Source organism: Vigna umbellata, chromosome 5 (genome assembly GCF_029865625.1).
Source record: "Vigna umbellata cultivar VRB3 chromosome 5, Vumbellata_1.0, whole genome shotgun sequence".
Lineage (NCBI taxonomy): Eukaryota > Viridiplantae > Streptophyta > Magnoliopsida > Fabales > Fabaceae > Vigna > Vigna umbellata.
Genome location: NC_142169.1, coordinates 62,587,708 through 62,657,516, shown reverse-complemented (window position 1 = coordinate 62,657,516; position 69,809 = coordinate 62,587,708). Strand labels below are relative to the sequence as shown.

General features: G+C 31.3%; 9 protein-coding genes across 13 annotated transcripts in view; 3 read left to right on the top strand and 6 right to left on the bottom strand.

Moving 5' to 3' along the window:
• The window catches only part of LOC124845399 (uncharacterized), a 3,782-nt gene extending 1,655 nt beyond the window's left edge, over positions 1-2,127 (bottom strand). The window contains exons 1-2 of the mRNA XM_047322493.2: positions 1,982-2,127; positions 155-1,346 (exon numbers count right to left, since the gene is read on the bottom strand). Of these exons, the coding sequence (XP_047178449.1) occupies positions 155-1,288 (1,134 nt within the window). The 5' untranslated portion in view covers positions 1,289-1,346; positions 1,982-2,127. The remainder of the gene's footprint in view (positions 1-154; positions 1,347-1,981) is intronic.
• Positions 2,128-8,295: 6,168 nt separating this feature from the next.
• Positions 8,296-13,002, top strand: LOC124845404 (UDP-arabinose 4-epimerase 1-like). Its single transcript, XM_047322497.2, has 11 exons — positions 8,296-8,592; positions 9,516-9,656; positions 9,933-10,057; positions 10,773-10,886; positions 10,975-11,082; positions 11,198-11,289; positions 11,386-11,527; positions 11,651-11,745; positions 11,901-12,030; positions 12,406-12,550; positions 12,639-13,002. Exons 2-11 carry the CDS (start codon positions 9,596-9,598, stop codon positions 12,872-12,874), a joined length of 1,248 nt encoding a protein of 415 aa, XP_047178453.1. The 5' UTR covers positions 8,296-8,592; positions 9,516-9,595; the 3' UTR covers positions 12,875-13,002.
• A 1,908-nt stretch (positions 13,003-14,910) lies between these two features.
• LOC124845400 (coatomer subunit epsilon-1-like) lies at positions 14,911-18,394 on the bottom strand. The gene is made up of 6 exons (XM_047322494.2): positions 18,082-18,394; positions 17,857-18,008; positions 17,629-17,764; positions 17,243-17,398; positions 16,846-16,925; positions 14,911-15,345 (listed from the first exon to the last, which is right to left on the bottom strand). The coding sequence occupies exons 1-6, from the start codon at positions 18,331-18,333 to the stop codon at positions 15,249-15,251; spliced, it is 873 nt and encodes a 290-aa protein (XP_047178450.1). The 5' UTR covers positions 18,334-18,394; the 3' UTR covers positions 14,911-15,248.
• A 2,110-nt stretch (positions 18,395-20,504) lies between these two features.
• Positions 20,505-21,983, bottom strand: LOC124845398 (uncharacterized). Its single transcript, XM_088091994.1, has 3 exons — positions 21,714-21,983; positions 21,178-21,398; positions 20,505-20,722 (listed from the first exon to the last, which is right to left on the bottom strand). Exons 1-3 carry the CDS (start codon positions 21,934-21,936, stop codon positions 20,714-20,716), a joined length of 453 nt encoding a protein of 150 aa, XP_087948120.1. The 5' UTR covers positions 21,937-21,983; the 3' UTR covers positions 20,505-20,713.
• Positions 21,984-32,404: 10,421 nt separating this feature from the next.
• On the bottom strand, positions 32,405-37,989 carry LOC124845402 (NagB/RpiA/CoA transferase-like superfamily protein). The gene is made up of 9 exons (XM_047322495.2): positions 37,702-37,989; positions 37,047-37,174; positions 35,974-36,043; positions 35,574-35,678; positions 35,380-35,475; positions 35,243-35,299; positions 33,430-33,547; positions 33,271-33,337; positions 32,405-32,802 (listed from the first exon to the last, which is right to left on the bottom strand). The coding sequence occupies exons 1-9, from the start codon at positions 37,861-37,863 to the stop codon at positions 32,730-32,732; spliced, it is 876 nt and encodes a 291-aa protein (XP_047178451.1). The 5' UTR covers positions 37,864-37,989; the 3' UTR covers positions 32,405-32,729.
• A 1,954-nt stretch (positions 37,990-39,943) lies between these two features.
• Positions 39,944-42,111, bottom strand: LOC124845403 (ADP-ribosylation factor 1-like). 2 transcript variants are annotated; one of them, XM_047322496.2, is made up of 6 exons: positions 42,039-42,111; positions 41,226-41,378; positions 41,022-41,092; positions 40,706-40,825; positions 40,513-40,631; positions 39,944-40,301 (listed from the first exon to the last, which is right to left on the bottom strand). In XM_047322496.2, the coding sequence occupies exons 2-6, from the start codon at positions 41,371-41,373 to the stop codon at positions 40,205-40,207; spliced, it is 555 nt and encodes a 184-aa protein (XP_047178452.1). In that variant the 5' UTR covers positions 41,374-41,378; positions 42,039-42,111; the 3' UTR covers positions 39,944-40,204. The 2 variants fall into 2 exon arrangements, with proteins under 2 accessions (XP_047178452.1, XP_087971659.1); XM_088115533.1 differs by lacking the exon at positions 42,039-42,111 and having other exon boundaries at positions 41,226-41,456.
• A 715-nt stretch (positions 42,112-42,826) lies between these two features.
• LOC124845412 (uncharacterized) lies at positions 42,827-45,829 on the bottom strand. 2 transcript variants are annotated; one of them, XM_088091939.1, is made up of 6 exons: positions 45,511-45,829; positions 45,033-45,417; positions 44,606-44,802; positions 43,998-44,136; positions 43,644-43,803; positions 42,827-43,209 (listed from the first exon to the last, which is right to left on the bottom strand). In XM_088091939.1, exons 1-6 carry the CDS (start codon positions 45,579-45,581, stop codon positions 43,169-43,171), a joined length of 993 nt encoding a protein of 330 aa, XP_087948065.1. In that variant the 5' UTR covers positions 45,582-45,829; the 3' UTR covers positions 42,827-43,168. The 2 variants fall into 2 exon arrangements, with proteins under 2 accessions (XP_087948065.1, XP_047178464.1); XM_047322508.2 differs by having other exon boundaries at positions 43,998-44,139; positions 45,511-45,753.
• A 6,208-nt stretch (positions 45,830-52,037) lies between these two features.
• Positions 52,038-59,710, top strand: LOC124845409 (DEAD box RNA helicase family protein). 2 transcript variants are annotated; one of them, XM_047322504.2, is made up of 8 exons: positions 52,038-52,207; positions 52,416-53,702; positions 54,594-54,815; positions 55,138-55,206; positions 55,739-56,008; positions 56,107-56,457; positions 57,799-58,076; positions 58,252-59,710. In XM_047322504.2, the coding sequence occupies exons 2-8, from the start codon at positions 52,437-52,439 to the stop codon at positions 59,336-59,338; spliced, it is 3,543 nt and encodes a 1,180-aa protein (XP_047178460.1). In that variant the 5' UTR covers positions 52,038-52,207; positions 52,416-52,436; the 3' UTR covers positions 59,339-59,710. The 2 variants fall into 2 exon arrangements, with proteins under 2 accessions (XP_047178460.1, XP_087971677.1); XM_088115551.1 differs by having other exon boundaries at positions 52,403-53,702.
• Positions 59,711-64,084: 4,374 nt separating this feature from the next.
• Positions 64,085-69,212, top strand: LOC124845396 (uncharacterized). Of its 2 annotated transcripts, XM_047322487.2 has the most exons (8): positions 64,085-64,324; positions 65,018-65,081; positions 65,180-65,324; positions 65,402-65,475; positions 65,550-66,014; positions 66,952-67,359; positions 67,480-67,692; positions 68,171-69,212. In XM_047322487.2, exons 2-8 carry the CDS (start codon positions 65,034-65,036, stop codon positions 68,765-68,767), a joined length of 1,950 nt encoding a protein of 649 aa, XP_047178443.2. In that variant the 5' UTR covers positions 64,085-64,324; positions 65,018-65,033; the 3' UTR covers positions 68,768-69,212. The 2 variants fall into 2 exon arrangements, with proteins under 2 accessions (XP_047178443.2, XP_047178445.2); XM_047322489.2 differs by lacking the exon at positions 65,018-65,081 and having other exon boundaries at positions 64,086-64,324.
• Positions 69,213-69,809: the final 597 nt, after the last annotated feature.

Genomic DNA, 69,809 nt, shown 5'->3' with positions numbered 1-69,809 from the left:
TCTTGAGAATTGGATGATTATAATGAGTTTCCCCATAGCAATTCAATTAAGACTGGAGAATTTCTCTGGCTGCAACTAAACTACAAAATTATATTTCCTCTACCTTTAATTATTTCTCAACAAATAAATAAAGATGTCTGTAGAAACCACTTACGGCATAATTGATGTCTAATGCATCCAAATACTCATCGTATAATGGGGATGGCAAAACTCTATCAGTCATCTCCTCAAATGCTTCAGTTAACTGATTCATTATCTCTGGCCCAAACTTTTTGGCTAATTTCTCACCACATGCATCATCTCCGACATATAACCCTGTAGCATAGGAATCTTCAGCATCCCTGAATCGACCAAGTCTTTCATCTACATCCCTCCCTCTGAACCCTCCTCTTCCTATGCCTCGACCTCTGCCTCTTCCTCTGCCCCTGCCTCGGCCAAGCCCACCTCTCTCCCTAAACCCTCTTCCTCTTCCTGTGCCACTTCCATCATCCTCACCTTGTGACAAAAATTTCCGTGCATTCCTCACTGCATCATCCCGGGCTGGTATTGCCCGTCTCTCAGGCAAAGTGTCAGAGGCAGCTGCACCACGAGCTGGCCGAGCGCGAAGATGCCTATTCTCTTCTCTAACTTGCGTTTCCGGATCTGGCTGTTTCATGGGCTTCCCCCTTCCAAGTCCAGACAACACCTCTAGTATGTTGCCTGGAAGTTTGTTAACATGCTCAACATCAATAGGAAAACCATCTCTCGTTGTTGGAGAAGCATTTTCCTCTCTTTTGAATAAAATGGGATTTTTGGGTCCAGAATCTGGTGGCGCCAAATCATTTGGAGGTTGAGGTAAAGTAGCTCGGCCACGACCAGCAGGTGACCGCAAATCATTTGGAGGTTGAGGTACAATACCCCGGCCACGACCAGCAGGTGATTGCAAATCATTTTGATGGTGGGGCACAGTAGCCCGGCCCCGACCAACGTGTGGCTGATTTATGGAAGATAAAATTGATGAGAAAGAAGGAAGACCTGGCGGAGGCATTGGCTTGCCACGGCCATGGCCATGACCAGAACCAGGAGGAATGGGTGACTCTGTCATGTCAGATTTGGGCTCACTGGAATTAGGCTTACCAGGAGCTCTTTCATTGAACTTGAACGGGCCTGAACCAGGGACGGAGCCTCCACGACCACGACCACGTCCGCCATCACCAAAACCTGAAGATGTAGAAAATGCAACTAGCGTTCTTCTGGTGGCATTTGAAATTGTGGGGTTTGGGATCCTTATTCCAATGTTGCCTCTCATTGACACAGTAAAACAAATGCTTAATTGGAAAAGTCAAAGAGGTTTCAGCAGCATGAACCTGATACCCCAAAAAAGATACACCACCAAGTTTAAATGAACTGTCGGAATAGCCAATAAAATACATCAAACTAGCACATAAAACTTCATATTTCAGAACTCACCTGCATTTCATATTTATTTTTCCTGTGCTATTTAAATACACAAGTTTTAAATTAACAACAACCAGTGCATCAATTGATGATTATTCAGTTCACCCTTTCAATAATTAAAACAAAATCAACACTGGCTTTGCTAGTTACATTTAACAATGAGGATAATTGAGCACAACTTCTTTCCAATGGTTCCATCGTAAAACATAAGTCACAACGCAACGCAACACAACCATATTCTACTTTGATAAGAATCTGCATTCCTATAGAGAAAAAAAAAGTAAGACAGGGATGAAAATGAACCCAGCATACAACCCCAATATCATACACAAATTTCATTCACCCTCCCTTTTATAGAGAGAAAAGAGGGATAAGTATTTGTGTGTTGCGAGAAGAGTTTTGCATAGGAACCGCTCTGTTTCTCTAATTAAGCGTAATTGCGAGTTCAAAAATAAGGGATCTGTGACAGTGTGTTCACAGCGTGAACAACTATTGATTGCTCCAAAATAAGAGACAATGAATTGAACGGATAAGATGGTAATACCTTGCCAGCGACGTTGACGGTAACTCGGTTCGCTCGCCGGAATCGACTTCGCCAGAGGTGCTCTGATGGTAAGGCGGAGGAACCAGAGAACCTACAGCACATTCAGTATCATAGAAACTAGTTTTTTTTTTTGTCACGAAGACAAAAACACAAAAGACGGGCCACAATAAGAGCCCAAAACAATGCTTTACATAAAAGCCTTTTCTTCCTGCACCCCCATATTAACAATAAAAAAATTATAACATCCTCTTCGAGAAAGGAGAAGAAAAGAGAGAGTAATGATTTGGTGGAAAATTTGATTCGAAAAGTTTAGATTAGAAAATATCATATATATTCCACGTGTTCTATTCCGGAATGAATATCAAATACTTCAAAAAGTTTGTTTCAAGAAATTCATTTTCAAAAACATTTTCGTATGATTTCAAAATATATGAGATCCTTTTTCAAATACATTTCATATATTATAAAAAGTTTGTTCTAAGAGATTTATTCAGAAAATTTTCATTAAAAAAATTATTTCATATATTCTGAAAGCTTATTTTGAAAATCTTATTACAAAATATATTTCATATATTTTGAAAAACTTACTCTAAATATTTTGTTCCAAAAAAATTATTTTATAAATCATGTTCCAGAAAGTATAGAGTGTTTATTCTAAAAGATGTTCAAGAACAGACAATTCAGAATAGTTGTTTTTCAAATTATGAGGGTGCAGTTAGATATCTTAGAGGTGCACCTAACAATTGTCTAAAATAAACTAAGCAGCCCAATTTTAGATTCCAATTCAAACTTTTCCTTGTTCTAATTTAGCTAGGTTTTGATTTCTCTGGATCAAAGATTAAAAAAAAAACAATATGATATCTATATGCTACCTTTATCTATTTCAAGTAAGACAATTAACTTATAAAAATTTTATTATTTTTCAAAAATATATGACAAGTTTAGGTTAGATTCAGGTCCTCTTACTAAATAAATTAATATGGCATTTTGCCCTAATCGAATGTTAATAATCTCTTTTAACCTAATCCCATATTCGATTAGATCGTGACTATTAATGTGACATTTTTCTGTACTGTTAATTTATTAATGATTATGTACTATAAAACATAACAGTACTCGATTTTTTATTTTTTTTATTTGAATTCACTCAACCACCGAAAGACGTGTTTCCATGATTAAGATGTTTGTTTGACTTATTGTTCATGAAAACAAAGCATTGCAACCTAAAACCTCACATTCCATGGTCAACAAAAAAACTGGGTTTCATTCCATCTTTTTAATTGTGATTTTATTTCAATTTAAGTGCATAATATTATTCCATTTTAAAGTAGGAAATCTAAATAAACTTTATTATAACCGTGTGACTAATTGGGTCATCAAGGTAGAAAAATTGCTATAAGTTACAGAGAAAGTCATTCCAAATAATTAACACGATGAAAGAAGACGGAAGAATTTGTTTTTTTAACCTATAAAATAGAAAATAATATCTTAAAAATTAAAACAACTATATTACAATAATATAAATCAATGGGTTGAATGATAAAATAGGGTTATGTAATTGACTGGAATAACCCTACCATGAAAATTTTAATATGGAAACATAACATAGATGTATATGACAACCTTTTTGGTATGAAAGTAAGATTGAAGAGAAAAGTAACAGAAATAGCAACAACTTAGTAGTTGGTCTTGTTCCACAATCACAATCTCCTTACCATAGACGGTAGATAAAGGTCTTCCTACATGCACGTCGAAGCAAAGAGGAAAAAGTCTGAAAAACTAAAATAACTTGGTAAATAAGAAAAGATGGTTTGACCAAGACTCTGCCAAGATTAACGTTGAAGTAGCTTCAAACATAATATTTTATGTACAAGGTGGTAAGCGAGTGAGTTGTCTCTTTCGATTGTTAGAGTGGAAAAGTCACACCAAGTTAGACAGCCATTGAAAATTCAAACACTTACCAAATTCCATAATTCAACACAATCATAATCCTCTGATCAAATATTATCTCAATGACGTATAAAATGGAAACTTGCAAGACTTTGCCGTATCTTGAGGATATGTAGCACAATCCCCACCTTCCTCAGTGCCAAACATTTTCGGAAAACAAAACAAAACCAGACAATTTCACTCTTCACGTGTTTAATGGTTTCACATTCATGCATGCATATATACAATTCTTTTCAGTTTTCACAATATCCTACATAGTGCTTTCCTTCAAAACTGGATAAAGTGGAATCATATGTTCTCACCTTAAAAATCGTTTTCGTAAGTATATATTATTTTATGCAATAATATATGTATATATATATATATATATATATATATATATATATATATATATATATATATATATATATATATATATATATATGTATGTATGTATGTATGTATGTATGTATGTATATATATATATATATATGAAAAATACTGAAATTGGGGGTACGTATTTTTTGTTTATCGGGATTGATTAATTTCTAGCACTTAATGTTATACTGGTTTGGTGAAGAATGAATGTTTTGTTTAATTTTCTCCATTTATTTATCAATTTTTTTATTCTCTCTCTCTTCTAATTAAGATTTATTACTTGTGTGTTTAAAATTCGAGAAGGGAAAGGCCATAAAATAATTGTGTAGAAATATATAAAGAATGTTGGCGTGCATTTTAATGATAGGTTAGAATTTAGGAACCAAACATTTTATATAACTTTTTTTGTTTGACTTTTCTTTAAAAATAATTGGTGGAAGGTTGATTTAATAATGTGGTAGAAAAAGTGGAGGCCGAAGCATGTGGAGAAATGGTTTTCCAAGAGAAAAATATATTTATACAAAACAAAGATAACACATAGGAACAAAATATTCCCATGACAAATTTTCAAATATTAAACCAATTAACAAAATGTCAAGCTAGCTGTCCTAAACAAAATGACATTTCAGCTGCTTCAATTTGTTTATATGTGTACAATAATAATAATAATTATTTTTAAATAATGTATAATTCAGGATTCTCAATATTCTAAGATATTTTAAACAAAATAGTCAACATTAACAATAATCATAAAAAAAAATACACTGTTTTGAACCTTTGACTTAAAGAGTTCCACAATAAAAATGCTCTAATTTGGTAAGATAAATAGGGTAATTAAAGAGAGAAAGTTACGTGTAGAAGAAACGTTGAGGAAGATTAGTTGGTGAGTAAATGTATATATCTTTTTCTAAATTGGTTTCAATGTCATAGCAATGGTTAACTACGTCTCACCAATGAGACGAAAATCAAATGAGATTTTTTGGGGAGATTGTTATTTAGTTTTGATGAGTTGGTTTAAAATGGAACTAAACCAACCAAAAGTTCACGAGTCTTCAATCTTTTCACGACACATATATTTGATGGATTATTGTTTATGAAATTGTGCCTAATTTGTTACCCAATCGCATTTAATTATTTCTTTACTTCAAAACCATTTCAAGTGGCAGTTATTTTAAGCTCATCCACTTAGTGTCAATGGAAGAATCCAAACGTACAACATAAAACCATTGGAATAAAGCCATCGTGCTTCTTCCTATGGTGACGTCACCCACTATTATGGTGAATTATGAGAACTACACAATTCGTATCTCTTTTTTACTCAAAGGGACCTAATTTTTTTTTACAAAATATTTCATATTTGCATTTGAAATATGCTATGAGTATTGTTAAGAAGTAACCGTTGCAGAAAAAAAAATGTTTTTATTGTTAATTTTATTCATTTGTTTGTCCTTTTTTATTCCACTTTGGAATAGTACAGAAAAAGAAATTTAAATGTTTATTTTTGTTAATTTTTTCACTTGTTTTTTCTTCTTGTTGTATATATTTATCAGGATTTCTTATTTTTGGCGGTGGATGACATATAATAGTTATCAAAATCTAAATCTAATTAAGATGCTTTAATTTCTACACCGAAGGTGGAAAAAAAAGGAGAAGAAAAGCTTGAATTGAATCAAAAGTGTCTATATTAATTTAAAGGAGTGCTTATTCTCTTAGAAACATAATTTTTCAATCTCTTTATCCGGGAGTGATAAATGAGAAGGCATGGTTGATTTTTTTTTTTAAATTATAAATTTGAAATTATTGTTCTTAAAATATCTGCCACTCTTTTCTCTCTGTATAATTTATATATAATGCATTTAGGAAAACTGAGACTAAAAAATAACTTTAAGAAATAATTAAAGTACCAGATAGAAAAAGTTTTTGGCACTGTTTATTTTAAATATTGAATTTTAATTCCACTGTCGAAGAAGCATATTTAAGTCAGATAAATAATAATAATTTCTTAATTTCGAACCAAAACATAAAATTGCTATTATATTTTATTCTACTTTATGAAATATGAAATTATAAATAATAAAATAATATGGATTTGACTTTACTTCACATAATAACTAAAGTCTAAATTCTTTATGATTTAAACAAAATATTAAATTTTAAAGGTATTAATGGAATCAAAATCTAATACTTATAAAATTAAATAATAACTTTAATTATAAAGGTGTTAAACTTGAGTTCTAATAACAAAAGCCTGATACCTTTAAAAATAAACAATATTTTTAAACATTAAGCTCTGTATTTCGATTTTGATAATAATTAAAACATATTATAAAAGTTTTTTTAATTAAATTTTTTATTTTTATTTTTTTCTATATATTAAATTTGCAGAAAATACAATAAGATTAACATATAAATAATCCATTATACTATTCACATGTCACTGATATATCTCTGTATCATCCAAAAACGCATGTTTAACTAAATGTCGAAAGAATATAAAATATGAAAATTTAAAACTCTCATAATAAATCAAAGTTGTATTGGATAAAGATTAGTAAAATGTTTAATTAAATTATTATATTTGTAGTTCATAATATTCGTGATAAAGTTATGTTTAATTTTCTAAAATTTATAATTTGAAAGTATAAACTTTTTATATATATTTAGTGGATTTTTAAAATTTTAATTTGAAAAATAGATTTTAAAAGCGTAATAGTTTTGTCTGAATAAAAAAGAGCAATGGATGGGTCCCACAGAAAGTATGTGGTCCCCACTTAAGTGTAACAGTGACGTGAGATGAGTGGCATTTACAAAATGTGCCGCGTTCCTCGCGCAAAAGTACATAACAAATGGTCGAATATTATTGGATACTCGAAACGTGCTTTTCAAAGAATCATAAATTTATTAATTTTTAATAATGTTTTTATACTTTCCAATCCAATTAAATTTGAAATCAAACCAACAACTTCAATGTTTTTTGGTGTGAATAAAACTAAGAACCGTTTTCATTTGGATGGATACATTTGCCAATCTTAAAAACATTTATTTGAAATAAGTTTCTGTAAAATAATTTTATATGAGTATAAAATGTTATATATAATATATATATTTTGAAGGGCTAGTTTATCGTACTTTACTTAAGGAATTTTTTTTAATTGAGTATATTTAATTTTATAAATAATCATCTAAATTGTTTTTAAAATACAAACCTAAAATTATGTTAAAATATGTTGTTAAACTAACGATAGCAGTTTATGAAAAACTCTAAAATATATACCACAAAAGTTACATTGTTTTGTGTTTAAATTGTCAATAATATCTTCTATAATATTTTTTAAGAATTTCTGAAGATCTGTTATGTATGGTCAAATTAGTAGGAATATAATAAAATTGTTTTCATGTTTATATTAACTATTATTCGTATTTGACTTGATTTTATAAATCAATATTATAGGCATCTTTGCAACGCATACAAAATTCTTGATAATACACACAAACTAAATTCAATTAGTGATTTTTATGACTTAATTTACTATGGGGAATGTTTTAATATTTAAAAGATAATAATCAGGCAGCACAGTTTTTCATGTTTAATAGAAAATAATAAACACATTATTTAGATACACAAACGATTCCAATAATGTTTTTTTAATAGGTAATTTTTTTTACTGAAACTGTAATTTTATAATTTTCATATAAAAATAGTTTTTTCATGCGATGATTAATTCTTCTCATAGTAATTAACTAAAACTCGTTATAAAATAGCTAAATAGTAACTAAATATATTTTATTTTACATAGAGATTAAGTATTAAATTAGCCGTGTTTGAAAAATTGAGGAAAATATAAAATCTCATGTCCGTCTCCACTGACTACATTTTGAAAAGAACAAAACGAAACGAAATAATTTGGTAAAGAAAATGAGAAAATGAAAAACAATAAAAGGAAAAAATAAAATATAGTCTACGAGGTTGTACCATTGCGGTCTCGAATGCCCTGTAACGCTTTGACAACATGGATGCAGAGCAGGCGCAGCCTATTAGAACCCATTCTTCTCTCTCTATCTTTCTCACTCTCCCACTCTCACAATTTCAACGCCACCCCAAAATTCACCTCTTCCTACCACCACCTTCCTCATTTGTACTTTTCTGCTTCTCGTTCTCTTTGTACTCCCCTGTCTTCTGCCCTCAATCCGCTGCTTCCTTTTCTTTTTTCCAGATTTCCCACTTTGCTAATTTTCTACAACCGTTAAATTTACGCTCTTTTTCACATTTGAAGGCCTTCTGCGCTTCTGGGCAACTCAATAAGGTTTGGTGTTTGCGGTGCCCCTTCCTTTTCTTTTCTTGTTTTCGTTTGTTTTTTATTTCCTTGTTTTTTAAAAAAGAAGCAACTGTTCTGATGGTTTTGTTGCTCAATTCTGCTCGTCTTGTGCTATTCAAGGGCTTTGATTTTTTTTTTCCCTGACAAATCTATGGGGTTTTAGTATCTGGGTTGGTCCTTGATTTTCTTGGTTGGCTGGCTGGTAGTTGGTGATGCTGCAAATGTGAAATCAAAGGGGTTTTTGTCTGTTGTTGAATTTGAATTGTTGATCAGGGGCTACGTTTTCTTGGGCTGACGAGGCTGATTTTGGTTGTCTGTTGCGGTGGATCTTGATGTTGAAATTCTGAAGCTGTTTTTTAGCTCCTATGTTGTTCTGGTTTTCTGTGATTTTTTCTTAAAGTGGTTTTGTGGGGTTTTCATCCCTCGTGACCCTCTGACAGATTTTTATGTGCATGTCGTTTCCAATGTTGCTTTTGTGGTAAAACATGTTATCACTGTGAGCAATATTTAGCCTTTCTTGTTTACTTTCTATCTTACGACGTTTTTATTCTTCTGGAATTCTCCGGATCTTTCATTTCTGGATACGTTCTCTCTCACATTCTCTGTAGTCTTGAATAGCTGAATTTATTGGTGAATTGGCGGGATTGTATTTTTTTTGCTTTATTTAGTTTTTGTGGTGTTTAGTTTCTGAACTTTTTTAATCCTTTTTTCCTATTTTTATTGTGGTCTTCATGTTTTTCTTCTGACCTTTCAAATTTTTACACAAACAAAACTTGTTATTTTACCCTTTTGAAGGGCTATTTGTTTGTCTGATTTTTGTTATGCTGGTTTTCAGTCTGAACTTCTTCAGGGCTGTTTTGACGCCTTCTTTCAGAGAAAAATAAACTTACATGATCTGATTTTCGCTGCAGCATATCACTCGAATCATTCTAGAAGTGGAGCTTGATATGGTCAATTGTATTGAGGGATTCAGACCTTGTTAACTTTGCAAATGCTAAATTTTTCTAGGACCAGGAGTCAGCCAAGGTCAACCAGATCTATGTCTTTGGGAGGTAAGATTTTATAATTGAGAAGAAATAGTGGTATGACTCTGTTATGCAATGAAGCTTTGGTTACTTAAAGCATTAATCAATTTCAACATATGAATGGAAAAGCTTTGCCTTTTCTAACACTTCAACATCGAATTGGCTGGAAACGAGTATTTTTAAATTCATTATTTGACAAAGTGCTGTAATTTTGTTATGCTTGGTTGTTTTCTCATGATTCATTATATTTATCATTATAACTAAGTTGATGTTTTAAGATATATGTTTTTATGCTCATTTCAGGCATGGATTATGTGGATCCAAAAAGGAAGAGCAATTATGTTGGGAAGATTTTTCTTGCTGCAGCATTAACGGCATTATGCATAATCATGATCAAAAGATCTCCATCTTTGAATCCCCCTAGTCCGGTAATCCTACATTGTCTTACCCCATGAAATACTCATGATTATCATAGTCAATTATGTATATATGTATGTTTGAATATTTATATGTTATACTTTCTATTATCTGTGTACGTATTTTATTTAATACATTTGTTCATAAATACTCAAATGACTGAATGAAACGTGAAGGACGATGCTATACATTCTCTTAGACCTGTGAGTTTAGTTTCTATTATTGAATTGTTCTTCTTGACTGGTTGGTGGTGAGAGAAATGATCTCTCAAAATTTATTTGATTTCTTAGAATGATTATGCCACTTATAGGTTTACTCCATTATAGTGCCTTTTGTTCTGAGAGTTATTTGTTGTATTGTAATTATATTTGACATATAGAAAACTTATTTATAGTTTCTTTGACTGTTTGATTATTTTACTACCGAAAGATAGCTTGAAGTGGCGATGAATTGATAGATATGATGAGCTATTTTTACTGTATCAAATTAAAGAACAATGAAGCTTGTGAATGTTTGTTTTGTTGTTTTCGAATGGTGTGAGATGGATATAAGAAAGAAAGAATTTTTTAATAAATAAGAAATGATAAGGGAAAAATTGTTGAAGATATGTTGTTTTGAGTTATAGTTTTCTACCTTTTCTTTGTTATGTTTTGTATATGTAAATCGATTGCTATTTTACCATTTTATTCAATTTGATGACTATTCTGTTTTTGGGGCCTTTTTCAGTTTTCCATCCATGAACCAGGTGTCACTCATGTTTTAGTGACAGGAGGTGCAGGCTATATTGGCTCGCATGCTACCCTACGACTTCTGAGAGATTTCTATCGTGTCACCATAGTGGTGTGCCTCTTCATAATGCCAAAAGCTGCTCTGATAAATTTGAATGCATTTACCGTTCTGTCTGCTAACCAGTTTTTCTTCTTTGCAGGATAATCTATCACGTGGCAATTTGGGTGCCGTGAGGGTTCTTCAAGAATTATTTCCGGAACCTGGAAGACTTCAATTTATATACGCAGACTTGGGAGATAAAGAATCTGTATCCTTATAATCTTTCCTTATTAAGAAATGATTTGGCGTTGAATTTAAACTCTTTGTTGAAGCACAATGTTATAGATTTCCCAAGAAAAGTTGTCTACTTGACTGGTTATTAGGTGAATAAAATATTTTCAGAGAATAAATTCGATGCTGTGATGCATTTTGCTGCTGTTGCGTATGTGGGAGAGAGCACACTTGACCCTCTTAAGTAAGTTCTTATATCGTTTACTCAGGGACATTAACTCTAGTGGTAGAAGAACTGGGAACTCTAGTTCTACCTTTTTTAACACTTTTTCTTCGTCAGGTATTATCACAACATTACATCAAATACCTTGTTGGTATTGGAGTCTATGGCTAAATACAGAGTGAAGAAATTAATATATTCTAGTACATGTGCAACATATGGGGAACCTGAAAAGATGCCCATTACAGAAGAAACAGAACAGGTGGGAAATCTGAAGTGTGGTTGAATGATGAGTTTGGTTAAGAAATTTTTATTTCCGTTGCACATCTTGCAATGACTTTAACACATGGGAATGTAGTCTTACCATTATGCTCTTCAATTCCAGAAACCAATTAATCCATATGGAAAAGCCAAGAAGATGTCAGAAGATATCATCCTTGATTTTTCTAAAACTTCTAAAATGGCAGTAATGATTCTGAGGTATGTATCTTACGTTTGCATATCTGACTTCCCCTTATTTTAAATTGCTTATTGTTGTTGAATGTGTGCCCTTTATAGCAAATCCACTTGATTTAAATATAACTGTTTAGAATTTGGTATGGTTGTGATTTCTGTTTACCCTGTGAAATTTGTAGATACTTCAATGTGATTGGATCAGATCCGGAGGGCAGATTAGGTGAGGCTCCAAGACCTGAACTTCGAGAACACGGTCGAATTTCTGGTGCCTGCTTTGATGCAGCTCGTGGTATTACAACTGGCTTAAAGGTATGTCAAGACTATCACTTTTACTTTTGGATGAAAGAGAATTTCTTTACATTTGATGCATCTTGTCAAGGAGGCCATGCATACTCAAATGCCTACTAGATGAATGCATCTTGTCAAGGAGGCCAGCTTTGTTTTAATTTTCAGTGATGGTCAAATCCTCTCGTATTCAACTATACCCTTTTCTTGAGGTTTGATATGAGTTGATGAGAGAGTAGCAAAGAATAAATTATCCTTGTTAATATATTACTAATAAGTTCAAAGGATTATAAACTAAGCTCACCTTCAAGTAATCTTATCATACTTCATCACTAGAGTGTCCTGTTGTAAACTGCAATGAACATTTACTGAATGTATGTATCTGTTTCCATCATGCAGGTTAGAGGAACTGACTACAAGACACCGGATGGAACATGCATACGAGACTACATTGATGTGACCGATTTGGTGGATGCTCATGTGAAGGCTCTTGAAAAGGTACAACCTGGGAAAGTAGGGATCTACAATGTTGGCACTGGAAAAGGTTGGTTTTTTATTACACTGAGAATATGAAAAAATAATGTTTTGATGGAAATCCACATATTTCTCAAAAGGGGTTTATAATTTACCAGGTAGATCAGTGAAGGAGTTTGTGGATGCATGCAAAAAGGCGACAGGGGTGAACATCAAAGTGGACTTTCTTCCTCGTAGACCTGGTGATTATGCAGAAGTGTATAGTGACCCTTCTAAGATAAACTTGGAACTGAATTGGACTGCACAATACACTGACCTTGAGAAGAGCTTACAGACTGCATGGAAATGGCAAAAATCTCATCGTAATGGCTATGGCATTTCATCTGCAATCTGAGGTTCTTCTCATCATGAGCCTCACCATTACATTTTTTGTCCTTAGGGAGTTTGCTAGTTCATTCGTTATACTTACATGTGTATTCGACGTACAATCAGTCAATAATGATAATGTTTTCAGTTGCAGCATTCACCTAACCAAATAATATGCAATCATGGAATTAGTTGGAATAGTTCTTTTTATTTTCAAATGTTGAATTATTTTATAATAAGTCATTTCAAAAGGTAATTGTATTTGTAATATTTAAAAAATATATATAAACTAATTAAGAATTGAGTGAAAGATAAAAGTAATAATCAGTATTATTTTTAACTTCAAAAATTTACAGTTAAATATAAATGTAAAGAATAATTTAGAAGTGCTATTAGTTATAAAAATTGTGATGAGTTGGTCTCTTAAATGCTATGATGATCTGATTTTGCAATCTGCAACACGATGCAGATGAAAGGTTTATACGAATTTTAAATTTTTTGGTTTTGATGCTCTTCCATGTCTTTAAAATGTAACGATTTTGATATTTTTTAATATATTAAATACATGTTTTTAAAATATAAGAATTTTTATATTTTAAATATTATATATGTGTATATATATATATATATATATATATATATATATATATATATATATATATATATATATATATATATATATATATTAATACATTAAAATTCATATAGTTTAAAGATAGCGCATAAAAACACAAATAAAGTGATTCAATCTCAAATTATGTAATTGCTCTTTTTGTCTCGTTTTCTTGGAACAACTCGACCCCAGGAATTAACTTTGCCCATATTATGTTCATTTTATTTTATTTTATTTCTTTTCTTTTAACAATTTGTTTTTGGTCACAAACGAAAACACTTGTTCAGGAGACTCAATTTTGTCGTCTCCAATATCATTATAGGTTTTTATTTATCTATTATATTTTATTTTTGTTCTAAATTTTTTTATGTTAAATGTCTACAATATGGTACTTTTTATGTAATGATGTTATGAAATGGTATCATAATACTGCGACGTTTTTAGAATAAACAAGAAAAATAAATAAAAAGTTCAACAATTATAGAATAATTTATTAGAAGGATAAACAATTTTTTTCTTTCAAGCCTTTCTTATAATAAAAGATAGAAAGAATAAACGTTCTTTTTGTTAATTTAATGATATCATTAATTGATGTAACATATAACTATGACATCATTAATTGATGTAACACTGGCATAATCATAATGACATAAATTAAATGACTGTTTTCTACAAAATAACTACAAAAAAAATCATTTTCTAAAAATATGTCACAGTCTTACTAACTAGTATCTAAAATTACTTAAGGTCTACTTAAAAATTATTATTTTCTAAATAATGAGTATACAAAATAATCGAAAAACAATTATCTTTATGCATCTCAATAAATAAATAAAAATTTAAATATTGGGACACTACTTAGAGTTTAACAAAAAATAACAAAAACCAACGTAATTTGTTGTATATTCAAAATAAATTTATTAAAATTTAAATTTTAAACATCTCTATTAAATAAAACGATTTGTTATCATTTTAATAAACCTTTTAAAACTTGGTGTTAGTACAATAAAATGTTTTAAAAAATATATATTAAGCAAATAAACTATTGAAATTTTCCAACTACTCAATACCAGAGTAAAGATAACTTTTAAATGTGCATTATCCGACAATCAACAACAATATATAATGAATATATTTTCGTTTGGTGTCAGTGGTATTCCTCCATGAATATTATTAATACTACAAATTTTAGTCATCAATTGCTCATAAAAACTGTCACATTCACTACAAAAGAACACAATTAGTTTTTATCACACTTTCTGCAAATTAACTAACCACAGTCTACCGTGTGTATCGTCTATTATGGATAATGTCCAAACTAAAACACATTAACCAATATTCAATTCTATCCAAATATAGCAGGAATGCAAATTCAATTTAAATCTAAGTCAAAATTCAAATTTAGTAGGTAAATACCTAATTCACCACTATTTTTATTTTGAGATGAGAGATACAAATAGAAGAATGCAAAACTTCGGATAAAATAGAATAGAATACAGCTTCGCCAATCCATCCACACAACAGTGATCTTGTTTACTCAAAAATACCTATTGGCATTTCTTGCTCTTTTAGTAAAATATACGATGTAAATGAACTTGCTTAATGTCAGATGTAGCTTTTACAACATCAAGACTCAGTAAACCAATGTTATAAATTTGAATACTATGCCACATTACCCAGTTGATTATGTTCTAAGATACGCAACCCAATACAATGGCCACGACAAGGTGTAAAAATTGCATGGAAGACCACAAACCATTCAACTCCCGAAAGAAATTGAATAATCGACTCATGAAGAAAATGTTTGTAGCGCTCTATCAAAACTTTCTTCAGCTGATGTTACCCGCTTGACGAGTACATGATCTGCGTGAGAAAGTTTCAGCTGGCTGCAAAGCAAAACAAGTCAAATACATCGTTAAAAAAATATACGGGAGAAGATTTTGAAGAATGAGAAATACCACCAGATCAAGTGACAAACGGAAGGCAAGGAATAAATTCAAAAGGAAAAGCACAAAACCAGAAGTACAACGGGACATTCAATCAAATAAGAAACGTCACTTGTAAAAATATACATTTTAAACAATGGACTTTAAACCTAACTTAACCCCACATTATCAACTTATAAAATGAAATTTTAATCTATTTATATATTATAAATTAATCTTATCTCTAGGTGATGTGAGACTTCCTACACACTACCCTAAGGTGTATATATCTCAATGATTAGAAATTAATGAGTAGTCCGAGAGTGGAACATGTCCAACAAACACAAATCTTGTTAGAATAGGCTTTAAACTATGACTCTAATACCATGTTAAAAAGTGAAGTTTAAACCTAACTCAACCCACAAAATCGGCTTGTAAGACGAGGTTTACACTTATTTACATATTATAAATTAATCTTGTCTCTAATCACCGTAAGACTTCAAGCAATATAGGTTATTAAAAGTTAAGGAATGTCGTCACAACAACAGATTGAAGATGCAAGCTATTTTTACAAAGGAATTTGGAGTTAGGAACTGTTTAGTTCAACACAGGGCAGAGGAAGAAAGAAGTTTCAAAAATTAATTTACTTGTAATATCGAATTTCAAAATGTAAATAACAGTATTTTTGTCAATACACTTGAAATGTTTAAAATCACCTTTCTTTTAGATTAAGGGTTGCTCAATGTTCACTTCCAAAATAGTTTTGAACGACATTATGCAACCCTTTAAATTGAACAAATCTGTATTGTGTATTTCTAACATGTTGTGCATTTTCTATATATTTTATTAAAGTTTTGGACTTATGATATTACCATTTTACTATTTGAACTTGCACTACTCAGTTGCTACTCTTAAAAGATCTCCAACAGTTACTAAATTTAATTCATATTTGAGGCCAATTCATGTTCTCTCTTTCATATAGCTGATGTTAACTTCACTAATTACTTTAGCTGTTAAAGGCTATGTTAAGAGTGTGAGAAATTCAGTATTGATATGTTGTTGATAAGGTTAGACACTCCAAATTGGGGGAGAAACAAGCCAAACTAAGAATCATGGTGAAGTTTGCATTTAAAATCCGTGATCCATGGAATATTGATTGGTTCAATACCGAATTCATATAAATTCTAGCACTGTATTCATCGGCTTTTAACAAGAATGAAGACATGGATTGAAGACATTGCTCCATCATCTGTGACGATCTTGGAGCTCTCATTCAAAAAATACCACCATTTAAAACTTAAGAGCTGTGAAAATTTTTTAACAAGTTAGGAAGGCATAACTCCATCTACAAAAATACACCTAGCATATTCGACATTATTCCACCCAATAGGATATTTTCAATACACATAAGTGATAACTATTAAATGTAAGAGAAGAAAAGGGTTTTGGCGGAACAAGTACCTGAATGATTTGTTAGATGGCTTGCCAAGGTGAAGACAGCATACAACTAGATTGGCTAGCGTTTCAGGATCCCTGGCATCCTGTATAAGCCACACAAATTTTCATCACTCATATTCCAAAACAACAAATCAACCATGGAAATGCCATTTCAGAACAACAGCTTAATCACATGTATCACTTTTTCCCTCTTCCTTCTCCTCATGTTTCTATTTCTCTCTAACTTCCCCTAAATACTCCCCAAAAATGGTGTGTCTGCCTATAACAATTACAAATTCTAGGAAAATAACTCAGCAAGTTAAAAACTTATAAATCATAAACACAATAAAAAAAAGTCAATTATAATGTCAAATCCATGGAAGAGAACACTCATAGAATAAAAACAGTACGTAAAACGTGCCTTGTTCAGCGCTTCAACCAAAAGGGTCTCTGCTTCGTCAAAATTGCCCATGTGCATGCAGCAAACCGCCTTGCCATTCAAAAGCAAACTGGTGGACTGATACCTCTCCGACATATCTTGGAATATCAGATACGCCTCCTGAATCTTCGACCCTCCCTGATCCACCACCATTCGGCCAAACCCATCAATGAAACACCAAATTTCATCACTCTTTTACTATTATTCTACTTAGCTGTTAATCCTAACTCAATCTTACATAATCAGCTTGAAAGTAGAAGAATCTATCACTTTCGTACTTGAATTTGATCACATATCACATCTCCAACAATTATAATTCCTAATTTCTTATCACAACAACTATCATAAATTAATTAATTAATTAATACCACAGCCAAATCGAGCCACGCATTGGCCAGTTGAGTGAGAGTGTGATCCTCATCAATCTGCTGCATGATCCGCAGCTGCCTCTCCGCGTAATCCGACCTATGCATCTTAATGAAGATCTGAACATTCAATGCGTGCCTGAAAGCAAAAAAAAAAACACAAAAACAATTACAATAACGAAACGACATAATTAAAATAAAAACAAGAGAAAAAAGAGAGAAGAGTTATACAGTTCCATGGTCCCTCCGGCGTTGGTGTGTTTAAGTGCTTCGTTGAAATCATTCTCGTGGAGGAAGACGAGACCGGCGACGAGCCTGAGAGTGGGGTTGTTTCCGATGGCGGGATCCGCGAGCCATTCCTTGAGGCTGGAGATGGCAGAGTCCTGCGAATTTTCGAGAGGAGAGGAGATGAGATGGATGAGACGAGAAATTGAGGAGAAAATGAAGGAGGCATGCCTTGGTGTCGGGAGAGGAGAAATAGAGGGCGAGGAGTTTGACGGCTTGGAGAGGAGTGGGAGCATCGTCATGGATCTCGGAAATGACGAACTGCAACTGGCCAAGGGCGATGTAGCAGCGGTGGACGAGGGTGTCGCGCTCCAGGGCGTCTTCTTCCGAGAGGTTGGAGACGTCGCTGCTGTTGATGGCGGCTTGGTAGGCGCCGAGGTAGAAATTGTTGCGGAGGTTGAACAGGTGGTCCGGTGTCGCCATAGATAGATTCAGATCTCAGCGATCACTCAAACGATTCAGAGAGAGAGAGAGAACTTAGACTCGCTCGGTCACTCGCACTTTTTGTTTCGTATTCTCAGTATTCTGGGCTGTTATTGGGCCTGCCATCAACGTCTAAACAGTGATAACACGGGCTTCATATTCTCTGCCCAGTCTTCTAAGGCAAGTGATTCAACAACCTCATATTTTCTGTGTGCACCTCCCGCTGCATTGTAATTAAAAAAAATTGACTTTTTACAATACTTGTAAATTTTAAAAAAGAAAATACTTTCCGATAATTTATTAAATAAATTTCCTTGTATAAATTCTTAAAAAATATATTTCTCAATGGGAATCGGACACATCATCTCAAATAATAATTTAAAATTGATTTTTAACTATTCTACATTAATTATTTGGATGTGTTACACAGTAAACTTTTTTATTCAGAAATATCATGAACAATTTAAAAATATTTATTCCATAAACTTTAAGAATTTTAAATCTTAAACTTTTTTCCGATTTTTTTAAAAGCTTCCAGAATGTACTCTTTCGAAAGTTTTTAGGAAGGGAAATAAATTAGGTTTTCAATTAAGAGAACATATTGGTTGATTTTGAGAATGAGTAAGTACATGAAGGAAAAAGGGTGTGACTATGTTTTCTGAACAAATTTTCTGTAAGATTTTAAAAACTTGAGATAAGTTCCTTTTAAGGTTTTAATTTTACGTTTGTGGAATTCTCTAATATATTTCAAAATTATGTGGAAGAATTCTTCTCAAATATATTTTAAACTATTTTGCTTCATAGTCATAATTAAAAATGTATTGTTGAATTATTAAAATAATTTATTCAAAATAGTTAAATATTAATTTCATTGTTATTGTTTATTCAAAATAGCTAAAGACACATTGACATTTAAATTATTTTGATCGATTATTACATATAAGTCTTAAATGTCCAATAAATATAATCATTTATCTCTTTATCACACCTTTGTATTTATAGGATTTGAAGTGGACTTTTTATTTAGGATTGATCCAATATTTTATAAACACGTTTTACTTTACTAATTATCTTAATATTGTTTTAATATACGAAATACAAATTGATCACTGATGTTGACAGTGACGATTGATCTATGTTGTGCTGACTGGTCATAACATACTATATAATTATGTAATATATTCCAACTTCAAAGTAATTGTTAGGATGAAACCTTTAATTTAATTAAGGGTTAAGAAAACTCTTGTTTATATATACCACATCAATCTATTAAGATAATAAACTATTAAGGATAATTACTATATTCACTTTAAAATATAAATTTTTGTCATGATTTTATTTTTAAAAATTGTTTTTCAAAAAAATGAAAAGAAAAACTTTTAAATTTCAGTCATAAGATATAAGACAACGATATAAGACAACAATATGAAATATATTTTAGATTGCATTTTTTTTAAAAAATGTAAAATGTTTAACTGGTCATGTGTTAAAAACAGAAAAGTATGTTCTGTCGTTCTTACTGTCCATTTTCTTTCTCCTCCTATTCTATCCTTTTTCTTTTTTTTCTTGAAATTCTTAATGATGAAAAAGTAAACTCAAAATTCATTGAAAATAGGTATTCTAGAATTATTATGTAAAAAAAGTTTTATCAACCACATTTCGAGTTATTCGTTGTTAATGGCAAAAATATGTATTTTACAGTAAATATTATAAAATAATATAAAACAAAGAAATGACGTTGGTAAAAGAATTACATTTTTAAATGCGATTCTGGATAATATTTCGGCATTTCGGATTACTAAAAATTGTCCTTCCGCATCCCCTTTTCAAATAATTACATTACCATTTAAAAGGAACAAAAAGTGTATGAAGAACAAATTGTGAAAAAGAAAACTGATTACATGGACTTTATTATTCTCATCCTATTATTTTTAAGAGCTACTTCATTTTATAACTTATTAAAATCTTGATTCATTTTATTTATTAATTTATTTGAAAATAAACGACAATGAACTATGGTTTTTATAGAGCGCAAGATTGTACCCTTAAAAAAAAAACTTCAGTTTTTTATTTTCAATTTCTTTTTTTGAAAGAAGTACATTTGATGATAGCACTAATTAAAAAAATACATTTTCAATAAGTATTTCAACAAATTATTATTAACTAAATAGTTAAAAGGTAAATTCTGCTTTTATTTCAATATCACTTTCAATATAAAAAGTGAATTTTATGATAATAAGATACATCCAAAAGAAGTTAATTAAGAAGCCCCTGGCTTCAACATGCAGAAGAGACAAAGGTTACCCACATACATATATAGTAGCACTTTACTTCAAGTTTTATTCATAGCACTTCTTCATGTGAACTTCTTTCGAAGTAGCTATGTTATCTGAAAAAAAAAAAATACATGATCAATTTAAAATAGTTAAAAACTGAATATTAAATTTAATTTAATCCTATAAAATTAGTTTTTAAAATACAAATTTTATTAATATATATTTTAAATTATTTTTATTTTTAATTAATATAAAATTTCTAACACACTCATTCACATTTATGTATATATCTTATACGTGAAACTAAAAATAAATAGATGATCTCATAAAAAATAAAATAATACATCTAACAAATACAATTCTTTTTTAGGATAAATTCTAACTCATATGGTATTAAGAATTATATTTTATTTTAAGTCTAATTTGTTCACAAAGTATTTATATATATACTTAATTTGTTTTTATACGTAATTGATTGTATCAAAAACATTAAAACAAAAAATAAACATGACGAATAGGAGAAGTTCTAAATAACAAGAACAAAAAACAGCTGATAAGTGTAATGTACCTTAACATTCCGATTAGATCCCTTGGGTTGATAGTTTGGCACAATGATAGGTAACATGTTCTTGCGCTCATGAATTGGAACACCATTAAAACCTTTTAAAGCAGTAGGATTGTTAAAAAGGTACCAGTATACAACTCCCAAGGAATCATCTTCAACACCTATTTTCTGCAACTGTGCCCATAAATCCTTAGTACCGTCTTCATCCTTTTCATTATTCAACTCTTAAAAAAAGAACAGAAAAGCATTAATCAGAGTACTTCTTCTGTTATAATATAGCAGTAAGTTTTCAGAAACACAAGAAGACAAGTAAAACATGCATCAAACAAGAACATAATCTCAAAAGAATGACATGTACCTTGGACTGGAGAAGGGTACAGAATACAGCAAAAGAAGAGACACGGCAGTAAGAAGAGAAAAATGAGATGTTAGACAACTAATGAAATTATGAAAATCTAAAAATAATCTCAACATAAAGTATAAGTCCCATGAATAAAAAAAAAATCACCAAAATAATATATATTAAAACAATATGTTACCTCCACTCTGAATGTCAGCACCAGCAAAACTCTGATCACCATCACCATCTTGGAGAAAGGAGCATAGAGTTCCTCCTACAGAGGAAACAGAGCCAGGATGTGGGTTACGGATTATTGCTCCACTTCTAATCTTGGAATTTTCGAAATTTTGTTTCCCCTTCCCTGTGCTGTTAAATGATTCTACAGTGCCCCCCACGGAATTCATCTTGCTTGGGAAAGACATGTTGCCTTATAACTTTTATGAGTTATTCATATCTTTGTTTCCATTTTTATAGATGCACATCAATGAAACAAGATTTCAATAACTTATGATTATTAATTCATTATTATATATAGAGTTAGAGTAATTCATTAAATGGCTGACCAATAAAAACACCGGTATAAAAAATTATTTTTATACAAAGTTAAAAATATTTTTATATCAATTTTAAAACTAGTATAAAAAATTTTCGTTTTTTTTTATATTAATTCTTGAATTGATATAATTTTTTTTTATAGTGGTTGGGGCCAAAATCAATATAATAACAACTTCTCTTATAAGCATCAACATGTCATTCATCTCTTTATCAATCATCTTTTTCTGAAAATATAAATTAAAAAATAAGATTCAAAGCTAAAACATAAGTACATGACAATAGTCTTAACAACTAAAAGTATACATAAATCTATAAGAAGAAAATGTCCTATAGTTTTTCGGACCACTAAGAAAAATTAAAGAAAAAAATTGCTACGACATCACTTTTTATAACTGTAGATTGTAGATTATAATCAGTATAATAAAAAATATTTTTTATACCAGTGAAACTTATTTTGAAAAGAACAAGTGTTGATGTGTGTCTATAAGTTAAATTTGTCTATCCTTCTTGGAAGACACAAATGAATACATCAAACACTACAAACCAAACATGAAACATGAAACATGAAACATGAAACATGAAAGAAACATTATACATCATCAACCTAGAACATAATAAAAGAAACAATATACTATGGTTTTTTATTAATCATCAACTTTAAAATTAATGCATTTTGAATTTCTATTTTCACGTCTATCCCACACACGATATCTAATAGAAATGTCGACACAATACCACTTGAATAAGTTGTTTACTTACATAAACAAAAAAATTTTGTTATGAATTATGATAAACATAGTTAAACTTTATAATGTATTTACATTTTTTTAGGTTAGGTAATATTGTAACTTCACTTCATTATCTGGTTGATCATAAATATTAAATTTGACTTCAAAAACAAAAAAAATTATACCACTTAATAATAAATTATATTCTTAAAAAATTAAATTTTAAACATAATTATTTAACTTTACTTAAATACAATTTTTTTTTAATTTTTAAATTTAATTTAATTACAATCAAAAGGAAAAAGATATAACAGAATCGTCCAATCAAAAATCAACATCAATATCATTAATTATTTTGTTATTAAAGTGGAAAACAAATGAACAAACATAGTGAGAGAGATGAAAGAGAAAATATTGAGAGGAATAAGGGTTTGGAAAATTTCTTGTTTTTTTATAGTTTTGAGAATAAAAATTATTTAAATACCCTTGATTTTAAAACTTAGAATTCATAATACATCAGAGTATTTTTGTCTACTAAAATCCGGTATACATTACTAAAATATATCAACTAAAAAAAAGACTTTATGCATGTTAACAAACCCATATATATATATATATATATATATATATATATATATATATATATATATATATATATATATATATATATATATATATGTATGCATATAATTATATTGTTTTTTTTTTCTAATTCATTTTTTATCTTTTTGATAATTTAATAATTTTACATTAATATGTCTTTCAAGGAAAAACTATATCAAAATTTTAATAATTTTATCTCCGCATATTAAATTAACACATTTGCAGGATAAAAAATCCTTTAATCCTCGTTGCAAACATTGTTCCAATATTCTAGTAATTTCACATAAAGATAAAGAATAATTTAAATATAAATATTTTTCTTTCAACTCTTCAAAACTATTACAAGAGTTACTTACTCTAAATCTTATTCCTTTTGGCTTCCTCAACAAGTGTGAATATTGGAAAAGTAATTTGAAATCAGGTATGTAGATGCCTCATTCATCAACATCCTATCTTTCCTTCCGATTTGAAGTTTGAGAATTTCATAAAGTAAAAATACCCTCTATCATGCTTCAAAATATATTCTATTTGGATAAAAACCACAACTTAAGTGCTTCTCATATTTTATTAAAACTTTTAAATAACCATTCTCGTATTTAACTTGCTTATCATAAACAAAATTTGGTGTTATTTAATTTATTAATTAAATTTTATATTACAAGGATGAAAAACGAAAAATATGCTCTGCAAACCGAAATTATAAAATCTGTACGTTATGAGAATCTTCTACATATTAAGTCATAATTTATTTATTAAATTATTTTGAAAATTAAATTCTCATAAACGTTTATAATTTTTTTAATATTATATCATTTTTCAAATTTCATAACTTATTTTATCTTTTTAAATAATTTGTTTGTGTTGTCCGTTTTTAAGATTTATTCTAAAAAATGTTTTTAAAATTAAAACATTATAAATAATCATAAAATTAATATTTAAAAAACTATTCCAAAACTCTTAATTAGTAATAAATTTAAAAATAAAACAGACACACAAATATGAGCAAAATAGTCTAATTTCACCTTTATTAAAAGTGTGCTTCGTTAAATTGATACAATGTTATAAAGTTATTTTTTTAAACAAGAGTGGGATACTTAATTCAAACATTCTGATTTTTTTGGACAAACTTTGTTATAAACACATACTACCACGTTTTGCTTAAAATTCAAACCTTCTAATTTTATAACTATATAGTTATATTAGTTTTTTTTATATCACTAACAAACACAAGATAAGAAATGAATAATAAAGTGAAAAAAAAAGTCAAAAGGTTTTTCCACACTAACAAAAACAAACACTTTACTGTAAGAGAAGTCATATTAATGGAAGGACGAAGACTTATAAGACCCAACAACTCCAACAAGAAAGTAATATCTATATAAATTCATTTAAAGACAAAATCAAGAAAAAAAGTTGAATAAAAAAATTATAACAAATATGAAACAATAAAACTTTAATAAATTTTTTCATTCATTTAATAGAAATATAAGAATAAAATAATCATAAAAAATAAATTATTCTATTTTTTTAGAAAAATAAAAAATAATAAATTAAATGAATGTAAAAAAAATTATTGTGTAAAAGTATCATTTTTATAAAACTCTTTACCTATCCACCTAAGTGCATTGTTATGTAACTATACGTTATTCTAGGTCTTTATTTTGTTATTTGAATTACTTTTTCTAAAGTAAAGAATGATTTAACATTATAAAATTACTTAAGATTTTAATATTGAGAAAATTATGCACTACAACAACATACAATTTTTTCGGAGGTTATTTTTTTCGTTTTCGATGCTTTTAATTCCCACAAAGTATGTTACCCAAGGTTCAAAAAATCTCTGGAAAAAGTTACGTCGCTAAATAATTACCGGCGGTTTCTCAAAAAACCGACGGTATTAACGGGTGTTTTGCCAAAACCGTCGGTATTAGTGGGATTTTTGCCAAAAATGCCGATATTAGTGAGGTTTTTTCCAAAACCGCCAGTAGCGAGAATTTTTCCAAAACTATCGGTATTAGCGAGAATTTTACCAAAATTATCAGTATTTGTAAGGGTTTTCAAAAACCGTCGATACTTGTGAGGGTTTTCCAAAACCGCCAGTAATTATTGAGTTTACATAGTTGGAATTTTCAAAACTGTCGAAAAAGTAAATAATTTATTTTTTTATTATTCAAATGATTTGATTATCGTAAAAAAACCAAAATTAAATAATATGACACAAAAAATAAATATAAACATCAAATATAAACCAAAATATTATTATATAAACTGCAATTAATGTTTCCTAAAAATTAAAATAAACATGTTATGAATAATAATTATAAGTTTTGTAGTTTTTTTTATTGTTGATACTTTTTCTTTCTTAAATACCTACAATATAAAAGAAGAAGTAGCTAATAATATATTACAAAAAAATTATTAGACGAATTTAAAAATTATTGATGGTTGGAAAATGTTAAAATTTTCACATGCTTCTCTTCCTTTAATGGGTTAAATATGTTTTTAGTCCCTAAACTATTGGTCGTTTCTGGTTTTCGTCCCTCTTTCAAAGTAAGGTACAATTTGGTCCTCGTTCTTTTCGAAACGTTCGTTTTAGTCCTCGGAATTTTGGTTTTAGTCCTTATTTTGTTGCTAAATGAGGACCAAATTTTTAAACGGTGTTAATTTTCGAGGACTAAAACGAACGTTTTCGAAAAGAATGAGGACCAAATTGTACCTTACTTTGAAAGAGGGACGAAAACCAGAAACGACCAATAGTTTAGGGACTAAAAACATATTTAACCCTCCTTTAATTTAACCTTTCTTCATATTCTTTACTATTTTCACATCCTTCTCTTTCACAGGTAATTATGCTCATTTTCTCTTAGCTTGTCAACCCTTTTTCATTGGCAAGTTTCTTTATCAACCTTCGTTTTCACTGAAATCACATTATTCTGTGTTCTTCAGACATCATCGTATACCAAAGACAAATGTAAAATTTTATAACATTTTCTTACATGACTAAATATCTTAATTAATAAAAATCATATTGATGTTCTTCCACGATAAAAATCATGCACCATATTCAAAGAAACAAAAAGCATTCTAAGCATAATAATGAGACAGCAAATAATGAGAACCAAACTGTAGAAAACATTACTCACATTAGCTCCAACTCTTTCACGTATGATAGCAGACACAGTAGGAGTTGAAAGCAATCCATTTTGACCAACCCAAACACGTCTTATACCATTTGCTGCTGACATTTTAGTTATAATCTGCAGATTCATTAAGATCATTAACGATGTGCACAATAATGACACTAAAAGAAAAACAAGTTATTGAGCATGAAAAGAATATCCACTACGTGTCCTCCCACATAAGAAAGCGTAAGTGAAGAGATATTTAACCAATGGTGTAGTGAGTTAAAGAAAGAAAATAAGTCTTTTCCAGAGTATAAAACATTGAAGCTGGAAAATAAAAATTTGCTTTCTACTCCTTGTTATCATAAGATCCGAACATGTACATTTTCATTTGTTTAATTAAAAAATATAGTATATTTCAAGGATGAAATCATAAATTATATCTAAAAGAACAAAAGTGGTGAAGTCAGATTAGTTCAAATGTCTTCCTATGTTAGATATAGAACAAATAAAATTAAACCTAAAGAAAAAGAAAAAAACTCAATTTCAAAGTGACCGCATCGGAAAAAATAGTAAGGCAACAAAGCAATATAAATGAGAAATTTTCAAACTACAAATAAAATGTTTTACACTGGTAGTAAATCAAATTTAAACTCATTATAATGGTCAAATATCTCCATCTTCAAAATTGTTGTGGTTAAGCATTCTTTAGATATTATTCAAGTCTTGTCAAAAACTAATCCTTCAAATTGAAATGTACAAATAAGTTGATTCTTCAGTCATGTTTATAAAGGAGTAAAGGTTAAAAAGAGAAATTAACATATTTATAATAACAATGCACACACTTAATTTGTTTAGAAATAGGCAGAAAAAATGCTCCTAACAATAATCTCTTGGTTTTAACCTCTATATTAATGTAAAAGTAATAAAGGTCATTCTTCACATCTCGTGCAAATACAAACACAAACCTGATAATTCCGGAACCATCAACTATGGAGAAAACAAAAACGTGATCATGGAAGGGCTTAGGCTTTCTATGGTCCTTTGGTACTTCAAATATCTAAACAAAAAGAAAGAAATGATATATGTCTAATGTTGGATTGTTCTATGTTACACGTTAACGTCGATTTTTTTTAACGTCAATTTAATTTTTTCCGTTGGTATTTTTTAAGAGATTAAAGACAAAAAAAAACACCAAGGTTAAAAACATTTATTTAGATTTTGATGAACTATTTCAATAAGGATGCGCTCGTGTAAATTCACTTGCTCGATTTTCTTAGACATATATGTCTATTCAAAGTATCTTATCATTAATTAGAAATATCCTTTATATACGTCATAGCTTTTGTCATAAAGAAATCATAAATACCATAAATCAATAAAATAAAATGTTATTATTCTCTAATGATAGTTTAAACTTTCTTCTACTCAGTGAACTTGCTAAATCAATTATAACAGTCTATAAAGTGTTATGAATTTTATTGTTATGTGATGTGTTCCAACTTCAAAACCAATTGTTAGGATGAAACCCTTTAATTTAGGGTTAAGAAAGCTCTTGTATCATCATACCACATCAATCTATTAAGATAATATCATTAAGGATAATTATTATATTCACTTTAAACTATAAATTTTTTTCATGATTTTATTTTTAAAAATTGTTTTTCAAAAAATTGAAAAGAAAATTTTTTAATTTTCATTCATAAGATATAAGACAACGATATAAAATATATTTAGATTGCATTTTTCTTAAAAATGTAAAATATTTAACTGGTCAGTTTGATCATTACATTGTATTAGAGTGGCATGTGAAAAAGAGAAAAGTACGTTGTAGTGTAGTCATTATTGTCCATTTTCTTTATCCTTCTATTCTATCTTTTTGTTTTGAAATTGTTAATAATGAAAAAGTAACTTAAGATTCATTGAAAATACGTATTCTAGAATTGTTGCTAAAAAAAGTTTTATCAACCACATTTCGTGTTATTTGTTATTAATGGCAAAAATATATATTTGTTATAAAACGTATTCTGACCACCACCACCTTGTTGGTTGAAAGAGCGTAAAGTTCCTCCTAGGCAGGGAACAGAGCCAGAATGTGGGATAGGGATTATTGCTCCACTTCTAATCCTGGAATTTTCAAAATTGTGTTCCCCTTTCCCTGTTCTGTTAAATGATTCCACAGTGCCCTTCACGGAATTCATCATGTTTTGGAAAGACATGCTGCTGCCTTATAACATTTATGAGTTATTCATATCTTTGATTCCGTATTTATAGAAAGGAAAATGACACTTCAACAACCATTTTTGACAATATTTAGACACGCGCACACGTGTCAAAATCTGAGTGGTCCAATTGGAAAAATTAAATGAAAATGGACCACTCAGATTTTGACACGTGTGCGCGTGTCTAAATGTTGTCAAAAATGATTGTTCAAGTATCATTTTCCTTATAGAAACACATCAATGAAACAAGATTTCAATAACTTCTAATTATTAATTCATTATTGTATATAGAGTTAGAATAGTTCATTAAATGATTGACCAATAGTTTTGTAAGAACACTATTGTAAAAATGTTCGTTTTTTACGAGTTAAAAAATATTTTTTTATATTAGTACAGAGAATAAATATAAAAAGTTTTCGTTTTTTCTATATTAGTTATTGATATAAAATTTCTTTTTATATTGATTAAGGTCGGTATAATAATAATTTGAAATCCTTCTTAATCTTTTATCCATCCACTGCTTGCTTGCTCCCCTGATTGCGGTAACGATTCTTTAATTTGTCACAGCCTACGTTCAAATTTGTCTGATTGTGCCGACAAACAAAGCAAGGGAGAATACCCATCACACAAAATTTCAAAAAAAAATAAATCAATATTCTCATACAAATAATTCTGAGACAGAATCACGTGATACTTAAATTGATACAATGTTCTTAGTTTTATAAAGGTATTTTTTAAAACAATAAATATAAAATAAGAATGGACACTTAATTTAAACATTCTGATTTTGCTTAAAATTAAAACCTTGTAATTTTATAACTATATTGTTATATTAGTTTTTTTACATCACTAACAAACACAAGAAAGGAAATGAGTGGTATATGCAAATAATTAAGTGAAAAAAGTCAAAAAGTTTTTCTACCCTAACAAAAAAATACACTTAGTGTTACTTCATCTACCACCACACACTTCTCCATGTATCTTCCTATTCCTCTTTTACCATTGAGTAATATTTAAACTGTTGTGAATATGCGTTGATTCTTAAAGGATGTCAACATCCGTACACAGATATCAAATCTGTTGAAAGACAAACGGATGTTGATATCTGTCCATGAATATTGACATCTATTTAAGAATCGATGATCCATGGAGGTTGACATCTGTCAAATTACACGTAGTTATTAAAATCACTAAAAGTAATTTGTCTCCTTTAAGATAATATCCACCGAAAGAAATATAATAATAGAAGGAAGAAATGATGGCACCACCGAAAGTAATTAAGAATTGGACCGTGCATCGTTTTCTTCTTTGGATGTTGTGGTATTCTTCAACTATAAAAAGGCAAGGAATATGCAAGGGAATGACACGGTGCAGAGAAGAAAACTAAGTGAGAATGTGTGGAAGAAAGAGAAAATAAGTGTTTGTGTCGTGTGGACGGTAAAGGAGAGAAATTGAGAGAAAGGTTGTGTATTGTGAGTGTTCTTTGTAGTGAGAATTTTTATTCTCTTCTTGTAATCCAGAGTGTTGTGAGCATTGTAATATTCTGAATTTTCATAAACTTGTGAAGTTTTAAATAATAAAATTATCTTTGATACCAACATGCACAAGCTCTTCACACAGGGGTGGTCCAAATGTCTCTAATGCCTACACCATTAACGGACTTCCTGGACTGCTCTACAATTGCTCCGTATACTAGAGCGTTTTAATAATTCAAACTCAATTTTCTCAGTAATTAATCAATAGGGAAACCAGGAAAGACATATCTTCTACGTTTGATCAACGCTCGTCTTACGACAATCACTGGCGCAACCTACGCCACATTAGCACCTTGAAGATCCTCTCAAATCACCGCCTTAATTCCTTTTTGAGAATTCAAAAAGACGAGACCATCAGGTTGCTACATAAACTATTGATGCTTCTAATAAAGACGATTTCACGAAAGTGGAATTAAGACCATTGTATGTAGACCTAACGTTCAACACTGTGATGAGAATGGTGTGAAAAATGTTATTACGGCATGGAAGAACACAATGGGACTAACGCCGAAGAGGCTAGGGAATTCAGCGAGGTTATGAATGAGTTGAGGTAGTTCGGATTGGGATCCAACCTCGGCGATTTTGTGCCTTTTTTTCATATTGTTCAATTTTAGCGGTGACAAGAAGTTATGAAAGCTCGGGGAGAAGCTAGACACACTTTTTCAAGGTCTGATAGATGAGCATCGAAAGAAGAAAGAAAGTTCGGACACCATGCTAGACTATTTACTCTCCTCACAACAGTCACGGCTAGAGTATATCAAATCATCAAGGGTCTTATTATGGTGAGTCGTTGATTTGCGAATTTCAGTAATAAATTTCACAGTTTGAACAGTACAAAGTACTTTGCGAACGTGCCTCGTAAAGTACTAAACATGTGAAAGACCTAATAAGAAGACAAAATTTGTTGCTTCCATGAACAACATATCTTTCAATCTCCCTTCGGTGGCAATTCTTGAACAACATTTCTCAGAAAAGGATAACGAATGAGGATGTTTATACCACAGACTTGTACAGGTGTAAGATAAATTAACATAGGATATTTTTGAAATAAAAAAAATAATAGAGGTATGAGAAACACTTAGGGTGATGGAGGGAGAAACTCTCGTCATATTAATGTAGTCATATTAATGTAGAAGGACCAAGACTTAGAAGACCCAGTAACTCCGACAACAAAGTAATATCTATATAAATCTATTTGAAGACAAAAACAATAAAAAAAAGTGAATAAAATGAATTACACCAATAAAAATAATATATGTAACTATACTTTATTCTATATCTTTATTTTGTTATTTGAATTTTTTTTTCTGAAATCAAGAATGATTTGACATTAAAAAATACTTAAGACTTTAATATTCAGAAAATTATAAGTAACATAAAGAATTGATTTTAATTCAAATACATTGAGACAGTATTATTATAATTAGTCATTGCATTAAAAGTATTGTTCTTTTATTATGGTTTTTTCTTTAAAAAAACATATTGTCATATTGAAGAATAAAAATGTATATAAACTAGTCTTTTACACTGTGATCCATGAAAATGTTAAGAGTAAAGTTTAATATTTTCTTAATAAAAGTAGTTTTTATAGCATATAAGAAAAATATTAACTTTGTGTATTACATTTGAATTAGAGTAATAATAATAATAATTAAAGTAATGAGTAATAAAAACACCATAAAATTATATATATATATATATATATATATATATATATATATATATATATAAAATACACTATTAAATATACAAGAACAAGTTTACCAGGATAAATAGTTGTATTTTATATTTAGCACAATAATATTTTAAGTAGAATGTTCTTTTAAAATAATTAGATTTCGATGAACTTTTTAACAAGGGAATGCGCTCGTGTAAATTCACTTGCTCTATTTTCTTAGGCACACATCTCCCTAAAAGTTTCTTTTCATTAATTATTTTTTTAATGAAAATATCCTTTATATACGTCATAACTTTTGTCATAACCATAAATCAATAAAATAAAATCTTATTATTCTCTAATGATAGTTGAAACTTTCTTCTACTTAGTAAACTTGCTAAATCAATTATAACAGTCTTATAAAGTGTTATGAATTTAAGACTTCAGGTGTTAAAAATGTAGCACAAATTATACAAAATATCCATATGTTGAAAAACAGTATCGATTGGAATAACAATTTATGCTGTGGCTGGAGACTAGTTTTTTTTGTTTTTTATCAGCAATAATTTCTCCAGCCTCACCTCACCCTTACTATGGAACCATTTGGAAATGGAAAATACAAACCAAAACAATAGCTTCATGAATATATAATACAGCACATGTAACCCTCAGCTTCCTTTGATGGTTAGTGATACAGTCATATATAACAACTCATTAATCTTCTTGCATGATAAATATCTGTGGCCAGATGAAAAAGAGAGGAAGGTAAGAAACAGAGCTATTAGTACTGTATCTAACCCACTATATCTGCTGTCAATTTGTCCAAAATGTTCAGCCCATTCTGAGAAGCAATTACCACTGTGCATCTGCATCACATTCACATCATAACAATAGAAATAACTGAGTCGATATTTTCAAGCAAACCACTTTCCAATGCTTTTTGCTACTGACAGAACAGAACCAATGCAATACTAATTTGGTGAGACTGTGATTTATAAAGTGACTAAGATGTTGACCATGATTACATTTTACTCATTGGACTAAAATCGGTGCACCTAAAGCAAAAATTACAGCTCTGAACTGAAAGTTATTAAAAACTTATACCCTTTGCACCACTTTTGTTAGAAAAACAACAAACGAGTTTGTAACATTATTTGAAGCGCATGTCAAACACTTCTCTTTCATTGATTACTGACAGACGGAGAAAGGGTAATGAAATTGTTTGAGTCAATCATTTGATGTTTTATATGTCCTATACCTTACCTTAAAGTTCAACCAACGTGATTCTCAACTACTTATTTAAAAGATTATGAAAGTGAAGAGAGAAAACTAACGGAATTTTAGATACAACACCATGGTCCACAACACCATCAACTTTACCAAGGCTTTTTGCTACGTCAGCTGCAAGTAATACTAAGTCAGTTAAACGGTCCAGCACAAGTACTAAGGTTTATCACTTGAAACAGGTATAATATAACACTTGCAGAACTTACCAAGGTTTTCTATTGGAGATGTAAAGATAACATCAAGAATGTTGTGCCCTTCCCTGGTGACTACTGGAAATTCACCTCCTAACGGACCTGCTTGCCCCATCGATGGTCTTCTCCAGACCTTCATTTACAAAGAAGTGATAAATACAATTACAAAATATAATTTTCTCAATAAAATAATTAAGAGAATGAAGAGAAATAGGAAGAGGAGCATAGGAAAACGTCCTTGATCAAATGAAAAATATACAGGAAATAAACGAAAACTGAAGAGTTTAACAATCCCTTTTTAAGTCCATATTATAAACCAACCTAGATAAGACATATGTTAGCACCCTAATAGAAGTCAAGAAAACAACTATTTCCCTTAAAAGATGGCAAAGAAGAAACATCTGGCCAAAAACTTTGGCATTACATTCTCCTTTGGTAATTTAGAAACCTTGTTATGTAATTGCTTTACCTTTCGGGGAAAACGGGATGTTTTATGGTCCTTCTTTTTCTTATTCTAGTACTTCTTTTACTCTAGTTTCTGATCCATAATCCCGCAATTCAAAACTTTTTAATATTAAGTCCTGGAAGGTTTAGTTTCTCAAAAAGAGGAAATGTTTGTCTTTGGACACGTTTTAGAATTAATTAATATAAACTATCTATTACATAATCGTAGGACTCCCTGGCAAGGCTGTTCATGTTGATGTCTGTATCATCAGTTTTCTTCAGAGACAAATAATCATCCTTTAGCATTGTGTGATTGTTAAGTTCTATCAGAAACTTTGTAATTGTATGTTCTGAATAATTTCTAGGATAATCGAACTGTTCCAACTACTTTTATCCTTTTCTGTCGATTCACTGGCATGGAAAAGGGTAATGCATGTGTTGCTAATTGCTATGAGGTAACGCTGAATTTATAGATTATTTGGGGATAAACAGCAATTTTCTAGTCTTGACAAACATTATAATGAAAAAAAAAATGGCTGCATAGTAAACACGGGAAATATTCATTGACTATGTGAATCACATAGGGAGTTCCCAATGACTACATCTTTGTATTAACTTAATTCTTCGATCCTCCAGAAAGCAGGTTAATAAATATTGCTTTAATTTTGATCCTCTGCTTTTAAAACTTTATTACAGTATCCTCCTATCATGTGTTGCCATGTTACTAAAAGAGTATAACCTCTCATGTAATTGTTTTCATAATCAAACTTTTCTGATAGCAAATGACTGGATGATAATACACAACATATCTACACAAAATAGTAGATCATAACTAAGATGTGATTTCATAAAAGAAAATATAAGATAAAGTGGTCAATAAGAAGCGAAGATATTAGAGAGAAAAATCTATTGAGGAAAAAATGGTAGCATATGACTAGGATATGTCAGGAAAAAGGCAATAAAGCTCCATTAGAAGAACCAATTAGATGGAGTATCAAAAGGTAGAAGTAGACAAAGAAAGACTATTATGTGCAACCATTGAAAAAAGATCTAGAATTAAAAGCTTCTCCAACGATTTGTTTAAGGTAAGAACACAATGCTATGTTTGACTTATGGAGCAAATCCCAGTTAGAGGCAAAAAGATTTGAATTGTTGTTGTCGATCGTTACAAAATCCTAAATCATTTAATAAAGCAGCCAATACCCAGTTACATGTCTATACACATCAACAAAGCAAATCGTGTCAAATTACCATGAATCTATAAAAACATGTAAGATCCTTATGTCAGCATCATTTTTTAAGTTGATAAGCAAGCAAACTCATAAAACATTCTTTATTGCATGCATTTGTAAAAAAGTATGCAAAAGTGTAATGTAGAATAAACCTCAGCATCACCCAAAAACATATCATCAATCTCTTCAGCAGTAGCCATCCAGTTGAGCTGAAAGGAAAATTTTGAGTATTAAAGATAAATATACACAAGAAAGAATCACTAAACTAATCTTTTGCATAGCTGCTTACAGACTGAATTAAAACTGGAATAGAACCTTCCAGACCACCTTTGTACTGGTTTTCTTCAACAATGAACACAAGTTTATTGGAGGCATTTATTATAGACTGCAAACAAAACAAAAACAAAAAAGGAGAAATCAATTAACACAAGATAATTAATCTCCACAAATAAATACAGAGAAAAATCGTATATAGCAGCTCACTTTCTCCTGGATTATGGATTCCCCACTCTGCAATTTCCGTCGCCCAATGATAGCAACAAGTGTTCCTTCTTCTATGACATCAGCATCATCAAATGCAAAATCAATCTACAACAGAGTAAGCCAATGAATCTACAATAAGAAATATTTCAGTCTTATACAAAATAAAATAAAAATGCACCGAACTTCACAGTCGACACAGTCCAGCATTACTTTTGTTCTCTTTTCATTTCTTCAAAGTTATGCATATATGATAGACCTTTTTTATTTTGTTTTTTTCTTGGATAATCTTCACCAGGGTTGCATACAAGGATATAATTTCTGGCATCATCCAAGATTCCTCTAAATCAAGAAACACTCAACATTAAAAGAAAATGTAGAAAATCACTATTTTTTTTCACACTTTAGAACTTTCTTGGTAGGTATCCAATGGAATCCCAGCCTTTGCAGCTTCACTTGCACTTGCAACAGACCTGCATAAACCAATGCATCAATCTCAAGTGATTTGGTGGAATTATCATCTTGACACACAAATTAGAAGCAATATGCTTTAACACAATAGAAATGCTTAATCTTTGCATTGAATAGAAAAATGTCCATGTTAGGGGTTGGAAGGTATATGAGAGAAAAAGGTATAGGAGAGAAGGAGAAGGCCGAACGGTGCAAGGAGGAAGACCAAGCCGAATGGTGGAAAGTGGGGAAAGGCCAGACCGAACGGTGGAAGGCGGGGAAAGGTCAAGCCGAACGGTGGAAGACGGTGACGAGTCGAGCTGAACGACCAAGGCAGTGAGAGTTCGAGCAAAGCGATGGGAAGCAGCAAAGACCCTGAGCCGATCGGTTGAAGAGTGACTATCCTAACTGGTACAATAGTTAGGATAGGCCAGAAATTTTTAGTAATAATTATAGTAAATAGAGTTATATCCTTGGGAAATATTCAGTACAAGATAATTACAATATTTAGAGCTATATCCTAGAGAAATATTAATTACAAGTTAATTACAGTCATTAGAGCTATATCCTTGAAAAATATTCAGTATAAGTTAATTATATTAAATAGAACTATATTTTAGGGAAATATTTAATATAAATAAAGCCGAGAAGCTATGGTTGAAGGCATACTTTTGATTATTGAGTTTTGTTGACAGTGTGATGAAGGTTATGCTTCGAGTTATCTTTATTTACTTTTGTTTATTCAGATATTACTATCAATAAAAGAGTTTCATTCTTCTATTATCATTCGTTCATTGGTCTGTTAAGTGTTGTGAGTGTGTGAGAGGTTGTTCTAGCTTTTGTACTCAGGTACGTAACCGTCTATATATCAATGAAGTAGTGAAAAGTTAGAAAGAATAGTTAAACTTCAACTTTAACCTAGCATAATTTAAAATACACACACATATATATATATATATATATATATATATATAGCATAGTACTTTATCTGGAAGGGAAAAAGATATGAATGGAGGAAGAGCTCACATGGGAATCCCAACTATATCCTTCAAATTACCAGTACGAAGCTGGCGACCCAAATGCTGAATGGCCATACCAGAAGCATGACCAGACCCCAATCCTACAACCATGCCACTTTTTACGTATGTATCCACCTACAAAACAACAAGACATGCCTACAAAATTCATTCATCTCCCAATAACATGGACAATTAACAAGCGCAATAAAGGGGGCATTTGACACTTAAGAAATACAATTTTTTAACAAATATATTAGCTGTTTGAGAAAAAAAAAAAGCAGAAATTTTTGCTGGCATTGGCATAATCATCATTGATTGAAGTGAACTTATTTTCCTTACATGGATGCAAAAACCAAAATTTGAAAAAATTTGAAAAAATTTGAATAATGAATACACATACAATGGGAACCATTAAGTACATTTCATTTCACCCTTTGGTCAACTAATTCACACAAAATAACAAAAGTGGGTGTTGTGAACATTATCAAAAAGGCAAGTTAAAAAAAAAAGTAAATAAATAAAAAAAAAACCCTACTATAAAGATCATTGTAGTTATTGAGTAGAATGAAAAACAGGATATCGATCACACTTAGAAAGATGCAATTGAGTGAACAAATTTTGAAAATTGAAGACAATGGTAACTATGAATTCATAGTTCATACAGTGTATTCCGCTGCTTGAAGGAGAGCAGAACTGTCATCGAGACAGGAGCGAGTGACCATCCTCAGAAAATTGGGTCTGCATCTTCTTCTGCCTAACCGAGGTGTGGGAGAACGCAGAAGATGCCTTGTGGAAAAGGATGAAGATGAAGCTACTGAAGCCATTGCTCTTCAGTTCTCAATCTCCTCAATTTCATCAAAGTTTAAGGTTGTGATAATGGATAAGGGATTATGGCCACTCTACTCTAACTGATATGAGCGATAACAGCAGAGAAATTTCACACATCATTTATTTTTTGTCCCTTAACTTTCTATTATATTTGCCAGTTAATTTCAATTACTTATAATCTCTCAGAATTTTCTTCCCATGGGAATTTCAAAAGCAAAATTATATTGTCCATTTGAAATTATATGTATCAACATTTCTTAGTCACCAGTTTTTATTTGTTTAAAATTGAAATAAAAAATATTTAATTATATTTGTTTCTGTTTAGATCTTAAATAAATATTGAAAAGTTTAGTTACCATTCATATTTTTGTGGGTAACTTTGTTATTTTGCAGAGATATCCAATTTGCCACAACTTAGTTTGTTATATTTACCGGCATTTTATTTTTATTTTTATTTTACAAATATTGCATGTTGAAATGAAGTTATATATACTGTTTATGTTCTAATGAACATGAATATATGAGTCAGCATTTTGTTAGTGTCTTATATTTCATAATTTTAATGAAATTCATGAATAAAGGAGAAGTACTTGTAAAAAAAAACTAAAAATTAAAAGGAAAAAGTAGATATTCATACTTATAAAAAACGCAAATGTTATTTTTAGTCTGTATTAGGTTTGTATTTTTAAATATATTTAAGTTATTATTATATTTTTAATTATAGAAAATATAAATTCTTAAAAATATAGTTTAAGTTGTCTTCTTACTGTTTAATGTAAGAAATTTGAAAAAGAAAATAAAAGTCAGATGAAACTGTTGTAAAAAATTTAACGATTATGTATTTTACATGTAGAGAAAATATTTAAAGATAATTTTTAAAAGTAGTGTTTATTATTAACTAAGATGAAGTTATTATCTGGATGTGTATCTTAAGATTATAAAAACATTATTATAACTAATTATTAACATTATAGCATTTAAAGATGAAGTAATTAATTAAAAACATCATTTATCAGATTTTATTAATTGCTATAAATTATTATTACTATTTCCTTGATGAATATTACAAGTAAATACTTGAATGGGTCTCTTAGATATAGGAACGATCGACAATTGATATATTTCTTTCGTTTAAATATATACTTGAATCGTTAATTTAATAAATCTATAATATTTCGGAGGAGACCATAACACATCATCTATACTGATAATCTTTTCAAGAGAGGGACCAACCAGTCATTATTTCTTTTATCATTGTTGTCTACACATTTTTAAATATCTATAATATTATATTAATAAATAATAATATATAATTTAATTATAACTAGTGTAATATACATTGTATTTAGTTAAGTTACAAACTCATGCTTATCGTTTTCCAAATTTAATTCATTTGATACATAAAAAAACATGAAGAAAAACTAATTACGCATAATTATACGAAATAATAATTTAAAAAAAAAATACATGTGAAGTTACAAAATTATAACAATATAAAATAGGAATTTATGGATTTGTACATATTTAACATGGAAAGCAACATCATCTCTATATATGCATGTATTTTGAACTTTTATGGTTATGGTTTTAATTTTCATAATATTTTTATGGTATTCTTTAAATAAAATTAGATAAATGACTACATTATATTAAAATATGATAAGGTATTAACAATATAAGAAAAATAAATATTAGGTTGAAAATTAATAAAAATGTAAATTTCATTAATGTAAATTTTAAAACTAAAAAAGATTCGAATATTATTTAATATGATTTTAAAGAAGAAAAATGTATCTAACTGATAAGATTGTATATATGTTTAATATTTTAAAATTTAAATTTATAGTAAATTATAATTATTTTAAGACTTACGTAAACTTTTAGGCTTTATGATGTTTAATAAAGCCTCGATAAACGTTTATAGTATCTTTGTCCTCCAATTTTTCAAACTCACATGTTCAAAAATAATAACAATGGTAGTTATTTATTAATAAAACTTGAGAGCTATATGTTATGCAATCAGCACATAGCATAAAACTTGACGGAACAATCAACACAAAACATAGAACATGGCGAAATCTCTATTACATGCAACAAGTAGCTGATGTACACAAAAAAAAATGTCAGAAAAACAAAAATAAAAAATATCAGGAATGCAAACTTGCAACATCATAGATGAATAACATTTATTAGAATTAAAACAAGATAAGAGGGGACAACAGAGTATTTTTCAAAACAATATAAAAGGGGTAATAATCATAAAACTACAACAGCATTGATGCCAACACTTGCCACTAAGCATCTCTAATAACTTTGCTGTAGACGAAAACAATTTTACTATTTAAAGGAAGCCTTGCTTGAAATGTTGTTCGAAAGCCAGTCTAGTCCTTCGTATAAACCTTCACCAGATGTTGCACATGTACTTTGGATGTACCTGGGGAAGACATGCATGCACATAGTTCAAAGATGCTTAAACTTGTGTGAGAACAAAACAGGATTATTAAAGTCATGTTTGGTTTTGAGTTTGCTGCTTCGAAACTCAGAATAAACTCAACTTATAGAGATAAGACTTTAGCTATTTTTACAAACTTAATTTGAATGAAAAAATAGTTAAGCAATTGTCATTGTTTGAGGACTTGAGTTACCAGTGACGTTGGCGCAGAGAGTTTAGACCAAGCCTATCAGTGATTTCAGCAGCGTTCATTGCATTAGGAAGATCTTGCTTGTTTGCAAAAACAAGCAACACGGCATCTCTTAATTCATCCTACTCCACGAAAAAAATCAAATTAGTTTACAAGGATGTTTTCACACTTTGCATATGAATATACACACACAGACCTCGTTCAGCATCCTATGCAACTCATCTTTAGCCTCAACAACACGATCACGATCATTGCTGTCTACCACAAAAATAAGCCCTTGTGTATTTTGGAAGTAGTGTCTCCACAAGGGTCGAATCTGAAACATCCCCATGGAACTCATTTATTAAAAATGAACTATAACAAATCTATGGCAATTACTTGTACAACAGTATTCTCTAAAGTTAAATTTCAGAGTGCCTTGATTATTCCAGAGGCATCACACAAGCGTAACATACTTCTTTTCATACTTTTTCAGTAATCAAAAGGGAGAAAATTTATTGAGTGATTATCACCTTATCCTGACCACCAACATCCCAGACAGTGAAGCTAATGTTCTTATACTCCACAGTCTCCACGTTAAATCCTGCATAGATAACCATGTTATTAAACATGATACAAAAGATAAATAGAAATGATGTTATGCATAAAGTTCTTCTATAGTTCAAACTTCTTGTGAGTATTTCCATGGATCTCATAAGATTGAAAGGAAAACATACCGATAGTAGGAATGGTGGTGACAATCTCCCCTAACTTCAGTTTATACAATATTGTGGTTTTACCGGCAGCATCAAGACCAACCATAAGAATTCGCATCTCCTTCTTGGCGCACAAACGAGAAAAAATCTTGCCAATAGATAAACCCATATTGTCTGCCATTACAGTAACCATAAAAATCGTAATAGTGAAATAATCTGAAACTAACTTGAAATTTCATGAACATGATAACGATAGGCAAGAAATAATATAAATTCAAAACCAAAATCATCTACAATGTTACGCTTACTACGAGTTGTTAATGTCACATTTTCTCGATAACTGTCTGATTGTAAGTTCTACTAACAAATTACACAAACACAAAGAATGAAAGAGAAATTATAACACTTTTGATAGTGATCCCAATGTGTGATTATGAAAAAACATGATATATATTACTTACAATGCTTGAGGTTTTACACATGGTGCAAATACTAAATTTAAGGTTAAGAAAAATAAACGAATTGCCTCTGGCTTAAGGGAATCGTTCCTAGGTTTTGAGAAATCTTAAACCATGTAACATGGATTGTACGATCGGAATATCCATCTCAGAAGCCCGACTCAAAGACTAGCTGATAAGTGGTTCAATTCCATTCAAATGCAAACAAGAAAATTCAATTAAGTCAGAAGCAGAAAACAGAAACATAAAAAAGAAATGTATTTCACGTAAAATTAAATCTTGTACACAAATTCGAATTTAATACGTTAGAAACAATAAAAGAAAAGAAAATGTACGCAAGGAATTGAATCCATGTTTGAAAAAGAGACAAACTTACGTGATGAGATAGGACAAAAGAGGGAGACAGAGACAGAGAGAGAAGTGGACAAAGATGCAGATTCAGAAACACATAACTATTGCTCACTGTCTCTGTCTCAATAACGTTACGCAAAAATCGGAAATCAATGTGAGAATAGTTAATTTTTTGGATTTGACCCACTATTTGGGTTTTAGTTGGACAAAAATCAATAAGCATAAATAATTTTATGACTTAAATAAATTTATCTACTTAAATTAGTTAGCCTTTTTCACAGACAAATTATTTTAAGTCACAAATATAAGGGTTTGAAACCAAACAGCCAGGTGTTTGTATGTAAAGAATTAAACGTGGTAAAGAGTGGAATTTCCCACATAAACATGAAACCCTTACAAAGTTGCGCATTTTTCCTACTACTTTCTGAAGTTATTGATGTGAAGTTCTGGCAGCACAAAAGGTTTACCAAGTTTAAGGATGCAGAAGGATTTTAGACATTTTAGTTCAGCGTTTATGTTTGGCGAAGAGGAATCATGGATGATACCATAATGCTCTGGAGAACCCCAAGCAAGTGTTCTTGAAGGACAACATAACGTAATGGGCAACTTCCATCAATTATTTTAGCCATAATATGCTCCACTTTTGGCAACATTATTTAATATTTTACTTCAGTTTTTACGCTTTATTGATATTATATAAATATACGTAAATATATATATATATATATATATATATATATATATATATATATATATATAAGTTATTGTTAGTAAATAAGTTAATAACTATGTAAAAAATATATCAGTGGAAGTGGAATTATAAGACTTAATCATGTTACTAATAAAACATAAGGCTATTAAAAGTTATATAAAAAGCAATGTAAGGGAGACTCTTCTAAACTTATTCTACATGTAAAGCCATTGGAATGAAGAATAAAGTGAAAAACAACAATTCTCCACATTCCAACCTACCCCAATGCTCAAGAAAGTAACAAGAATTTCTGTTTAAACACCTAAAAGAAGAAGTTGAATAAAAATGTAGAAAAGAATCCACAGGCTTTGCACCACTGCGTCATATAGAGCTTGAGGTTGACGGGATTCATCAATATGCTGTCCCTCCACAGAAGGTAGAGATGCTCTTGCAGTAAGTTGCTACTACGTAAAAGACCTCAAACTTGATTGAACCGATAATCTCTCTGCCAAAAGGGGTTAAAATGAGAAATTAAAGAAGGCTTAACTTAACTAAAAGAGGAGGTTCATATGGAATCAGGATAATTACAAGCTTTTTTTCATAATAGCACATGCAGACAAGATACCGTATGCTAGAGCCAATAACAGCTAAGGTTTTGTCACAGAATTCAAATTCAATAAACATAATCAGCCCAACACAGGGATTGGGGCCGGGGGATTCTTTTTTTAGGAAGACAGCTAGGGATGATGTTACATTCCAAAAAAAACAACTAAAACTAAATGCTTCCTTAAGGTCAAGAACTTCTACATCTAACAGAAAGTTGAAATCACATCGTTTGAATGGTATACCAAATGAAGATACGTGCGACTCCTCATATCACTTAACCATTCTAAAAAAGAAGGTATTGGTGCCAAAATAAATAAGCAAGAGGTGACATACTTATCAGTTCGTAAGTAACAATCATGGTTGTTCCATAAAGTGACATATTCAAAAATCTTGGTCCAAAGCCCCTGTAAAATCCCCACCATCCATCTTCCTTAAGGAGAATCTTTGCTGTCTTCAGTACTGATGGTCTTTCAGAGCCATAGTTGTCCATCACCTTTATGCAAATAAAAAATTGACAAATCCAAAATAGCCATATTAACAGTCTAAAACCAGAAAGGGAAAAAAACAAAACATAAAAGAAACACTAATTGGTTCATTGGAAGATATATCAATCCCAATTTAAAATCCTAAAAATGTCTCCCTTCTTGAACAACAGAAAATCCTAAAGACGAGTCGCATTGCACATACCTGAAGACGTGTTTTCACAGTATCTATGGGAGTAGTGATAACAGATGAACAAGCACCAGCCACCATCCCAGCACTAGCCTGAACTGTAACCATTTCCACATGTGAAGGTTTTTTACCCGTATCATCTTTGTAGCCCAAACTTCTAAAAGACAACAACCATTCATAAATTAAAAATGGAAAAAAAAAATCATTTAGAGTCTTTAGGGTGCGTTTGGAAAGACTTAAATGGAACATGTTTTAGCCCATAAAAGTAAACTACAGTCTGGAATCTTCTATAAGCACTTGTTAACTCTTAACTTGCTCTGCATGGCTGCTGAGCTCATTAAAATAGGATAAAATTCAGATAGAGTTATTTAAGTGTTTTTTTTTTATATTCAGAATCGAAGTTTAATCTTAGTAACATGTATCAACCACTAAAACTTTAACACAGGCATTCATTAGTCATATTATTAAGATGAAACTCTAACCCTAATTTGATACCAGGACCAGCAGCATCTAATTCTTACCCATTAAGACAAGCTTCAGGTATGTAAAGCTTGTGAACAAGCTTTCATACTATAATCCAAACACACCCTAAGAAGATAGATGTAAAAGAGCACGGAATGTACCTCCAAATTAGGTGTTGTGCGGCAGCATATGAACCCCACCAAAGTGCAGAAGCAGGGGACTGCGTGATCGCCGTTAATCCAAAACCCCTGTACAGACCACGAAACCCCTCATTCTCCACAACTTTCCGAACAACATCAAACGGCCCTCTACAGAACGCTGTCCCAGGAAGACCCTGCACCATCAACCTCTGACAAATCTAACAAACAGACAAAAAACCATTCACAACATCATAAAAAAGTATAGTAGCAAAAAAAAAAAATAACACAATATGCACAGAGCGTAGGAGCTTTGTTTCAAGTCAAAATTTCTTGAAATGCAAAAAATTTCATGAAAAAAAGTTTCTCATTAGCTTAATTTCAACTCAATCTTATAAAATTGAGATGCAAAGTAAAGTTTGCATCATGCAGATCCCTATCAAGGACCTACCACATCCAAGGGCACGAAGTAGACGCAGGAAACCAAGTTAGAGATCATGCCAGCGAATGCGTTAGCGAGGCCAACACGAGAAGCTTCTGGAATGCGAGCGGCTTGCGTGTGTTTCAAGATAATGTCTTTGGAGACCTCGAGAGAGGTGAGCGCCAGAACCCTACCGGGGATTGAACCAATGGCGGAAGTGCCGAAGCCTCTGAAGATTCCCGAAACGCCATCGCTCCTCAGAATTTGGGCCAGCACCGACGTTCCTCCTCGCAGGTGCCAGGACTCCGACCCCGCCACTTGCATTCGTGTCTTCACCACCGCCGTTGGATGAAGCAGGCCTGATTGAGCCGTGAAGAGAACGGCACCGATGACGTGGAACTTGGTTTTGTCCAACCTTATATAGAATTCACAGACACAACAAAAAAACTCGGTTGATGATGAAGTGAATGGTTCGAACATTGAAGCGTAAATGTATAAGAAGTCAAACCTGTCCCAGTTGATGTCTGTGTCGGCTAGTGGTAACTGTGAAGTGGTAGTAGCATCAGCTTCCATGCTCATAAACAACTAATTCAACTAACTCTTTTCACTCTTTGGCTTTTGCTTTGGAAGTTTATGTGATGAGTATAAGAACAGTGTCTGTGTTTTTTTGAGTTGTGTATAACAAATGATTTTGGCTTGAGCGTGTCTGGTTTCCCGAATATTTGCTGAATGAAAGTTGGTAATGGAAAGAAGAAGAAGAAGACAACCGCTTCAGGAGAAAGTTCCAGTGGTGTCGATTTTTATTTTTTTTAGTTTATTTTATGTTGTGTTAAAAAATAGGTTGAATTGCTTTCTTTGTCCCCAGTTTGGTTGAATTGTGTCAAATTCATCCTCATTTTTAAAAAAGTTTCATTGTCATTCTCACGTGGTGTAAAAGTTTCATTGTCGTCCTCACGTGGTGTAAAAGTGTCAATTGAATCCAAACATAGAAAAAATTTGTGTTAGCTCCAGAGAAGTGACATATGAAAGGAAGACACAGAGATATAGGAAAAATGACTACTTTGACACAAATTTTTTCTATGTTTGGATTCAATTGACACTTTTATACCACGTGAGGACGACAATGAAACTTTTTTAAAAATGAGGATGAATTTGACACAATTCAACCAAACTGGGGACAAAGGAAGCAATTAAACCTAAAAAATATGATTAATTTGTCTGATATTGATTTAATTAAGTGTTTAGTTCTTCAAATTTCAAGATAGACTATTTTTTTAAAAAATAGAAATGAAAACAGTTGTAGTTTAAAAATAATAATTCTGAGAATTTAGAGAGCACGTTTATGAATAATAGGGAAATGACTTTATATTTTTAAAAAATACAAAATACAATAAAAAAATATTAAAAATAAATAAATAAGAATATATTACACGTGATTATAAAGTCTAAAATACTATAAAAATCTTAATAAATACATAAAAATAAAAAATTAAATTATTTATATTGTTTTTATAAATTAAAGTTAAATTAATTAATTTTAAAGTTAAATATATTTTTATTTCTTAAATTTTTAATGAAAATTAGAATTATCATTTCAAAACTTTGAACTAATATAATTTATTATTTTATTATGAATTTAGTCTTTTTAATTAAATTTTAATATATTTATTTGATATTTTAAATATATTTAAAATTTTAAATAAATTTTAATAAAATTTAGTTAAAAAAATTAAATTCATAAAAAAATTAAATTAGATTAAAAATTAAAAAAATAATTTTAATTTTTATTAAAAGGCAAAAATATATATTTAATCCTTAATTTTATCATCACAATAATTTTTCATGAAAAATATGAAAATTTATTAATATAAATACTTCATAAAAAACACACATATACTTGTTCTAGGACTTCACAAAAAAAAAATCATTAATAAAAAATCACTTTACACTAAAAAAATAATTAAAAATCCTTTATGCATTATCACATTATTATAAAATGTTAAATAAATTATAGAAGTGAGTAATTTATTGGAAATTGATTATATTAGAGAAGTGAATGAATAGTTAAATTAGTAGACGTTAATTAAACCGGTTAACTCAATATAATATTCTTCTAAATAATAAATAAATTTGGATAAAAAATGTACTATAATAATAATAATAAAGTAGCTGTTATTAAAATACCTGTTAAGCAAGTAAACAGTGTATTCAGGAAAAATAAACATTGTTGTTTTTAAAAATAAACAAAAATAATAATAATGCTTGGTTGAACCCAAATATGTGAATCATGGGATTTTGTCCAAAGCCATCAGTTCAATATAAACCACAATAACTCACTTAACTAGCTTGATTTAAAATTATGTCCTTTAAAACTACCACTCAAAAAGAGAACATGGTTGAATTAAAAAAAGAATATTGTTTTGTGATACTTTTATACTGTAATACATTTAAATTATTTTTAATCGTATTATTATAAATATAAAAAATAAATCAAACTAAAATAAAAACAAGTGATCATGTACGTATCATTTTATATCTTTTATATAATGTAAAAATCTTTATATATATATATATATATATATATATAAAGATTTTTACATATTATATATATATATATATATATATATATATATATATATATTCTCATCTATAATTGGATGTTATAACTATTTTGTATAGTTTATTTTATATATGTATATTTATCAACCAATATTTTATTATAAAAAATATTGAAAAGTTTAGCCTATTTTCGCTATTTACTTCTTATGAAACCAAATCAAATAATAAGAAAAAATGATGAATTATGAATTGAAATTTGTAGACTGTTTTATACAATGTTTTGTTTTATGTTTGACACTTAAATGTAAGTTTTAGCCAATAAAAACTATTTTTTTTTTATAGTTTAAATTTGTTAGCATGTAATATAAGCGAGTTTGAGAAAAAAAGAGTGATATTTGATAAGGATTTATTTGTAAACGGTATTAGTTTTTTTTATATATAAAAGAGTATAACTACGGACAAAAAGAAATAAAAATAGATGTATTTAGATTAAGAAAAAGATATTGAATAATAAACTAGAAATGAGAAAAAAAAAGATTGTGGATTTTTTTATTGATAAGGGTGATAAAAAAAAGTATAAGATAAATTTATATCAATAAAATAGAAAATTAATTTTGTAAGATTCCAAATATATTATTAAATTATAAAAGAGTTATTACATAATTAATAAAATATAATAATTAACATGACAGAATAAAAGTTTCATTATAATTATACAAAAATAACTATAAATTTAATTTTATGTACAAGCCAACTAGAACAAAACTATATACATTTAACTAGTTTGGAAAAAACTAAATATGTACTTCATCCAAAGCTACAGGATCACTTCATCACCCTTTGTTCATATCCATTGGATGATTATAGGCAAAACAACAATGCACAAGCAAAAATACTAACAAAATACTAACAAAACACAAACAAAAGGATAAGCTAGTGATACAAAATAATTCATAGTATACTTAAGCTTTTCACACATGAATCATATTTCACATAAAATAGTTCAAACATCTTAAACATATCAAAACCTAGATACACTATCCGGATTTAATATGAATGTCGAATTATGGCGGGTTGTGCACTTGTGGTGGCCTCTACTGTTTTGCAAAACTATTGTCAATGAGTTTCATCCTACCACACTCACAAGATTAGTCTGTACCATGTCTTAGGCCATACTGGAAATACCTAGACTATAAGACCTCTTGCTACTCTCACCACATGTATCAAACATCCCTGTTTGAGAATGAATAATCATTAGAGTTTCATAATAACCCTTAAGATTTAACTCCCTGTTACTAACAACACTTTGATATAACCATTGAGAATCCTCCTTATAATTCTTACACACCTCATTCCATTCACACACATGTTTCAAACCTTACCATAGATAATGCAATAAACCATTATAACTTTTAAAATCATACACATAGTTGAAAAGAATTCAAAGATGCCCAAGAACACATACTCACTGGCTCAGTTAACAACCCTGCTCACCCAACGAGAGACAAAACAACAAGCTCCCCAAGCTAAGCGAGCTGACTCGCTCAACCTTTACAATTCCCTACCAAAAACACCAAATACTTGCCCAACGAGAGCCAAAATAGCAAGCTCCCCAAGCTGGCTCACTCAGCCTTTCAAACTCACTGCCAAAACTCCCCTAAACTCACTGCCAAAACTCCCCTAAACTCACCCAACTAGCCTATTAAACTCGTTCAGCCTGTTGCAGCACCAAAACTGCATAATTAACACACCTAAACCACCTGTAATTGAATTATAAACTATTTTAAACCTAAACAAAAGTGTTAAACCAAACTTAAACTAGTTATTAATTATTTAACCACAAGATTTCCCTTAAGAACATCTAACATCTTTCATTTGAGACCACAATTGAATTGTACATGTTCTAGCTCATTTTTAAGTAACTTTGGAATTCTAACACGTCATAAATGACTTACCAACATATCACAAACCTTCCATTTGGACACACAACCTAAGATTCAAAATTTCAATAGTCCAAACTCCCAAAACGCACTTAAAACCAACCCAAAACATCACAAAAATATTACTATATTTGTCTAGGCCATAGTTCAACTAATTAACCAGTCTAACAAGTCACTACAAGAAAAAATTGAATTACATACAGCCAAAATCCGTATATAAAGCCAAAAATTCGTATATAAAACTTAATTATATATGGATTATATACGGGCAAAAATCCGTATATAATTCTATCGTAGCTATATACGGACATATCAGTATATAACTTATATACGGATAAATCCTGATATAATTTATATACGAATATATCCGTATATAATTGTTTTAGAAGAGCTGAAAAAGTCGTTTACAATACCCTGAACATGCCCAATTCATTTCATACAAACAGACCTGGACATTATAACTGAACATTCAAAATTCATATAAGCAAACCTGGACATTATACATTGCACATTTACATATAAATCCACAAAGGAAACATTGTACATGAATACATAAATATTGTTTACATCAAAATATTCCAAGATTAAACATTAGGTAAGTTCATATGTCCTGGTTCTAAATAAGTTCAACAGTAATGGAAATTAGTTGTATAAAATGCCTAATAGTGCATATAATTATTTTCATCTTGTGGTTGGTGGTCTGGTGATTGTTGTTCTTGAGGTTGTTGTTGTGGAGGTTGTTGTTGTGGAGGTTGATGTTCTGGAGGTTGCTCTTCTGGTTGGACATCATTAGGTGCTTGATTTTAAACTTCAGAATTTTGGAAGTTTAAAAAGTTTTGTGCAACTGTGGCTGCTGAAGGCGGAAGGAATGGCAGGAGGACGCCAATAAAGCCTTGAAACTTTTCAAGCTGCTGATCATATTGTTGTAACTGCGATTTAAGGTTAACAATTTCTTCTGAATTTTGTTGCTGAGTAGAAGAAGATGCATGTGTCTGTTGGATGTAACTATCGACACAATCATCTTGGGAGCTGACATTTCCAATGCCGTATACACGTCCCTTGTATTTTCCACCAACAGCCTCTAACCAACATCGGTTTCTCAATCTTTCCTCCTCCGCAGGGTCTAAAGGACTACATGCTGAGGCACCAACAGATGTAGTCTCAGATCTTATTTCTACAAATTTTGCTTGAAATTGTTCCTGTTAAATGAATAAATATAATAAGTAAACCAAAGGTTTAAAAACCAAGAATGTATAATGTGATAGAGTTAGTAGAAACTTACATGGGTCCACCTAGACCTTTCGTCCACAAATTTCCCTGTTGATTGACGAATATGTGTTTGCTGAAATATCTCATCTCATGCACGCTAATAGATCCTCCTGTGTGCAAATAGCCACCCTTTTCAAATGTTCGATTCTTCTTAGCTGTTTCACACTTTTGTCTATAAAGTGGCATGTTCCACTTTTTCCAGAAAACCATTACAAGTATCCTCCCCAGCCAATGAGTTTTTTTTCTTAGAATTCTACATTTTTTATACATCTCTGAGAGCCTATAAGATGCCTTACTGTGAAATTTTTTTTTTACCTTTTCCTCGTCTTCATGCTTCCATGAAACTTTTTTCTATATTAAAAAGAATAGGTTTGAATAATAATACACGATGTCTAAGTTTATATTTTAAATATATATATATATATATATATATATATATATATATATATATATATATATAAACCTATTTTAAATTTAACAATTTTTAATTATAAAATTATCTATGCAATAAATATGAACTATTTATAATAAATGTATAAAAATTATTCATATTTAATTTTATAATTATAATAATTTTTTTGATTATCATAAAAAGTTAATACAAATGCACGGACATAGTTTTACTAGTTAATTAATAATAGATGTAGATTTATCATAGACATAAATTAACAATATAAACAACTGAAAACATATAGACACCTATGTGTCTACTTTTTTATACTATTTAAATTTTTTATTAAGCTATAAAATAATTTTTAATTATTAAATTAAAACATATTAATAAACTATAAAATAAATTAAAACAATTATAAAAACAAATAATTTTATATATTTTTTATTACGTGAATGGTTTTTTATTATAAGTTATTATCTAAATCTTAAAAATAATAACAAAATGATAAATTTTTATTTTTTATGATTAATTATTTGAATTAAAAAAAAATATTAAAAAAGTAAAATTAGAATAAAATTATGTAAGATGAATCCATTATAAATAATCAAAAAATTATTATTTAATTTTATATAATAAAATATTTATATGAAATTATTAATATATTTTTATATTTTCAATTAATATAATAATTATATTATAATTTAGAACCGTATAATTATCACAATTTTAATCTCTGATAGGTTGTACAATTGTTAAAATAATATTCAGTGGACCCAAAGAAATACTGGACAATAAGAACCGTTGATAAGGGTTACTTTCCATCACATGGTCCCCTGTATTTGAGCTTAAATTGCACACTGCATCTACATATTTACATCTTCGGTCTCTACAACCCTAACCCATTGCATTCAACAAACCAAAGCTGCCTCTGTTTTTGCCTCTTGCTTTTGCGCAATTTTTTCTTCGTCTCATACACACAACACCAACATGCCAAATCACAATTAGAAACACACCCTCACAAGTTCTCACTCATATAACCTAAGGTATGTTTCGCTCTGCATTCTTCTTGCAATATCATAATCTTGTTTTCTAGGGTTTTTCTTTTATTTATTTTTATCTGTTTACCTCTTTTAAAAAATTCATAATTTTGGATCACGAGCAGTCAGATTTTCATGGGTTAAATTATAAATCAGTTCCTTAGGTCTTATATTTGTATAAGATTTGAATGTATCGCTTAGTTATTGATTGCAGAAATATACATACAAATTTGTTATGACAACCGCGGAGTCAGCTCCTGCGGGGCTTGGCCCTAGATATGCACCCGATGACCCTACTCTTCCACAACCTTGGAAGGGATTGATTGATGGCAGCACTGGTTTGTTGTATTATTGGAATCCCGAAACTAATGTTACCCAATATGAAAAACCTGCCCCAGTAACACCACCCTTGCCTGCACCTGTGGCTTCTGCACCGAACTTGGCACCTATACCTGTGACTCACACAATGCAGGTTGGTGGGATGGGGCCGCAGCATGGACAGCCCTTAATGCAAGGGCAACCCTCGCAACAGCAGGTAGGTCACCTTGCCCAACAGCATGGGCAATCTATGCTACCTCAGCAACAGCAGCAGAGTCCCCATATGGTGCAAACCACTCAGCAGAACCCCTCTCAGGGTGCTCAGTCTGTGCCGCAGCAGAACTCACTGATGCCACAGTCAGTGCCGCAGCCAGGGTTACATCAAGCCAGACAGCAAATGATGCAGCCCCAGGGGCAGCAAATGTTGCAGCAGCCTCAAGGACAGCAAATTCAACATCAGATACCGCCACATGCAATCCATTCCCAGCATTTTGGGCAAGGAATGCCTCAGGATCATGGCTCACATATTGCACCTCCACAAGTACATCAGTTTCCTACCCAAAACATGCACTATATGTCATATCAGCAAAACATCATTACACCCAGGCAACCAAACTCTCAACACATTCAGCCAAACACTGTCTCACCTGGGCAACCTAACCCCCAACAGGTTCAGCATAACATGCATGCTCAACCCTTCGAAAATCAACAAACAACATTTCCAAAGGTAGAGGAAGCGGAGTTTAAAAATGGAAGCCAGGTTGGACTTTCACCATCCCAGTATCCGCCGAGGAGTACCTTGCCTGCTCAGAATAATCAGAACCTTCCTCCTGACACAGCTTTTGATCAAATGCCTAATGTAGGTGTCAATGCTGGTCAGCCTCAGCAATTTAGGACTGCCTTATCAGGCAGTGTGCAGAAGTCGCCATCTGCAATGCCGTTGCAGCAGGGTGGATCTGTTTTATATTACCAACATGGTCCTAACTTTCATAAGCAGATGAGCCCAGGAATGATGCATGGTCATCCATCCAATGTCCATCCTGCTGGCCAAAAAATGAGTCAGGAGGACAATTCACGTAGCAGAGAAGGAAATGAATATTACTATAATTCTAATAAAGATATGTCCACAATGGGTCGTCGGCAACCAGATATGACTCAAATACCAGTTCCAAGAAATCAGCAGGTAGCTTTTTCCCCCAATACAAAGTTTAAACTATTGCTTCATTTTTCAATCTTCAACTACTATTATTGCATTATTTGTAATGACATTTGATTGCTAGTGATACTATAAAGTTGTTTCGATGCTATGTTTAAAGTGCTGACTAATATACGAAAACCTCCATTACATTCTCATTTCTCTCCACAAAATAATTTTTCTTGATGAAATGGCTGCAATTAGTGATGTACTTGGCTGCAATTCATTTTCTCCTCTGAATATAAAAAAACATTAGCATAAAAGGTCTGTGTTAAATGACTTTTATACCCTTTAATGTAATGGTAGGTGGATAAGTTGATGGCTAGTCAAACAATAAAAAAGGTGCAGTCCTCATTTTCACTCCAACCAACTTCCCTCCTTCCATTTTCTCTTAAATAATATTTTGTGTCAATCCAAATATTACACCCTTGGTGCATCTTTCTAGATCAGTTAAGACAATCCTCATTAATTCCTCAAAAAAATTCTAAAATCCTAGCATCCAACTTTCTAGCATTAATCAGCATGCCTAAAATAACCTCCAGTTCTCGAGTTTCTTAGCAGCAAGAGACTTAAGATTTTTGCATGTTGAACTTCTCTAAAATATGTATAATATGCTATATTATTGAAAAGTAGTTAAATATTTACTCTTTTTATAATGTTGATACAGCTTTTCCTTTTGCTGTGTGCCTCATGGCAGTGTTTTTAAAGGCGCCTTTCATCTTTGACTACTTCAACACGTTTTGATAATATGTTTGTGAAAGCTTCAGTTATCTTTGTCAAATTTTAATCCTTTAATTTTTAAGTTGATAAGTCATCAATTCCTATTCTTTGTCGTAATTCAATATTTTCATTTTATGATTCTGTGAAACATCTATGCAGGATATGAGGATCGGCAATACTCCTTTTCAAAACGTAATGCCAAGTGGGAATGGAAGTGGTATTGCTGGGAATGCTATGCCTAGCATGTTTGTTCCTCCAATGGGAGGACCTTCACCTCTTTCTAATAATGCTTTAATGAGACCTTCTTACATGGGATCTTCTGATGCAAGTGATCTTTCACCGGCTGAAATTTACTGCCAGCAACATGAAGTTACAGCAACGGTCAGTATATCTTAGTACAAATAGCATCTAGGCCATGCTTTTACACTACCCTAGGCATATTTGATATTATAATTTAATTTTGCTGTATGTTACAAGCAATTAAGACGCTTCAAACTCAGAAGTGAAACCAAAGCATATCTTTATTCTTATATACTATATACAATATGAGATGATATGATCTTCTTAGCGGAGATTGTTACGGATAAGTGCCATGGTTTTGGTTCCATTGTTTATACTTTCGTGTAGAATGATTTATTTTATTTGAAATTTATATTTTTGTGCATAATTATAATTCTCTTACATACTATGTCTCACTTGACAGGGTGGTGACATTCCCCCTCCTTTCATGACATTTGATGCTACTGGATTCCCTCCAGAGATATTGAGAGAGGTAAGTTTATTGTTCTCCTATTATATGGTGTTGTATGCATTGGTGCGTCCTAGGAAAGAAAGGGTTTTACTCCTTTTCCCCCATTTTTTTTAACTTAAAATTTACTTTTAAACTTGTCTATTTTCGCTTGTCGCAGGTGCGATATCTGCTCCAGAGCAGGAGCATATGTCGTACGCTGCACTGCTAATCTGCTATTGGCACAATTACACGTGCAACTACTATCCTGATTTTTGGAGCCTGCATAATGGATGGTTGGAGCCTTTCTTGGGCATCTTCTAAGGGTGGATGGCCCTCCATTCTTCAAATTTCTATGTGACCTGGGATTTGTTGCTTATTGGCTCCGCCTCTTATGTCTTTTTTGCCTTTTTTAATTGCCTCAAGTTGCTTCAGTAAGCAACCATAACCTATAGGTCCTTGTTTTTGTTTGCTAAATTATATAAGTTGAATGCAATTTTGTGTTTTGCAAATCAAAAGGCATTGGATTTGTGCACCATTCATAGGTCTGATATTTAGTCATATACTGTCATTTCAGATATATTCTGCTGGCTTCTCAAATCCAACACCAATACAGGCTCAAACATGGCCTGTTGCACTACAGGGTAGAGACATAGTAGCAATTGCCAAAACTGGCTCTGGGAAAACATTGGGTTACTTAATTCCTGCCTTCATTCTTCTTAGACAGCGACACAATAATTCTCTGAATGGCCCCACTGTCTTGGTTTTGGCTCCAACACGGGAACTTGCAACACAGATCCATAATGAGGTTATCAAGTTTGGTCGATCATCACGAGTCTCTTGCACGGTTTGTCCTAGACCTTCTATCTTTTCCTTTTTGTTGAGTTTTAGCCTATTAAAGTTTGTCTTTATCTTTTGGTTTATCTGTTTTATTTACCTTTGCAGTGCTTGTATGGTGGAGCACCTAAAGCCCTTCAACTAAAGGAGTTAGATCGGGGAGCAGACATTGTTGTTGCCACACCTGGTCGGCTCAATGATATACTTGAAATGAAGAAAATTGACTTCGGGCAAGTTTCACTACTTGTGCTTGATGAGGCTGACAGAATGCTTGACATGGGTTTTGAGCCTCAAATCCGGAAGATTGTGGATGAGATTCCTGCACGCAGACAAACTCTCATGTACACAGCAACCTGGCCAAAAGAAGTAAGAAAAATTGCTAGTGAACTTCTTGTGAATTCTGTCCAGGTTAACATTGGAAGTGCAGATGAGCTTGCTGCAAATAAAGCCATCACACAGGTATTTAATTGTGGCTATTTATTCAAAAAACTAAGTTCATGGTAATTTTAGTTTTATCTTGTGTCTGTATGCTCAGTTTTGGTGAATTTGTGTTCAATTTTGGTGTGACTGTTAAAAATATTTGCTTCTTCCTTTCATTTTTTTCTTTCTGTTTTATTCTATATCCAAAGTTCTACTTCCGAATTTAAGGATGACGTGTTAAACCTCCAAATTTCAATAAATTTATTTTCCTTGTTTGGATATTGGCTTCTCCCTACTATTTATACTCTTTGTATTATTATATTCTATATCTAAATATCCGATTGTGGAAGTGAATGGCGACAAACTTTACCAATAAAGCGGAAGGTTTGATTCTCGGAGTCGTTGTCACTTATAAAGGGTTTATCTAATCACCACGTCTACCGGTATACTTGTGGGAAGGGATTGAGGATGGATATCTAAAATATAACAAGAACACATTCTAAATACAAGCATTGACATACCATTTCAACTCTACAAACTCATATATGATTATTGTTGTTTTATTCTTTGTGGTATTTGAAGTTTCTTAAATGAGAATGCTGTCAAAATACCTTTTCAAGAAGTTATAATTCTATATGACACTTTTGAAATGTTGGTTAATATAACCTTTTTTACTGATGTAACAGTTTAACACATGACCTAAAAGCATCTTCTCTATGGTCATTGCGTCATGTTGACCTTCATGTGGCTATGAGTATCTTCCTTAACATAGTAATGTATAGGTTTCATTGTCCTCTAAACTGTTCTGCAATTTTTTTTTTAATTTTCTAAACGGACTGAGACCTGTCCCGAGACCTGTCCCACAACTATTGGAACCTTGTGCCCTGGGATTTTTAAGATATCAATGTTTTGCATTTCCCTTTCTTAGGAAGCCTTAACTTTTATCAGTTTTTGGAAGGTGGAAATGTTGTCATGTGTAGTGAGTGCACGTTGTAAGTTTTGGGAATGGTTCACTTATAGAAAGGGTGTTGCAAACATTATCTTTCCAGAAATTAAAACACTGCCTTTTAATTGTGTTAAATTTGTGTGAATGGCTTTTTTTTTTCTGAAATACATTTTTTTAGAATGAGTTTGTTTTCTATTGTGCCATATGGCATTGTCTATTGTGCCATATGGCATTGTCTATTGTGCTTATTTAGGTCTGTTTTGTATTCGATGTCATTATGCTGTTATCTCGTATACTGACTTTTATCTCATATCCATCATTAATTTCTGGAATAGATTTACTTTAATATGTTCCAAATGAAACAATATTTTGTTTTAGTTTCTTGGAGACTTATACTCTTTTTTCCCTTCCCTATGTAATTTGTATACATGCAGTATGTTGAAGTTGTCCCACAAATGGAGAAGCAGAGGCGTTTGGAACAGATCCTCAGATCCCAAGAACGAGGTTCGAAGGTCATAATATTTTGCTCCACGAAGAGGTTATGTGATCAGCTAGCTCGTAATATTGGCCGCACTTTTGGGGCTGCTGCAATTCATGGAGATAAGTCTCAAGGTGAGAGAGACTGGGTTTTAAGTCAGTTCCGGACTGGGAAGTCACCAATTCTGGTTGCCACTGATGTTGCAGCTCGTGGGCTTGATATTAAGGATATAAGGTTAGCTTCTTTGTGGTAAACAATATAAATGAATGGGTCATATTATGGAGTCTTTATGTTACTTTTGCATGGGCTGGATAATGATGAACCTTTTGTTTATCTCATTGAGGCCTTAGCTTTGTTTAGGAGTTTTTTTATGCTTCACTGTAGTTGAACTTGTGAATTTATGTTACAGGGTGGTAATAAATTATGATTTCCCCACTGGAATTGAGGACTATGTGCACCGTATAGGAAGAACTGGAAGAGCAGGTGCTACTGGAGTGTCATATACCTTTTTTTCTGAGCAGGACTGGAAACACGCTGGTGATTTAATCAAAGTTTTGGAGGGTGCTAATCAGCATGTGCTTCCAGAGTTAAGACAGATGGCTTTGCGTGGGCCATCAAACTTTGGAAAGGAACGGGGTGGGATGAGTAGGTTTGATTCTGGTGGTGGGCGTTGGGAGACTGGTGGTCGTGGTAGTATGAGAGATGGTGGCTTTGGTGGTCGTGGTGGAATGAGGGATGGTGGCTTTGGTGGTCGTGGGGGTGGCATGAGGGATGGTGGTTTTGGGGGGCGTGGCAGTGGCATGAGGGATGGTGGCTTTGGTGGTCGAGGTGGAGGCCTGAGGGATGGAGGATTTGGTGGACGTGGTGGTGGTGGTTTTAGTGGACGTGGTGGCCCGAGGGATGGAGCTGGTGGGAGAGGTGATTTCTTTCCTGGTAGGGGCAACAGGGGTAGGGGATCTAGTGGTCTTCGTGGTGGTCATGGTGGTTGGGGTAGGGGTGAACGTGGTATGGATGACCGTGGACAGGGGCGTGGACGTGGCCGATTTGACAACAGAAGGGATGTTTCTTACAAAAGTAGAGGCAGAAGTTATAGTCGAAGCCCAGAAAGAGTCCGAACATGGGATTATAGTAGCAGTAGCAGAAGTCGTAGTAGAAGCAGGAGTTGGAGCAGGGATAGAAGTCGAAGTAGAAGTAGAAGTCGCAGCTGGTCTCGTGGCCGAAGTTACAGCCGAAGCCGTACCCGCAGCCGGAGCCGGAGCCGGAGTTATGACAGGCGGGATAGGTCAGTTCAACAGCTTCCTGATCGAAAGGATAGGCCACACGAAGTGGGAACTTCTGATCCAAGAATGCTTCCCTTGTCTCCTGGTCCTGGCAAACAGGAGAATTCCTCTTTGGGAAGTGAGCAAGGGCAGCAGCAATCTGTTGTTGGTAGCTCTGATCCAGGGAATCCAGAAGCTGTACCAGACCTTAGTCACGAATCAGCTTCTGGTGTTTAGACTCACGATTGGATTATCGATTTTTGGGAAGGCATTCTAACTTTTTGTCTTGGTGGGTAAACCTTCCACTTTAGTTTAAGATTTTCTTTACATGGTGATTACCTTATGGCTAGAGGTTCATTCACGGGGTAGTGCTGTAAGAAATGAGTGTCTGCATCAACATTATTTGGTGAGAGTTGTTCAATGGTGCTTAATTTTGATCAATTGGCGATGCTCGTCTAGCTTACGTATCTGTCTGGTTGGTTTTATTGGAGGGCATTATTTTAATATTTATAGTTAGTATTAGTTGTGGAATTGGATTTAAACAAATTGTAAGGAATCGATTATTGTTTTGTACTAGGCTACAGCTCAAGTCACCTGACATTGTGGTTATTTTCTTTTCTTCGTGTTAACAGATATTGGCATTTGCAAAAAAACAGAAATAAAAAAACATAAAAGGGAAATTTAAAATTGAAAACATAATTAACTAAATCCGATGCGTCAAATTATTCGTTTTCAAGTTTGGAATATTCAAAATTTATGTGAACTTTTTTTAACCGCTTTATGTTTTTCCCTTTGCGAAGAAAGACATTTGTGTGGGGAATAACGTTTGTGTTTCATATTTTCTGTGTAGATGAAGAATGTGGTGTAAGTAGGAAAAGCGCGTTGATAAACAGAGATAGGTGGAGTAGTGGGTAAGATATTTATGGGCAAAGCAAGGAACATAATCCCTTTTGTTTTTTGCAGCAAGTGCTTCCAACATTTACGTTAAATTAATGGTCAGGAAAAAGCATCCACTTTCTCTTTGCTTCCTGAGCAGCAGATTCATCTCAAAATCTTCCCACTCATTTTCCTTTTCCATTTTGGTATTTTCATACTTTGCTATGAAAAATGAAATCTACAAGTTTCACCAAAATGTTTATCATTTTTTTGTTTATTGTTATCATATATATCTCAACATTCTACCAACTCAAAAAATACATTAACAAATTACCCTTTCTGTTACTATTGTGTTAAAAGAATAATCTCATTATTATACAATAAAGATAGATCTAATCGGTAAAAATTAGACTCCTATAAGTGGTGTAAGTGCATGCTAGTCAACCTCAAAACCTAATTTACTTAAACTTTTTGGGGAAAAACAAATAAACAAAAGGCTTAAATTATTTAAAAAAATATATTTTCAAATATTTGTAGAATGTAAAAATAGTAACCCCAGCACATATTCCATATATTTTAAAAACACTTATTAAAAAGAAATTACTTCATTATTTTCATCAGTTTTAACTTAGTCATAAATTAAATTTTGTAAAAATAATTTTCCATGTACTTTTTCATGATTTGAACTCATGCATATATTAATTTCATTTTTCCTTTCTAGATATAAATATGAGGGTTTTTTCTAATATACTCTTGGTTGTAAAAAGTTCAATCTATGCATTTTAAAGTATTGTAAATGTAAAGACAATAAATATTGATAATATATAGAAGATTTTGAGACGAAAGATAAAAGATAGTTGTGTTTTATTAAGTATGGAAATTTTGTGTGATTCAATTTTAATTACGTATTGTTAATTCTTTGAAATGGGTATCATGCAAGTACTAAAATGAAAACTGCAAGTATTGTTTTAAGTGAATTGTGTGTATTATCTGAATTTTTTTACTAATTTGGACTAAAGATTTATATGTATTGGTTGATAGAAATTTATAGATGCAAAAATATATTTTTAGTCTTTGAATTGAATTTTAACGTGAAATAAAAAATGTCTATTTTGAAACTTTAATATATTTTGACTCCTAAACTATATAAAAAAATATAATCTATATATTAAACATATTTCATATTAAAAATTAAAATGTATCAAAGTTTTAAATATTAACGAATTTTAATTTCGCATTTCATAAAATAAAAAAACATTTAACTTTAATTTAATATATCTAAAGCTACCAACTTAAAATTATATATAAGGTACTGGTTCACTTATATTAAATTTCATAATCTCAACTTAATTGACCATCGTAATTATAACATTCACATAAAAAAAAAATCACCATCCCTCATTTTTTAAATATAAGTTTTAAACATTGATGCTATAATATTAATCCCTTACTTTTTTTTATACAATATTTCCTTGAAAGGTAAGCATTTAATTCAAATGACCAAGAGATATAAAATTTTATCTAGAATCATATCTCTATATTGATTCTAAAAACAAAATTGATGTTTAAATATAACAAAATACACAAATAATGAAATCATACAGAATAACATAAAATAAGGACGTCATAGTTGCTGGTGAGAAAACATACAGAAGAGACACAGATGAGAAAAACCCTTAAACAAAATAACAATGCATGTTTTCGATTATTTTTTAAAATTTGATTTAGTTGGTCCAATAATCATTTACCATGTGTATAATCACATGTCCAAACTTCATATGTCAAGGTAAACATCGTAACAAGATTTGAATGTCGTTTCATTTAGAGGACGAAATTCACTCATTTTTTAAGTTGAAAGATTAAATTGTCTCAAAATTTGAACAAAATTTTAATGTCATCTCATTTGAAGGACGAAATTCATTGATTTCTGAAGTTGGAAGATTAAATTGTCTCAAAATTTAAAGAAAAAAGCTTTTAATTTTTGGTAAAAGTTTAAGGACAAAAAACATATATAACCAAAAAAAACTAAAATCATATAATAAAATTTTATTGCAAAAAAAAAAACTATATATGGAAGATATTTAATATATTCACCCTAATGAAAATGAGAATGTTACTCCTCAATCATTTGAAGTACATAAATAATTAATAAAATGACAAGTTTAAGGTGAGAAATCCTTGTAGAATTATTTCTCTCATTATAACTCTTTTTATAATTATGATTTGTTTTACTTTTAAAAAGTCAATCCAAATTTCACCTCTTAAAACACTTTAAAAATATATATTTTTTTTTTCTAGTAAATGAGTTGTTTGTTTAACAAATACAATCATTTTCTCATAAAAAAAGTGTCTTAAAGTTATTGAAGGAGTATTTTATCACTTGACAAAGACATTTCAATATGACTTAATTTTTTTTTACTTTAAATTTTTATATCTCTATAAAAACAATTAGACAAATATATAACTACTTTTATTTCACAGAATTTTGTTTAAACCATAAATTTCAAATAGACAAACTTTATTTCATAAAGACAAATTAAAATATCCAATTAACATGCAAAATATTATATGATGTATGTGCACTATAAAAACAAAAAATCTAATAGGTATGATTTTGTTTACATATATTTGTAATAATACGAATATATATGATATTTATTTTATAATTTCAAAAATATTTATTTTAAATTTAAATAAATACCCATAACACAAACATTGACATAGGTGTCATTGTGTAAAACCCTATAACTATAGAATCATCCGAGTTGTACATGTACAATACACACCTGTATATATATGTATAAGTTTGTGTATATAGGAATTACTATTAATTAACACATGAGAAAAACAAACAAGTATTAATGTTTTGACATTAGACAGTTACAAATAAATTTAATGCTTGATAAATAACTAAACAAGTTTAATGTAAATACATAAAGGTTGATATCCTAATAGGAAATTGTGAGATTTTGTTTATCAATCTTATCAGGTAATCAACTTAATCTAGGCCAAAAAAGAAAAAGAGAAAATGAACAAAATTCAGGTGTGAAATATTATAATTAGAATCATTGTCTTCACATGCAAAATTTGTCTTCATTTTATTTTCAGAACTTTTCGGTAAAGGAGAACAAGATACTTTAGTACACCAAAGTTATTGCAATTTATTATTTTACAAATATGTTTTTTATAATTACCATGTCTGTATGTGTTATAATGGTAAATTTTAAACAATACTATTTAACTTCGACATAATCTTTATAAACAACTACACTAACCATGATGATTATTGAAGTTCAATCTTTTTCTCAGCATAAGAAAATGACATTAACTTATTAAGTATTTAGATAGTAAAATTTAAAAGGCTGACTTAACAAATTTTAAACGTTTTGTGCTAAAATATTTTATTGGATAGATAATTTTCAGATAATTATGAACAAAAATGATATAATTTGAAGTTCTATGAACAAAATTATTCTATCTGAACCAAAATTTTAAAATCTAATTTTCAAACTGTCTGGATTAAATAAAGCATTTACTAAAACAAAAAATAAAAATAAAAAAAATTTAAATTTGTTTTTATTTAAATTTTGAAAATCCTTGGTGAAGTGGGTGGAATCTTGAACAATTTATCCATTAACTATATACATGTATGAAGGTTTAATTGCATATTAATATTAATTAACTAATATTAAAAAAATATACAATACCTACCAACAAGTGAACAATCTTAATAGGAGCACAATTAAACTGATAAAGAAAGCGAGGGAATCATACGCCCGTTTTCGGCTACACGGGAAGAAATGTTATTCTCACAGGTCGTTCTCTTTGTCACCATGACCGCTCCAATAGTTGTATCCAGTGCCATTGTCGGTGGACAAATCTGAAGGGTACTATAGTCAAAACAAAAACAAATCAAAGGTCATAATTAGACAGTGATCACCGCTATAGTAACCCAATCACAATGCGTGCGCATCAAGCAGGCAAAACGACGACGTTGGCATTTTCAAAGTGGCGTTTTCGTTGTATCCGAAGCGGCAGAGGGGTAACTAGGTAATTTGAAAAGCAAGCGCAATAAGAAATAGGGAAACGCTTCGTATCTTATAGTGGGGAATCAATCTCTCTCTTCACTACTCCACTTGTGGGTTCTGTTTTTTTTGTTACGCTCACCAAAACGGCTCTCTCCCAAGCCAAAAGCTTCACCGTTTCGGTTTCTGCTTAGGGTTTCCTTTTGGCATAGCCAAATGCCGCGCGGAGCCGCTACTTCGCTCTTGGCACTCTCCAGCTCTATATCCCCTCCGCGTTTTTCACCCACCATGCATTGATTCTTCTTCCTCCTCTTCTCTTCCGGTAATTTCACTCCTCTCTCTCTCTTCATTCCTCATTTTTCTTCCTCGACTCCTTTTTATCGAATATTATGTTAATCGATAAGTCAAGAGTGCTTGTTACTTGTGAATTTTTTGATGTATTGAGCTTGATTGTGCCTGTGGAAACCGAGTTTATAGTTTATGTGTAGGTTTAGGATGGGTGAATTTTCGTTTTCTCTTAGTTTTTTTTAAATTGTTTTCATATTTGGTATGATGCTGAGCTGTATTTTGATTTTGAGGTCTTTAGCGGCCTGAAAGAATGAATGAAGTTTAATTGTGTGCTAGGAATTGCTCCGTTTAGGAAAAAAATTGGGCGTGTTTAGAATTCGATCGAATGGTGCGTATCATATATGATACACTGCTAGTGTATGATGGAATTTACTTGTTATACTCAACACCAGCTGTTGTATGTATAGTATTTGTGATCGTGGTTTAATTTGGTTATCTTGTCATACTGATTTTTGTTGCTCTTTGTATTTATATTGTTTTTTTATTTTTTGTTGGTTTTCAGTTTATTAATATTTGGTTGAGATGTTGTTATACATATAATATAGTTTAGATTATGTGTTTTTTACTGGATGGAAACACTGTTTATGTCTAGTGTTTCTTATTTCTATCTTTAATACCTTTTTAATTGTTATGTGTGCTTATGTTATGACTTTATGACTGTCTACAGTGGTGGCAGTTCTGGTATGGAAGTGTATGATATTTCTGAAACTAGAAACCATGATGCACATATGGTAAAAGAATTTAGTCTGTAACCTTTGTCCTTTAGTATTTAAGTTTTCAGGATTACTTTAATGATAGACTGTAAATGTTTCATTCTTTTTGACTTTAGATTGAAGGTACTGATTTAAATTCACACTTCTCAAGCCCAAATCTTGAACGAACTGAGGTGATGGCTAACGAAGGAGCCCCTGAGTTTTATGTTGATCAGAACATGTATTACCCTACTTCCAACAATTATGGGTATTACTGTACAGGTAAATTAGAATTATTATAACGTTAGTTTTGTTTTGAAATTATGTCATGTTGATAATTTCTTACTCATTATGCTTAGGTTTTGAAACACCCGGGGAATGGGAGGACCACCATAGGATTTTTGGTGTAGATGGTCCTAATGTTCAGTACACGGCAAGTTCAACTCCTGTTTCTCTCTATCTATGTTGGTTAATGGATTTTTTTAATGGTGCTGTTCCTTTTTTCAGGGTGCACAAAATGAAAATGTGCCGTATGTATATTATAGCTATGGATATGCACAGTCTCCATACAATCCATATAATCCTTATATTCCTGGTGCTATGATTGGAACTGATGGCTCATTTGGAGGAGGGCAACATTATTACACCCTCCCCAATTATCAAAACCCAGTTTCTGCCTCTGGTTATATTCCCATTGTTCCGCCAGACACTTTTTATGATAGTTCTGCAGATTCCTTTTTTGGACCCAGTGCTTCTGTCAGTAAACCTGATGGAAGAAGTTTGAAACATAAGTTCAATTCAGCTTCTGGTAACTTTTCTAGGAACTCTTCAAAATTTTTATCAAATCAGACAAGTTCCTTGGCCAGGGTGTCAGAAGGGCCGAGGGGTAATGAGGGGAGGAAGCAAGATTTAACACATGCAAGTGTGTCCGGTAGTAGTTTTCTCAATTTAGCTTCACCAGCTGTTCATCAGGTAGTTGTTTTACCCTCTTTTATATTTGAATTGTTGATTTACTCATTTTTTCTTATGGTTAAATGATGATGAACTTATCTGCATGAAGTCAGTTGTTAGTACTTCACTAATGTGTTATTTTTTGGATATACCTGCGGATTGTTTGGCTTGGGAGTATTAATTTGTGAAATTTTAGATATTCTTTATAAATAAAGGGCCATGTAGGAAATCACCATGCAGCCCTGCACTTGTTGCGAGGAAGAAACTGGGTCAGTGTGGAATTAGGAAACCTGAGTTGCCTACAGCAGCACACAGCTGGTCTTCCACGTAGTCCCCCTGACCCAAGCTCCAGGGTCACTTTTTTATACATCGCCAACCCCCCTACCCTTCCCTTTTTTTCTCTTTTGTTCTTTAGTGCCACCTTCCACTGTCCTTTTTCTTCTTATTTTCTACTCTAATTATATTTTACTGTTATTTTTAGTCTTGAATTTGAACTTAGTCGTATGTTGTTTTTATTTTATTATTATTTGAATTTATAGATTTGTTATTGTTAACTTTATTGCTGTGTTTCAATTTTTTTTTGCACTACAATCATATTTCTGCGTTTTTTTATTTGTTCATATGTATATGTATTTGACACTTTTGTCTTAGTCTTCCACCATAACTTGTTATGGTTTCTGAAATATTTTCTTCAAGAATTTTTGGGTTGTGGATATTTTCCATTTTCTAATATCTATGACCATTCCCAGTTTTTTTTTCTCATGATGAGTGGGTAGTTTGATAATTGATTGGGGTTTCTTTCAAAATGTCATTTTTGTTGATAGTTGTTTTGATTGGCCCACTGTTATGCTTTTGTGTAGGATACAATTTATAAAGGGAATGTTATGACTTATCATTTAAAAATGTCTTATTTAACAGTAATGGGTTTTCTAATTTCAAATCTAATGCTAATGGACAGTCTGCAGTTGCTAAACTTAGGCCGAAGCTTCACCCAGGCAAAGTTTCAAGTGGTGGAAATGGAAGCTCTGACATATTGGGTGAGCAAAATCGGGGCCCTAGAGTTGGCAGATCAAAAAACCAGTTGTCTTTGAAAGCCTATACGACGGTGACAGGAGATGGTAATGAGCAGGGGAACATTGTCATTTATACTGATCAATACAACAAGGAAGATTTTTCTCTTGACTATGAAAATGCAAAGTTTTTTGTTATAAAATCTTACAGTGAGGATGATGTGCACAAAAGCATTAAATATAATGTGTGGTCATCAACACCTCATGGAAACAAGAAGCTGGAGAATGCTTATGAGGATGCACAGAAAATAGCAGCTGAAAAGTCTGGAGTCTGCCCCATCTTTCTATTTTTTTCTGTGAGTGTTCAATGAATTTTAATCCTGGTTCTTTATTATTTGTATATCTACTCTCTCTCTGTTATCTATCAGCAAGTCACTTACTTTTCATGTATAATATTTTTCTTCTTTTTAATGAAGGTCAATGCGAGTGGGCAGTTCTGTGGGGTTGCGGAGATGGTTGGTACAGTTGATTTTAATAAGAATATGGACTTTTGGCAGCAAGACAAATGGAGTGGAAGCTTTCCTGTAAAGTGGCACTTCATTAAAGATGTACCAAATCCAAATTTTAGGCACATTATACTGGTGAACAATGAAAATAAGCCAGTAACTAACAGTAGAGACACACAAGAGGTATGCATTGTTTTTGCCTGTATTTCCTTTTAACAAGATTAGACATGACAGGTTATTATATTAACATTTCCCAGTAGTGCACGTGATTGTTAATTTTTGACCAAATTTTGCAATTTATCTGGTGTATTGTTTTGCTATATTGATTGTAGAGTTATCGGACTGTTTGTTACTACATACTCATGCATGCTTGAATTTCTTTTGTTATAAGTTATATCTTATTTCATTCTTCTTGAATTGGTAGATTTTGATTTAACTGTCTTCTTACATGAATTTACTATTATTTTATTGATATTTGTATGCATGATTCCTGATGTGAATTTATTCAAAATGAACTTAGTGAACTATTATTGCACATCACATTTGATATCACTGCTGGATTAAGCTATTTTGGTACAATAAATATAGCTTATTATCCTTTATTTCTATTTTTCTGCTTAAGCTTGTTACATTGATTATCATGTTCCTTGCTTATGCACAGATAGTGTATTTGAAAGGTTTGGAAATGCTGAAAATATTCAAAAATCACACATTGAAGACATCTTTACTTGATGACTTCATCTACTATGAAAGCCGACAAAAGATCATGCTGGATGAGAAAGCCAAGTTGCTTGGCAAGAATTTTGATAGTCCAATATTTTCACCTGTAATGGAAGCTCCCCAGAAGCTGAATTTTACATCAACTGGCATTTATGAGAAGAATTTGAAGCCCCAGAATGATTCGGATGGCTTAAAACAGATTCCAGTTTCAAGTCCTGAGCAGATTCCTAGTAATTCTAGTGGTACTAGCATCAAGCCTGTGGATGAGAAAGCTGATAAAACTGTTGCTAAAGATATTTCTTCTATCTTAAAGATTGGTTCAGTCACTATTGCCCCCAAACAGGTTGAGGCTAAACAATCCATCAGCATTGATAATAAAGAACCAGTTGATGTCCTTACAGTAGGCTCGATGCAGGTCAAAGTTAATGGGTTTGGTTCATCATCTGGATTCTTGAAGGTTGGCAGCATCCCACTTGATGGAAGAGCATTGCAACCGGGAAAAGGAGATACTTCCGTTAAAACCGGATCACAACGGTAAATTTTGCTTTGCGTTTGAAGCAACATCTCGGTAAAGATGGATTAATGGTTACCCGATGGGATTTTACAATTGGGATGTTGATTTCTTTTTGATCATTGTGTTTCCTACTACATAGTTCATTTACCAATGATGATGTTTTGCTGCAAGGCTGTTATATCTTGGGTCTTTGGACGGTGTTGATTGGATAGTGTAATGCCCTTTATTTGTACTTTTTGCCTGCTGGTTCTCAACATGCAAGGAGTGAGTGAGTTTGTTCATCCAATCTGTGTTGAGAAACCTGCTTGAACATCCCGCCACATAGTCGAGTGAGTCTGCTTTATTGACAAGATCACATTTCTATTCTATTGTTTTGAATGTATTTGGTTAAAGATGAGCAAATGTAACAATTGATTAAACGAGCTTTCTAAGGTGAGAGTATATTAATGTTAGTGTATTAATTCTTGTACCTCATAATCTAATCTAAGGTGGAATCAGTTCAACTTGGTGTCGTTGGAAATGTTACGTTTGTTTGATGAAATTGTCGTTTCTCAAATCCCGACGAACTATTTAAAATTTAACAAGTTAGCGCTTTTGATTTTGCTGGTTCTGAATGTCATCGTCACATTTTTTCGTGCTATGAAAATGATATGTTGGTGTGGTTGAAATACTCTTAGATTCGGAAATCGAAACCATTCAGGTTATTTACTGGTATGAGAGGTTATTCCTTGAATTTCCCTGAATCATTAAAATCTTTTCCGATGAACTGTGCAATAGAATTCAAGTTTTTCTACTCTGAAAGCTAATCTATGAAAATTAAGTTGTTCTAAAAATTCAACTAAAAAAAGCGAGCTGAGAAACTAACTGATCGTATGTTACGTTGTAATGCATGATGACTACAGGGGCAATGACATTGTGACCATCATGTCATGTGGCTTTTGAAGGAAAGAATCTCGTGACCATGCACCTAAAATAAGCGGGTGACTAGGGAATACTTGCATCTGATCATTGGAAAGACATACCTTATTTACCAAAGGTGCAAGTGGTTCCACCCAATTACCAAACC

What these genes read in the sequence shown, in the direction of transcription:
- LOC124845404 (XM_047322497.2), top strand. Translation starts at nt 9,596, where the DNA reads ATGCTAAATTTTTCTAGGACCAGGAGTCAGCCAAGGTCAACCAGATCT. An exon ending in TTACAGAAGAAACAGAACAG is followed by an intron (nt 11,528 to 11,650) that starts GTGGGAAATCTG and finishes CTTCAATTCCAG; the next exon opens with AAACCAATTAATCCATATGG. An exon ending in CAATGTTGGCACTGGAAAAG is followed by an intron (nt 12,551 to 12,638) that starts GTTGGTTTTTTA and finishes ATAATTTACCAG; the next exon opens with GTAGATCAGTGAAGGAGTTT.
- LOC124845400 (XM_047322494.2), bottom strand. Translation starts at nt 18,333, where the DNA reads ATGGCGACACCGGACCACCTGTTCAACCTCCGCAACAATTTCTACCTC. An exon ending in CGTGGCTCGATTTGGCTGTG is followed by an intron (nt 17,399 to 17,628) that starts GTATTAATTAAT and finishes GTGGTGGATCAG; the next exon opens with GGAGGGTCGAAGATTCAGGA. An exon ending in TGGTTGAAGCGCTGAACAAG is followed by an intron (nt 16,926 to 17,242) that starts GCACGTTTTACG and finishes TGGCTTATACAG; the next exon opens with GATGCCAGGGATCCTGAAAC.
- LOC124845398 (XM_088091994.1), bottom strand. Translation starts at nt 21,936, where the DNA reads ATGTCTTTCCCAAGCAAGATGAATTCCGTGGGGGGCACTGTAGAATCA. An exon ending in TGCTGACATTCAGAGTGGAG is followed by an intron (nt 21,399 to 21,713) that starts GTAACATATTGT and finishes TCTTTTTTTAAG; the next exon opens with AGTTGAATAATGAAAAGGAT.
- LOC124845402 (XM_047322495.2), bottom strand. Translation starts at nt 37,863, where the DNA reads ATGGCTTCAGTAGCTTCATCTTCATCCTTTTCCACAAGGCATCTTCTG. An exon ending in CCTACCAAGAAAGTTCTAAA is followed by an intron (nt 35,679 to 35,973) that starts GTGTGAAAAAAA and finishes ACTCTGTTGTAG; the next exon opens with ATTGATTTTGCATTTGATGA. An exon ending in TTCCAGTTTTAATTCAGTCT is followed by an intron (nt 35,300 to 35,379) that starts GTAAGCAGCTAT and finishes TTTTCCTTTCAG; the next exon opens with CTCAACTGGATGGCTACTGC.
- LOC124845403 (XM_088115533.1), bottom strand. Translation starts at nt 41,397, where the DNA reads ATGGTTACTGTAATGGCAGACAATATGGGTTTATCTATTGGCAAGATT. An exon ending in ATGTTGGTGGTCAGGATAAG is followed by an intron (nt 40,826 to 41,021) that starts GTGATAATCACT and finishes GGGATGTTTCAG; the next exon opens with ATTCGACCCTTGTGGAGACA. An exon ending in TCTCTGCGCCAACGTCACTG is followed by an intron (nt 40,302 to 40,512) that starts GTAACTCAAGTC and finishes TGTCTTCCCCAG; the next exon opens with GTACATCCAAAGTACATGTG.
- LOC124845412 (XM_047322508.2), bottom strand. Translation starts at nt 45,581, where the DNA reads ATGAGCATGGAAGCTGATGCTACTACCACTTCACAGTTACCACTAGCC. An exon ending in ACAGACATCAACTGGGACAG is followed by an intron (nt 45,418 to 45,510) that starts GTTTGACTTCTT and finishes ATTCTATATAAG; the next exon opens with GTTGGACAAAACCAAGTTCC. An exon ending in ACTTCGTGCCCTTGGATGTG is followed by an intron (nt 44,803 to 45,032) that starts GTAGGTCCTTGA and finishes TCTGTTTGTTAG; the next exon opens with ATTTGTCAGAGGTTGATGGT.
- LOC124845409 (XM_047322504.2), top strand. Translation starts at nt 52,437, where the DNA reads ATGACAACCGCGGAGTCAGCTCCTGCGGGGCTTGGCCCTAGATATGCA. An exon ending in AACATGAAGTTACAGCAACG is followed by an intron (nt 54,816 to 55,137) that starts GTCAGTATATCT and finishes CTCACTTGACAG; the next exon opens with GGTGGTGACATTCCCCCTCC. An exon ending in CTTGATATTAAGGATATAAG is followed by an intron (nt 58,077 to 58,251) that starts GTTAGCTTCTTT and finishes TTTATGTTACAG; the next exon opens with GGTGGTAATAAATTATGATT.
- LOC124845396 (XM_047322487.2), top strand. Translation starts at nt 65,034, where the DNA reads ATGGAAGTGTATGATATTTCTGAAACTAGAAACCATGATGCACATATG. An exon ending in TTATGGGTATTACTGTACAG is followed by an intron (nt 65,325 to 65,401) that starts GTAAATTAGAAT and finishes CATTATGCTTAG; the next exon opens with GTTTTGAAACACCCGGGGAA. An exon ending in CCATCTTTCTATTTTTTTCT is followed by an intron (nt 67,360 to 67,479) that starts GTGAGTGTTCAA and finishes TTTTTAATGAAG; the next exon opens with GTCAATGCGAGTGGGCAGTT.